This window comes from Rutidosis leptorrhynchoides, chromosome 8 (assembly GCF_046630445.1).
Source record: "Rutidosis leptorrhynchoides isolate AG116_Rl617_1_P2 chromosome 8, CSIRO_AGI_Rlap_v1, whole genome shotgun sequence".
In the NCBI taxonomy this organism is placed as follows: domain Eukaryota; kingdom Viridiplantae; phylum Streptophyta; class Magnoliopsida; order Asterales; family Asteraceae; genus Rutidosis; species Rutidosis leptorrhynchoides.
Genome location: NC_092340.1, coordinates 50,913,937 through 50,986,025, shown reverse-complemented (window position 1 = coordinate 50,986,025; position 72,089 = coordinate 50,913,937). Strand labels below are relative to the sequence as shown.

Genomic DNA, 72,089 nt, shown 5'->3' with positions numbered 1-72,089 from the left:
ATTCGGAGATTAATCGATCGGGACTTTGAAAGGATTAATCAGAAATTCGGAGATTAATCGGATTGTAATTTTTACATTAAAATATTAAATTTCAAAAATTATATGTGAAAATATGGAATAAATCCATAGATATAAACATAAAGTTTAACATAATTGTCTAAAAGTGTTGATTTTGTTCAAAATTTTTAAAATTCTCGTTCAACTTCATGTTAAAATATTGACCAATTTTGACTTTGACCGACTTTGATTACCAAATTTGATTTTAACCCATCAATCGACGTTGACCAATTAATTAAACGGTTTTTCAAAAATCAGAACGGACTGCCCTTAGAAATGATTAATCGGAGATTAAACGGGTTATTTGCAACAATGCTGATATATATATATATATATATATATATAGGGGCAGGATCAATAGGGAAGTAACCAATCAGGGGAAGCAATTTTTTTTTTTTTCGATTTTTGAAAAAACTTTGTTCACGAACATTATAGATTGGATGAAAATAAGAACATTTAGAAAAGACACTTCGTGATGAATTTATTATTTTGACGAGAAAACGATCGACAAAAATAACATTCAAGATAATATTGTTCGTGAAGAATGTTAACGTTTTTTTTTCATGTTTTGTGAAGTAAAATTTAGCCCGATTTAGAGTTTAGGGTTTGGTGTTTTGGGTTGTTAAAAACTCGATCTAAACCCTAAATCTAAACCCTAAACCCTAAATTTCTAAAACCTAATAACTAAACCCTATAAACCCTAATATCTAAACCCTAATGTCTAAAACATCAACATACGCTCGAAAAACACGATAATTGTTATATATTACTTCTTCGAGCGTTTTCCCGCCAAAATAATAACATTTATCACGAAGTGTCTTTTCTAAATTTTCTTATTTTCATCCAATCTATAATGTTCGTGAACAAAGTTTTTTCAAAAACAAAAAAAACAAAAAAAAAAAAAAAAAAAATTTGCTTCCCCCCGCTTCCCCCCGATTGGTTACTTCCCTCTTGATCCTACCACTATATATATATATATATATATATATATATATATATATATATATATATATATATATATTGAGAGAAAAATATTTCAAGTCAACCCAATCCATATCAAATAATACCATTTTGACCCTCTACATCATCTGCCCATCCCTCTAATTTTTCCACCACCAACAATCACATAAAAAGCCATTCATACCACCCTGCATATCTTATTCGAATGAAATTGAAGACCACCATAATAATGTCATTCTTGAAAGTGAATAGAAAAACTGACCTGATTTTGATGCTAAGCGAAAGCAAAGTATTATCAACAATTTACCCCAGAACAGAAAAAAATAAATCATGATAAAAACACATTGCCGAAAAAAGATTCTTTGTTGCTGGAGAAAAGTTACAAGAATTATATTCTCTGCACAACAAACTACATCCCATTAGTCTCATATTGATACTACAGTAGTCAACACAACCATTATAATTTTGAATGCGATCACGTAACTATTGGTGTGACCACTTAGCTTGACCAAAACTAACTATCCACATAATATGGTCATTCAAACTAGCATTTCTTATATCCCTTGTATCTAGTATTGTAAACGAAAATAGTGGGGCATCTGTTGTATTTGTAAACATATATAATTACCTATGTATCAATAATAAATCGGTCAAGCATTCACAACAATCTTTCTCAATTACTTTAAACCCTTGTTATCAGAGCTTTAATAGGTTTAACTTGCTCTTTTATCGATCCATATCTTCATCGTTCTCATGTCATCCACCAGCAGGGATAATATCCAATTTCAAGCACCAAAAACCGACAACAGGACATGACATAGATTGCTCATGAAACTTACCTTGCCACATGTTTACCGATTGAAACTTACCTTACTCAAATGTATCACTCAAAATTATATAAGGCATTCATGTACAACTGCAATTTGGGCCATTTTCAACCCGTTTGACTTGTATCCTTTTAAGGCAAACCTTTGTTATTGAATCGATTAAAGATGAAACACAACACTTGTCAACAATCGACTGATGCATAAACGCAAGTCAACTGACAAGAACAGTCTGATTTATTCAATAAGAAGACGTCTGGTTTATTCAAGGACTTTTCTCCAAGATCACTTTTTCATTGTTTTTCTTGTTCATTGCAGTTATGTTTTACTCTTAAAACATTACAAAACCTAACACATGGGTACTTGACAATGAACAGATGATTTGAAGTGAATTCCATCACAATAAGTTTGACCAATTTGAACTGTTTGACCCATTTGGGTGACTTTCAACACGTTTGACCCATTTGAACCGTTCCAGTCTTAGCTAATATATATACTATAAATCGTTAATAACTACAGTGGTGAAAATTGCCACTTTACATGTTTTAATTGTAACAAACTAAAGACCAATAACCAGATTAGAATGTTTAAAGGTATAGAATAAACCTAAATAATGAAGAACACATAAACTTACAGTTATGTGTTTGATGCTGACGACGACTAGTAGTAGCAGTAGTTTTCTGTTGAGATCAATGATATCATAAGGACAATCACCATAACCATATTTACGTATCTTATCGAATTTTCTGTTGCGTGTTCAACCCCTTGCACAAAAATCTTGTATGAAATCTAGCAGGTTTGCATCAAGTAGAATTAGTGTATTCAAGATACCAAAATATGACAAAAGTCAAAAATGAAGCACCACACCAATTATGTCAGTGAACTCAAGATGTGTATCCAAATAAGCTAGCAAGTTCCCAGATCTAACTCCACCAAAGCACAAGACACTTAGAGAAACTTTCAATGTTACACAAACATAATCCCAAATAGCATGGCTTTCAAATGTTTGGATACAATCACATTGTTATCAAATTTACAGGTTATGTTTCCATCGTTTAGTAGTGGACCAACTGAATAACGAGCAAGTACAACCGGTTGGTTCATTAGGCGCTATTTTCTCTAATTGAGAGTGGACCCGAGTTCACCTGGGAGTGTGAAGATCAGATGAAGAAGAAATACCCGCATCTATTTCCAGAAGATTCGTCAACACCTTCAACAGCTTAAAATTTCGGGACGAAATTTATTTAACGGGTAGGTACTGTAGTGACCCGAACTTTTCCATGTTTATATATATTAATTGAGATTGATATTTACATGATTAAATGTTTCCAACATGTTAAGCAATCAAACTTGTTAAGACTTGATTAATTGAAATAGGTTTCATATAGACAATTGACCACCCAAGTTGACCGGTGATTCACGAACGTTAAAACTTGTAAAAACTATATGATGACATATATATGGTTATATATATAGTTAACATGATATTATGATAAGTAAACATATCATTAAGTATATTAACAATGAACTACATATGTAAAAACAAGACTACTAACTTAATGGTTTTGAAACGAGACATATATGTAACGATTATCGTTGTAACGACATTTAATGTATATATATCATATTAAGAGATATTCGTACATCATAATATCATGATAATATAATAATTTAAAATCTCTTTTGATACAATAAACATTGGGTTAACAACATTTAACAAGATCGTTAACCTAAAGGTTTCAAAACAACATTTACATGTAACGACTAACGATGACTTAACGACTCAGTTAAAATGTATATACATGTAGTGTTTTAATATGTATTCATACACTTTTGAAAGACTTCAAGACACTTATCAAAATACTTCTACTTAACAAAAATGCTTACAATTACATCCTCGTTCAGTTTCATCAACAATTCTACTCGTATGCACCCGTATTCGTACTCGTACAATACACAGCTTTTAGATGTATGTACTATTGGTATATACACTCCAATGATCAGCTCTTAGCAGCCCATGTGAGTCACCTAACACATGTGGGAACCATCATTTGGCAACTAGCATGAAATATCTCATAAAATTACAAAAATATGAGTAATCATTCATGACTTAGTTACATGAAAACAAAATTACATATCCTTTATATCTAATCCATACACCAACGACCAAAAACACCTACAAACACTTTCATTCTTCAATTTTCTTCATCTAATTGATCTCTCTCAAGTTCTATCTTCAAGTTCTAAGTGTTCTTCATAAATTCCAAAAGTTCTAGTTTCATAAAATCAAGAATACTTTCAAGTTTGCTAGCTCACTTCCAATCTTGTAAGGTGATCATCCAACCTCAAGAAATCTTTGTTTCTTACAGTAGGTTATCATTCTAATACAAGGTAATAATCATATTCAAACTTTGGTTCAATTTCTATAACTATAACAATCTTATTTCAAGTGATGATCTTACTTGAACTTGTTTTCGTGTCATGATTCTGCTTCAAGAACTTCGAGCCATCCAATGATCCATTGAAGATAGATCCATTTTTCTCTTTTCCAGTAGGTTTATCCAAGGAACTTAAGGTAGTAATGATGTTCATAACATCATTCGATTCATACATATAAAGCTATCTTATTCGAAGGTTTAAACTTGTAATCACTAGAACATAGTTTAGTTAATTCTAAACTTGTTCGCAAACAAAAGTTAATCCTTCTAACTTGACTTTTAAAATCAACTAAACACATGTTCTATATCTATATGATATGCTAACTTAATGATTTAAAACCTGGAAACACGAAAAACACCGTAAAACCGGATTTACGCCGCCGTAGTAACACCGCGGGCTGTTTTGGGTTAGTTAATTAAAAACTATGATAAACTTTGATTTAAAAGTTGTTATTCTGAGAAAATGATTTTTATTATGAACATGAAACTATATCCAAAAATTATGGTTAAACTCAAAGTGGAAGTATGTTTTCTAAAATGGTCATCTAGACGTCGTTCTTTCGACTGAAATGACTACCTTTACAAAAACGACTTGTAACTTATTTTTCCGACTATAAACCTATACTTTTTCTGTTTAGATTCATAAAATAGAGTTCAATATGAAACCATAGCAATTTGATTCACTCAAAACGGATTTAAAATGAAGAAGTTATGGGTAAAACAAGATTGGATAATTTTTCTCATTTTAGCTACGTGAAAATTGGTAACAAATCTATTCCAACCATAACTTAATCAACTTGTATTGTATATTATGTAATCTTGAGATACCATAGACACGTATACAATGTTTCGACCTATCATGTCGACACATCTATATATATTTCGGAACAACCATAGACACCCTATATGTGAATGTTGGAGTTAGCTATACAGGGTTGAGGTTGATTCCAAAATATATATAGTTTGAGTTGTGATCAATACTGAGATACGTATACACTGGGTCGTGGATTGATTCAAGATAATATTTATCGATTTATTTCTGTACATCTAACTGTGGACAACTAGTTGTAGGTTACTAACGAGGACAGCTGACTTAATAAACGTAAAACATCAAAATATATTAAAAGTGTTGTAAATATATTTTGAACATACTTTGATATATATGTATATATTGTTATAGGTTCGTGAATCAACCAGTGGCCAAGTCTTACTTCCCGACGAAGTAAAAAAAATCTGTGAAAGTGAGTTATAGTCCCACTTTTAAAATCTAATATTTTTGGGATGAGAATACATGCAGGTTTTATAAATGATTTACAAAATAGACACAAGTACGTGAAACTACATTCTATGGTTGAATTATCGAAATCGAATATGCCCCTTTTTATTAAGTCTGGTAATCTAAGAATTAGGGAACAGACACCCTAATTGACGCGAATCCTAAAGATAGATCTATCGGGCCCAACAAGCCCCATCCAAAGTACCGGATGTTTTAGTACTTCAAAATTTATATCATATCCGAAGGGTGTCCCGGAATGATGGGGATATTCTTATATATGCATCTTGTTAATGTCGGTTATCAGGTGTTCACCATATGAATGATTTTTATCTCTATGTATGGGATGTGTATTGAAATATGAAATCTTGTGGTCTATTATTATGATTTGATATATATAGGTTAAACCTATAACTCACCAACATTTTTGTTGAGGTTTTAAGCATGTTTATTCTCAGGTGATTATTAAGAGCTTCCGCTGTTGCATACTAAAATAAGGACAAGATTTGGAGTCCATGCTTGTATGATATTGTGTAAAAACTGCATTCAAGAAACTTATTTTGTTGTAACATATTTGTATTGTAAACCATTATGTAATGGTCGTGTGTAAACAGGATATTTTAGATTATCATTATTTAATAATCTACGTAAAGCTTTTTAAACCTTTATTGATGAAATAAAGGTTATGGTTTGTTTTAAAATGAATGCAGTCTTTGAAAAACGTCTCATATAGAGGTCAAAACCTCGCAACGAAATCAATTAATATGGAACGTTTTTAATCAATAAGAACGGGACATTTCAGTTGAAGCCAATGTGGGGCATCAAAAAACCTAAGCTCGTTGTTAATGTCCTGACCCCACTCTCAAGAGTTTCATTATCATAAATTTGAAATGCAACCATAGAGGTCACATACCCCTTAATTAAGTAACTCTCGCATGTAAATTATCCACAATATTTCGGAAACTTCACTTTGTATGAAGGTTCGTTTTGTAACACTAATAAATGACAGTCTAACAAAGTCAAATTCAATGCACTCTCTCCCTTTTCTAAATCAACGAACTTGGCTTCAACGGTGTAATTATAAGACACAAAAGGAGACACGCAGCATACATGATCTTCAAGCTTTAAACTACTATCAAGAATTAACTGTCAAGTTTATAGTTGTTCAATAAATGCATATAACCTAACTTTGAAACAAACAAGTAGTCATTTTCTCCACCCATTAGTGTAAATATTACCCCAACCATTGGGTTTCAATCACTTAATTTCGTATCACTTTCGAAAATAGCAATGCGCAATTCATCGAACTATAACCAGAATGATGTTGCACATTTTGGTTCGAGTATAAAGAACTTAAGAAACTTTCCATAATTAAAATTTATGAGTATTGAGAGATCAAGATTTGAAACATCGTGATATTTGAGAAACTTTGATTCATATGAGATAATCAATGATGGAATAAATTGCTTCAAGAATGAACTTAATTTAGATTCCACAACTTCTATATCTAAAATCACTTTACCAGCACAATTATATTCAGGATAAGAAACAAAATCAATATTCTCGAAGTTACTTACCAAGTATAAGCTTGTCGAGATCATTTCTATTCAATAACTACATCATACCAAACTTTGACGAAAACAAGAATTCCCAATCTCGACTATTTGGGATTAAGATTGTTGTAACTTCGGGCACTCTTCTTTCAGGACTGACTCATAGTTGTTTTTTACGATAGTTCTGATCATTGCTTGAGGTTGCAACAATGTTAATCCCAAATGGCTGAGAAAGAGAATTCTTATTCTCGACTAAGGTCGGAATGATGCAGTTCCTGATTCAAAATGACATCGACAGACTTATACTTGTAAGTAACTTCAAAAACGTTAATCTTGTTTCTTATCCAGATATTGATTTTGTTGGTAAAGCGAGGAATTTAGATATAGAAGTGACAGATCTCGATAGACTTGTACTTGTAAGTAACTTCAAAAACGTTAATATTGTTTCTTATCCTGATATTAATTTTGTTGGTAAAACGAGGATTTTAGATATAGAAGTGACAGAAATTGAATTAAGTTCATTTTTGAAGTACTTTCTTCCATCACCGGTTATTTTCTATACACCAAGTCTGAAGTATCACGATGTTCCCAATCTTGATTTCTTAATACTCAGAAATTTTTATTCTTGAAAATTTTTTTAGTTTATTACAGTTAAAACAAAATGTGCAGCATTCATCTTTCAAATTGTGCAGCATCATTCCGGTTTAAATTCGATGTGTTGCGTATTGCTGTTTTGTAGTGATACGAAATTAGGTGATAAGACCAGGTAATGTTGGTACCAATGGGAAGAGAATATGACGGTTTGTTTGTTTCATAAGTTTGGTCATACGCATATATTAGTTAAGTATAAACTTGACGGAATTATTTTGTTAGCAGCTTTCAGTTTGATGATAATGTACACTGCATGTCTCCTTTTGTGTCTTATGATTTCACAGGTAAAGCCAAATTATTTGACTTAGACAAGGCAGAGTGCATTAAAGTCGCGATTTTGTTAGTGTCATCCATTAGTGTTACAAAACTAACCTTCATACAAACCGAAGCTTCTAAAATTTTATGCTGATAATTTACATGCGAAAGTTATTTTAATTTAAGGGTATGGATCTCTTTGGGTGCATTTCAGATTTATGATAATGAAACTCTTAGAGTGGGGTCACGACATTGAGAAGGAGGCTTAGGTTTAATGATGCTCTACATTGGCTTCACATAATGTGACTGTCAATTAGAGGTAATAGCCCCTAATGAACCACTTGTACTTGCTACTAACCGATGACAATATAACCTTTAAAGTTAATAACAATATGATTGTATCCAAACATTTGAAAACCATGCTATTTAGATGTTTGTTACTTTAAATATTGAAGGTTTCTCCAAGTACCCATATTTTTTACCTAACTTTTTTACAAAACAGCCACTTGGCAGCAGATTTTTTGTCCCACAAAATCTAACTTAACCTAATAGACCACGATGATTGGAAAGTAGACTCTCCCAGCTTTCCGTGGACATCTTGTTTGTCAAAAACGGAGTTAAGGTTTGAAGTTATCGACTTACGAAACAGCCTCTAAAACAAAATATTAAAGTTGTGTATTGTACTGCTACTATTAACAGCACAGAATCAGCAACAACATCCCATTTTCATACTCTTTTTAAACCAGTTTAGACTCGTCAAACACATACATATCCTATATCATTTTTAGCCTCTTCGGGTCTGCCAAAAAGTAAACCCGAGAGTCATTTTGACACATTTTGTCAAAAGTTAACATAACTGATAAACAATCAATTTTCTCTTATAACTTATCAAAATGACTCAAAATCATTAAATAACTCCAAAATCAAATTCTAAACATGTTTGTAATTTCAAATGCTCATATTTGCGCAAACGGATCAAAATAGACATGCATATACTCGATAGTGTCAAAACAGTCCATTTAACGAAAGTACACCCGAAACTTATTTTCAAACACCAAAATCAGCAATTTCACTCGATATGACATTAAATTGACCAAACGGGTCAAGGGGTTCAAACGGGCAAGGGATTCAAATGAGAACCAAAGAGACTTTAACAATTTATAAGACCTGGACAGCTACCATTTCTTTTCAAATAAATCAGCAGACCAAGCAACTCAATTGACTTAATATGTTTAATCAAAGCTTGAGCGATTTAGAACAAATTAATAATCATTTCGTTTAAAAGAAAATACTTGCATACCTACATAGCGAGCATAAATCCACTTTTAGCCCATCAATTCTTCATTTCCTTCTATGCTTAAAATTAATCTTCATAATGTTCGTACCTAAAAAGTAAAGATATAAAGGGTAAGCTTAAAGTTTAGTGAGCAATATGGAAAGTTAAACAAGCAACATTCCAATATCATTTTCGTCTAACATCAAAATACACATAATCATAATCACAAATACACATAATCAATTACTAACCATTTATAACGGATCAGTTTCATCACCAACATACTTGTTTAGCCTCACGCTAATAGAATACCACAATCAGTTACATTAGCTAATGTAATTATTCATTTCTTTAACATTGATTGTTTAGCGTCGGCTAAAACAATCCTATCATCAATCATAATGGTTTAGCCTCGGCATTTACAACCATTAGATAAAACAACAATATGCCTTTCTCGTGAAGTCATACGCTACAAATGAAGAAGTAAGAGAAACATCATTATCAATCCTAAGACTAAACTAGCCTATCAAGCCCATACTTTATAACAAGTTGAATTGGTCATACATAGAGAAAAAACCATTCGCTTTCACAAATCGAATTGTTAAGAAAAGATACAAAGTTCCTTTTTTATACGTGATACGATATACGTCTTTAGCCAGCCGAGCACATACAGCTTTGTAAATCCAAAGTTAAGCTTGTGAAACATGGATATCCGGTGACTGCTGGCTTAAGCCATTTAGGTCGCGGTAACCACATAATCCTTACACACAAAGGAGCGCACACATGTGTCCATGTAAGTCTATCATATTAACACTCTCATTAATGATATGCCTTTTGAATCGTTTTCAGGAAGACATAAAAGAGCATTTCCAGAGTTCATTTGTGAATGGGATACGGACATACAGTATACATCTTCGGTCAGCTGCGGACTCAAACACCTTCTTGAATCAAAATATAAGTATGAGAAACATGGCAATGAGTGTTCATGTCGCGATATGTTTAAAAAGAATGTGAGAGCTCACAAGAAGTCGTTTCTTGCAGACACCCATGTAGTAGGATTACAAAGTAGGGAAAAATAGAAGCCATATCATGGTTGAAGGATTAGCAGAAAAAAGAAGGTTTAAATGGGTGAGGGCGATGGGTGCTGAGTCGCTTCCCTCTTCATCAACGGAGCTCGATTTGAAATTTCCATTTTCTTTTCGCTCGGGTGAAGACTGTTGTTTCACCGTTTCTTATTCTATTTGTATGTTGGTTTGCAGTTTTGCAGTATGTTGTTTTGTTTTTGTCATGTACATGCTTAGGTCTTTATCATGAGCACATTGGCTACCCATCTATGGTAAAACCTAGGGTAATCAAGCCCTGAGCGCAAGAACTGGTAACGAGTGATTTGCGCATTATGCGCACCCTCTAATCACGCTCCCATTTTGAACAATTTGGCCTAGCCAGTAATTGAAACCGGGTGGTGTGCTTCATTAGGCAATCGGTGACCACTCAGTCAAGTCTGCTTGGTAATCATTGTTTGATGAAAGTCTCCATTATTTTAGTAAAGTTAGTTTTTACTCTAAAAAATCAAGACAATACCAACATTATCGCAATCAGCGGCGTTAATTGGTTCCACAACAGAGACAAGAACTACAAAGAAAGATGTTTGCATTTAAGTACGTTGAGTTTCAATTTACCGATTGATAACATCAACGACATTATAAGCAAAACGCAGGATAAAAATTGAAAGAAACAAAAAAAGAGATTAGTAATTTAAAAACCATTAGTGGAGACAAAAATACTTTCACTTAATTGACCAAAACGATCAATTACGCATCTGAAGCAATATCGCTCAGGTATATATGTAATTTAGTTAAACGATTTATACAGATTTATAACTTATTATAAGTACTAAACGATCTATAAAAAACTGATCTGTTTCAACCAAGTTAACTTGATACTATTAACAAGGACATGTTTGTCATTAGATAGTTATTAAGTGGGCTATTGTGTAACTTTTGTGGAAAGAGACGTTACCGATGGTAGCCGGTTACAAAACTCAAATATTGACCGGCAAAACATCCGGCAGTCTCTCCGACGTACACCTGTCAATGTCGTCTTCTTCTACACAGGGACCATTAATTAAAAATTTTATGACCATAAAACATGCATTATGTTATAGGGATTAGGGAGTATCTCAGGAAGATGAAAATGAGAGGAAGATGTGGATAATAAAAGGGAATGGAAGGACATCACACGGTTTTGTTGGATATTTTAAGAACTGTAATTAAAGGTAGGTAAAGAATAACTAAAGTGTGATCTGTACTATTTTTTTGACTCAGATATATGGTCTTCAATATTGAATTGTCTCTTTACAAATAAAATTCGAAATTTTATTTATTTTTTATAAGATTATTATTTATTATTATAATTATTATTATTATTATTATTATTATTATTATTATTATTATTATTATTATTATTATTGTAAAAGAATAAAATAGCTTTTTGAAAAATCAAAGTAACTTCTTTTTATTTTTCATTTAATTTAATGATATGTTTGTGTACACTTCTAAATTTATTAAACAAGCTTACTTAATTCATCAAGTAAACTTGCTATTTCTTTGTCACTGCAATCAATCTATTTCTAAAAGAATCATATATCTATCTCCACTAAAAGACAAATAAATAGAACTTGAACTTAATAAAAAAAATAAACAATATCTAAGATTGGCCAACCAGTTTTTGTTAATCTGTTATATTAATATATAGTATAGTATATTAACATTATCGCAAATAGTACGAACCAAAATTGATTTATATTTTTTGTAACTTCTTCCACTTTACATTTTTGAAACCGTAACTTCATTTCAAGTTAATTTTTCTGTTCAAGTCTATATATGTGCCTATATACGTTGAATCAATAAAATTTATTTATTGAAAACTTATAACTAAGATATAAATAGTTTTAGCTTTTCTCTTGATTATTGTTTTTGTTTATTTTCTTGATATAATATATATTTTATTATGATATATTACGGAGTATAATAAATGATGATATTCAATAAGCTTATTATATACGAAGTATTGTAAATTTGTATGTATATATATTCAATGTATATTAGTCACTCCGTCTCATATTAATAGTCCACAGACAAAAAAAACACATAGTTTAAAAAATGTCATAAAAGTACTGTCGTATTTTCTGTTTACTTTTTTAATTTTACCCTTACCTTTTTCTTTCTCCTTTAATCCTATCCACATACATTAAGGGTATAATTGAACTTAAGTTTCTTATTCTTTTCTATTTATAGAAGTGGACTATTAATTTGGAATATTCAAAATGGAATACTGGACTATTAATATGGGACGGAGGGAGTAGTTTGGTATAATACTTTATAAAGTTAATACTTTAATGTTCGTTATCATCTCGTGGGCAAAATTAAAAATATCAATTTGGAAGTCGAATTCGGTTTTAACCGAAACCGAACCGAATTCAAATTTGGTTTTCGGTTCGATTTGGTTTTGATATTAATTTGAATTCGGTTTCGGTTAGGTTTTCGATTTTGATTTTTATAATTTCAAAACTGATGAAACCGAACCGAATAAACTAAAAATCGAACCGATAAACACTCCTAAATCACGTCCAAGCTCTAGAACCGCCACAAAGTCAGTTGTGGGCGTTGTTTAATGCCACATCAGACAGTGAATGGAGAACAACGGTGCACAGTGATAGTCTTAGAATTATCTGAAAGTTGATGTTTTGAAGAATAAGAATTACCTTCTATGGGGGAATTAATATACACGTTCATAGGGACATTTCCTCGTTTACCAAAAAATAAAAAAATATATATAAAAAAAAAGCTATTCTCACTCATAAATTTTACACAATTACATGGCACTTCCACGTCAGAAACTGAATCCATTATTATTTTAGGGGCTGTTTACTTGCTATTTCATTAAGTCAGATATGTATAAAGATGGCAGAATGGATATAGAATGATCATATGGAGTAATCCTGAAATTAATAATCCTGTTTACTTATTGTGCTGAATAAATATGCTGAATGATAAAAATGACTGTCATACCCTTATACTAAATAAGTGGAGTATTGGTTTTTCTAAATGGCAAAATCGTTACTATAATTCATCAACCATTAAAAATATTAAATATCTTATTATAATGAATTATTTGAACAACATTTGATTAACTTTTATCCACTTTAAAACATATACCAATATAAATATGAGTCATTTTATGTTATAAATTCAACCGAGAATAAAATAACATTCATAGATCAACCACATTTTCATACATATACTAATATAAACATGAGTTCACAATTCTTCTAGTGCTATTCGAACAAAAGTGTTACAATGCCAACATAAGTTTCACATGAACTATATATGATATAGTTCTTACATCAAAATGATGAAAAGTTTTACGTCAAGTAGTTTACCACAAATTACTTACATAAATTGCTTCCAAAAATATAACCCAAGCTCAATCATATATTGCTTGCAATTTCATCACGCAAATTTGACATATATTGCGTACTTTGGGCATCCCATTGTATTTCTGGTTCGTCTTCCTCACCTTCTACATGTTCATCACCTTCATCCTCTTCGTCTTGCTCGTCGCATTCTCTGAAAAGCTCATCATGAATATTCCACTTTCTAATAAAATTATGTATCGCAAAACAAGCAATCACCACGTTTCTTTGTACCGGAAATGGATAAGGAGCCATCTCTTTTAGTATTGGAAATCTTGATTTCAAAACTCCATAAGCACGTTCAATGACATTTCTAAGTTGTGCATGTCCATGATTAAATTTTTCTTTGCTAGTTAAAGCACGCCGACGTCGAAAATCCGCTAACCAATATCTTGTATTACGATATGGAGCCAAAAATCCACGAGCATTTGTATATGCAGCATCACATAAATAATATTTATCTGTAGTGAAATAAAAGTGTTAAAACATTCAAACAATAAAAATTTATATATTTGAGAATGATGCATACTTGGTGGAGGAACTGGAAAACCAGAAGTTGGATTGAATAAAACTTCGTTTAGTACTCTAGAATCATGAGCTATGCCTTCCCATCCAGCCCAAACAAATGTAAATACCATATTGAAGTCACATATCCCTAAAACATTTTGATAACATCGACCACCACCTCGCCCTCTATAGGCAGCTTGTTGCTTAGAAGGAACAACTGCATGTACAAGAGTCCCATCTAGTGCACCTATTGCTCCCTTAATTAAATAAGGAAGAACATACATGTTAACAACTTATGTCTATGTTCAAGTAAAACAAGCAAACAAATGCAGTAGTTACATTGATACTTACCATAATAAACATGTATATTCTAATTACAATAACAAACAACAGTAGCCACATTTATGTTTACAATAACAAGCTGCATTATTCGTTATTATATCATAAAAAATAAACATGTAAATGAGTTATAAGATGAGAAGAACAAAAATATACCGAAAATATTTCTCTCAAATATCTATGCCGATCTGACGCATTCGGGCTAACATTGAGTGATGACGGCCCTATGGCTTCTCTCGCAAATTGCATCATTCCTTGAAGAACTTCATGAAAACATATATGAATAGTTCGCAATGAGTGTTGAAATCTATATTTTATTTCTCTAAATCCGTCATTTTGTCCAAGAATAGTTAAAAATATTGCCATCTTCTCCTCGATACTTATATACCTACTATCTTGCAACCAATTTCTTTCTTTAAAATGGTTACATAAAAGAACATATGCATCACGTGAGAGACGCAATAGTTGGTGACATTGTATGTTCGATCCACCTAATAACTCTTGTGTGTATGCATGCCCGGTTAATGATGAAGTGGTATCTCTACACCTTTCAATTCTTGATGAGTTTCTTTGCCTCACATACCAATATAGAATGATTAAGATTATAAATTCATCTTCCATATCCATATCTCACCTATAAAAGTTTATATAAATAAGTTTATATGGCATATACATATAGGGGCTGTTTACTAAGGCTTTATTGGGCTTAATGGTCCACAAGTATTATTCGGTCATCCTTTTGACCTGTTTACTAAAGCCTTAAAATTTAATCTCAATCCCTTTCAAGAGATTATTGGTCAGTCACCAAATTGATGTGTTCCCCATATAGCCCTAATATTTCCCCAGCTACCCTTTCTTCCTCATAATTTTACTCCAAAATGTAAGATCGTTCTTCTTTCTTCCTTCCTCTGTATTATTCACGTGGTCACCATTAATCACCACCACACCCTTCTTCTCCTGCTACCTCTGTCACAGGTAAAGCCTTTTTAAGTTTTCAATTTTGGGGGTTTTTTTTTATAGGAATCTACATTATTGCAATTCTATTTATCTTTTAGTTGTTTTTTATAATTTTTAAATTAGTATGTTTTAATCGAAGGTATTGGAGCTCCGTCCTGCAAAAAGGAAAAAAAAAAAAAATTAGGCATTAGAACCTCTTTTTGATTAGTCGACTCCGAAACTTTCAATTGGAGAGATGTATAAATGTAGGGTTATTATTTGATTATCGCATATAAACAAGTCAACATTTACATATTTGGACACTTCTATTACTATTAGAGGTTGTATGTATTTTGTCATTGTTAACATGCTATTTAATTTATATAGGTTCAAAAATCTGTAGATGTATATGTATATTATGTATGGGGCTGTTTACTTGCTATTTCATTAAGTCAGATATGTATAATGATGGCAGAATGGATATAGAATGATCATATGGAGTAATCCTGAAATTAATAATCCTGTTTACTTATTGTGCTGAATAAATATGCTGAATGATAAAAATGACTGTCATACCCTTATACTAAATAAGTGGAGTATTGGTTTTTCTAAATGGCAAAATCGTTACTATAATTCATCAACCATTAAAAATATTAAATATCTTATTATAATGAATTATTTGAACAACATTTGATTAACTTTTATCCACTTTAAAACATATACCAATATAAATATGAGTCATTTTATGTTATAAATTCAACCGAGAATAAAATAACATTCATAGATCAACCACATTTTCATACATATACTAATATAAACATGAGTTCACAATTCTCCTAGTGCTATTCGAACAAAAGTGTTACAATGCCAACATAAGTTTCACATGAACTATATATGATATAGTTCTTACATCAAAATGATGAAAAGTTTTACGTCAAGTAGTTTACACAAATTACTTACATAAATTGCTTCCAAAAATATAACCCAAGCTCAATCATATATTGCTTGCAATTTCATCACGCAAATTTGACATATATTGCGTACTTTGGGCATCCCATTGTATTTCTGGTTCGTCTTCCTCACCTTCTACATGTTCATCACCTTCATCCTCTTCGTCTTGCTCGTCGCATTCTCTGAAAAGCTCATCATGAATATTCCACTTTCTAATAAAATTATGTATCGCAAAACAAGCAATCACCACGTTTCTTTGTACCGGAAATGGATAAGGAGCCATCTCTTTTAGTATAGGAAATCTTGATTTCAAAACTCCATAAGCACGTTCAATGACATTTCTAAGTTGTGCATGTCCATGATTAAATTTTTCTTTGCTAGTTAAAGCACGCCGACGTCAAAAATCCGCTAACCAATATCTTGTATTACGATATGGAGCCAAAAATCCACGAGCATTTGTATATGCAGCATCACATAAATAATATTTATCTGTAGTGAAATAAAAGTGTTAAAACATTCAAACAATAAAAATTTATATATTTGAGAATGATGCATACTTGGTGGAGGAACTGGAAAACCAGAAGTTGGATTGAATAAAACTTCGTTTAGTACTCTAGAATCATGAGCTCTGCCTTCCCATCCAGCCCAAACAAATGTAAATACCATATTGAAGTCACATATCCCTAAAACATTTTGATAACATCGACCACCACCTCGCCCTCTATAGGCAGCTTGTTGCTTAGAAGGAACAACTGCATGTACAAGAGTCCCATCTAGTGCACCTATTGCTCCCTTAATTAAATAAGGAAGAACATACATGTTAACAACTTATGTCTATGTTCAAGTAAAACAAGCAAACAAATGCAGTAGTTACACTGATACTTACCATAATAAACATGTATATTCTAATTACAATAACAAACAACAGTAGCCACATTTATGTTTACAATAACAAGCTGCATTATTCGTTATTATATCATAAAAAATAAACATGTAAATGAGTTATAAGATGAGAAGAACAAAAATATACCGAAAATATTTCTCTCAAATATCTATGCCGATCTGACGCATTCGGGCTAACATTGAGTGATGACGGCCCTATGGCTTCTCTCGCAAATTGCATCATTCCTTGAAGAACTTCATGAAAACATATATGAATAGTTCGCAATGAGTGTTGAAATCTATATTTTATTTCTCTAAATCCGTCATTTTGTCCAAGAATAGTTAAAAATATTGCCATCTTCTCCTCGATACTTATATACCTACTATCTTGCAACCAATTTCTTTCTTTAAAATGGTTACATAAAAGAACATATGCATCACGTGAGAGACGCAATAGTTGGTGACATTGTATGTTCGATCCACCTAATAACTCTTGTGTGTATGCATGCCCGGTTAATGATGAAGTGGTATCTCTACACCTTTCAATTCTTGATGAGTTTCTTTGCCTCACATACCAATATAGAATGATTAAGATTATAAATTCATCTTCCATATCCATATCTCACCTATAAAAGTTTATATAAATAAGTTTATATGGCATATACATATACATAATATACATATACATCTACAGATTTTTGAACCTATATAAATTAAATAGCATGTTAACAATGACAAAATACATACAACCTCTAATTTTTTTTTGAATAGCTTTTAATTATAAAAAAACTAGCAAGAAGCTAGAGGAACATTACAAAGAAGATAACGGGTTTTGCAACCAACAATTCCAATTAAGATTGACTTTCTTATAACGAACCGAAAGCCAATCAAAAGAGGATAGAACAATCGAATCAATAATGTGACATTTTCTAAGCTTTGAAGGTTCAAAAATGGTACCATTTCTATACCGCCAGATAGTCCACAAGGTAGCATAGCATATTGCTTCAGTGACTATAATTCTCTTTGGGTCCTGGTTAGAAGACATTAACCATTGCCATAGGTCTTCAAAATTTTGCCAACGAGGAAGGTTAAGATCGATCCATGAAGCTATGTAGCTCCAAACTTGGGAAGCAATAGTACACTTGAAAAAAATATGATGGATGTCTTCCACTTGAACATGACAGGAAGAACATAATAAAGAGTGAACTTCGTTACCTTTATCAATGAGGTTGCATTTATCTGGCAACCTGTTACGACGCAGCCGCCAAAGGAAAAAGTTGATTTTCTGAGGGACAACCTTGCACCAGTGCGTAGGCCATGGTCCCATAGTGTCTTGGTCAATAAGAATACGGAAAGAGCTCGTTGAGAAGGACCCGTCCGGTTGAAGCGAGCAAACCCATTTGTCATTGTCTGGCGATAATGAAACAGAATCAAGAATATTCAGCAAATCACCAAATTGTTGAGATTCACAGCCTGATCTAATTGGCCTTCTCCACTCCCATTTCCAGCCCCCATTCAGACGTTTATCATCAACCTTGCAGTGCTTATTGGGATCAAGAGCAAAGACACGGGGGAATCTAATACAAAGCGGATAGCCAACAAGCCAATTGTCGAGCCAAAAAAAAGTGTCTTTTCCGTTTCCTATTTTAATAGAGATCATATTGTTAATAGATGGGGTATTTTCGTGTAGTTTTGCATTGGCTCTATTTATTTGCGCCCAGTAGCCATTAGATGTTCGCTTCACCAGAGGAAACAAACCATCCGATTGCTCACCATGGATAGCTTTTACCACCGAGACCCAAAGCCATTTTCTACCAGAAACATACCTCCACCTCCATTTATAGAGGAGAGCTTTATTTTGACTCTCAAAGCTGACCACTCCCAGACCACCTTTATCTTTGTGTTTCAGAATATCATCCCATTTGACCCAGTGAATTTTCCGATCTTCTTTTGAACCTCCCCATAAGAAGTTAGACCGAAGGGATTCAAGGTGTTTTAGAACACCTATTGGAGCTTTAAAGATGGACAAAAAATAAGTCCCAAGCGCACCCAAAACCGATTTAATCAAAGTTAGTCTACCCCCGTGGGAGAGGAGACTTACTTTCCAATTGGCAAGCTTCTTTCCCACCTTATCGAAAATAGGCTTCCAGTTACTAATTAGTCTCATATTGGCCCCAATAGGAATACCTAGATATGTAAAAGGAAGATTCGCAGGGTTACATCCAATCACGTTTGCAACCCTCAAAGTTTCTGGGTAAGGCACACCGATCCCAATAATATTGGACTTATGAATATTAATTTTAAGACCCGAAACCATGTAGAAACAACCCAATATAGTGATAAGATTCTGGATATTCGATTCACTCCACTCCCCTATAAGAAGGGCATCATCCGCAAATAAGCAGTGGGAAACGTTGACAAAGCAATCGTTCGAACCAACAGTGATGCCCGTAAACAATTTATGATCTACAGCATCAAGGATGGCAGCATGCAGGCCTTCCATGCAAATAATAAATAAGAAGGGAGATAGCGGATCACCTTGACGAGGCCCACGCCCGATTTTAAATTCTTCCGATGGGCTACCATTCACTAGAACCGAGGCAAAAGAGGAGTTAAGACAACCTTTGATCCAATGAATCCATCTATAGCCGAATCCAAGATGTGTCATCATCGAAATCAAAAAGTCCCAACTAATTGAGTCAAATGCTTTTTCGAAGTCCACTTTAAACAACATGGCTTTTTTCTTTTTATGTTTGCACCAATCGATCATTTCATTAATTATCAAGGGACCGTCAAGAATTTGGCGTCCCTTAATAAAAGCGGACTGCTCGCAGCTAATAATCCCGTCAATCACTTTAGACAGTCGATTGGCAAGAATCTTGGCTAGGATTTTGTAATGAATTCCGATGAGACTAATAGGCCTGTAATCTTTAACGAACAAAGGGTTATCAGATTTCGGGATCAAAGTAAAGAAGGAAGAGTTACAACCTTTAGGGATAAAACCCGAGGAGTGGAAATTCATGACGAAGGCAATGACTTCTTTTTTTATCAGCTCCCAAAAATGTTTCATAAATCGAAAGGAGAACCCGTCAGGACCAGGGGATTTATCATCGCCACAATCCCAAACAGCTTCTTTTATCTCAGATTCCGTGAAGGGCTGCTCAATTTCAGAAGCTAAGGCAGAAGAGATGGGTTGAAGGTGCTTACTCGGGCTAATAATCTTAACAACTCTCTGATAATTGAATTTTTCCTTGAAAAAGTTTAAAAAAATAGACTTTACTTGATCCGGACAAGTGGTCCACAGCCCGTTCGAGTTCACACCTGATACTGCCAGTTTCTTCCTCTGTCGATTCATTGAGTTGTGGAAAAAAGAAGAATTCTCGTCGCCAAAAGTATTCCATAGCTTCCTGTTTTTTTGAGCAACATTCAAGTTATCTCTTTTATCAAAAGACTCAATGTCTTTTAGCACACATGTACGCCTCTGAGAGAGTGCAACACAATCACCTCCTCTAACTAATTCTTCATCGATCATATCAAGGGAGATCAGAAGATTTCGTTTTGCCTCATTACACGTTTTAGAATGTTCTTTGTACCAAGCTTTAAGTTTAAGTTTTACAAACTTAAGCTTATTCTTGAAGACAATGAAAGGGTTTTTATCACAACATTCTTCGGTGATGGTAGGGTCGAGCCAAGCCTCTTTAACCACTTCCTCAAAACCATCTATCAGAAACCATGATGCGAATAGCTTGAATGGCGTAGGTCCGTAATTTAAGTGATCTTGGTAAAGAAGAATCGGGCAGTGATCCGACCATAAGTTGGGAAGAACCTGACCAACTAAGTCCGGACAAGAGTCAAGATAGCTTGAAGATACAAGGAATCGATCAAGCTTAGCACGATTATCACAACGTTTATTACTCCTCGTGAACGCCCGTCCCCCCATGGGGACATCCACCAACCCTGTCGAAATAATAAAGGAATTAAAGTCATTTGCAATACGGGGGCAAAACAATGAGCCTTGTCTTTCATGTGGGGCTCTGACTGCATTAAAGTCACCAAATAAGATAAAATCACCCTGATTATTATTCATGAATCTTGATAGGAACGACCAAAGCATAGCCTTTTTTCCTCCATCCTGTGGAGCATAAATATTCACAAGAAAACAGCGGTTAGCACACTTGTTTCTGAATCCTTCGACAATTAAAGCATTGTCAAAAGAAATAATTCGAGATTTCTGGAAAACGGAGGGGTCCCATATAGTTAAAATGCCTGCGGATCTGCCTCTCGCACTGGAGCACGCCACGTCAAAGGAGTTGTTACCCCAAAAAGACTTTGCAATGAATAAGTTTAGCCGCGTTAGTTTTGTTTCTTGAATGCCTAACACTCCCACTTTATACTCGTTGCAGATGTTTCTAATCCACCTTTGTTTATGACATAAACTCACCCCTCCTCCAATGTTGATGGAAACGATGTTCATTAAACAGGTTTTTTAACACCCATTCGATCGAGCATATCCTTAAGGTCTGCTTGACTTCCTTTCATATCATAGCCTAGCTTTAGACCAACAGTGATGAAGTTGTCTATTTGTTCTGCAAATTTATCTTCAGACAAGTTATTGGATGGCATGTTTACGCCTGAGGATTCACAACGAAAAACTGGAGTACCGTTGGAGAATTTAGGGGAGTAAAACCGCTGACCTGTGAAACCTGGCGCGTGAGAATACGATGAGTTGCTGCGTTCAGGGCTCTTGTTGATAATGGAAACGGTTCGAAAGGATCCACATCTAGACTCATCTATGTTTTCTGTATTAATAAAACCTTGATTAGATCCGGTGTTTTTGAAGTTATCATCCTGTTCATAAGATTCTACGGCAGGTTGTGAAGAGGGTTTATCAGTAACAGATGGCTTCTCAATGGCTTCATTAACTTCCACATCAGGTTGTGAAGGGGGTTTTTCATTATCGGACAGTTTCTCCTTGGCTTCATCTGCTTCTACATCGTGCTTTGAAGGGGATTTAATATTAACAGAAGGTTTCTCTTTGGCTTTATTTTCCTCCAAATGATCGTTCAGATTCTCAGCATCAGTATGGGTGTGTAGGTTATAGTCACCGTAAGAATCCTTGACATATTCGCCTTCCTCTAGGTCTTCCTGTGAAGCCGTTTCTGAGTTGAGATCATTTATGTCATGTGTATTAGCAGCTTCTGATTTGTCAAAAACAGAATCGTTAATTACTTTCAGGATTGTGGGACTCCAATCCCCCACTTCTTTAACTAAGGCAGTGAACTCTTTGTTTTTCACGTTGACAGTAGCACGTTCATGAATGTGACCGAGGTTGGTAGTAATGATACACACTTTACCATTTCCTTTCTTATCATCGATTTCTGAATCTTGAAAAAGAACCCTTCCGTAGTGGAAAGCAATTCTGTTAAATACATCGTAATGCCAAGCCAGAGCAGGCAATCCGGCAATATCTAGCCAAATAGCTCTTTCTTTTATGGTAAAGAAGTCTGAATAGGGGCAGATTTCCAAGAGAGAATTGCGCACTAGAAGGTTTCTCTTAAAATTATCACGAGTTTCAAGGTTCGGGAATTCTATCCAAACCCAAGCACCACCCATGTATTGCACATTAAGGGATTCAAAACCTTCCTCATGCCACATTCGATTGAGAAAGGGTATTTGAGACGGGAAAGAGGCTCTCCCGAAGACAATAAGATCTGAGTTTTCCAGGTGAAGCAGGTCACCGTCATCGATATTAATCTTTTTGATATGGTTGGTCTGATTAAGAATAATGGGGGATCCACCCACTAACGATGCATAAGAGGCACCTTTAACAGACCCGTTATTACTATTCTTCGCATCAAAATTAGGTTTTTGATTGGTGTTGTATGCGTTTCTTTCTTTGTTCCCAGTGGAATCCTTATGTTTCTTTTTATCAGATCTATCGAATCTAGCAAGCTTAGCGTAGATGTGGAAATTACCTATCCATGTCGATGAGAGTGCCGTTTCCAGATCTTTGATTGAAGATATGTTAACGAATCGAATGAATGCGAATCGACACCTATTCTTAGATAATTTACGTGCTATGTAAACGTCGATAACTTTACCATGGTTGGAACAGAGTTCACGCAGATCCTGTGTTTCAAAGTGGTGGGGGAAGTTGGTAATGTAAATTGTAGTGGAAATTTTTTCAGTTTGATGATGGTTGAAATTGTATTGGGGTGGCATGGTGATGAATTGAGCCGGCAGGTGTCTGGTAATGTAAATTGTAGTGAAATTGTATTAGCTAATTAATGTAAATCGTGTATTACGGAGTAACTATATTATTACCTACAATAAGGATTCCTTTTGAAGTAATGACATTGTTTGTGTTGTAAACAATCACTTCTTCCAATTTTTAGTGTTACAAATATGTAAATGTTGACTTGTTTATATGCGATAATCAAATAATAACCCTACATTTATACATCTCTCCAATTGAAAGTTTCGGAGTCATCAAAAAGAGGTTCTAATGCCTAATTTTTTTTTTTTTCCTTTTTGCAGGACGGAGCTCCAATACCTTCGATTAAAACATACTAATTTAAAAATTATAAAAAACAACTAAAAGATAAATAGAATTGCAATAATGTAGATTCCTATAAAAAAAAAAAACCCCAAAATTGAAAACTTAAAAAGGCTTTGCCTGTGACAGAGGTAGCAGGAGAAGAAGGGTGTGGTGGTGATTAATGGTGACCACGTGAATAATACAGAGGAAGGAAGAAAGAAGAACGATCTTACATTTTGGAGTAAAATTATGAGGAAGAAAGGGTAGCTGGGGAAATATTAGGGCTATATGGGGAACACATCAATTTGGTGACTGACCAATAATCTCTTGAAAGGGATTGAGATTAAATTTTAAGGCTTTAGTAAACAGGTCAAAAGGATGACCGAATAATACTTGTGGACCATTAAGCCCAATAAAGCCTTAGTAAACAGCCACTTAGTGTTGTTATCTTTATTACTTTTAAATTAATGTAATTATATCTTTTACATTTTAAATCACTTTTCCATTCTCCTTCCAAATACCCCATATACTCACTCTCTTTTTATTATTATATAAACGTGGAATTCCACTAGCATCTTGACTAAAATCCCCAAAATATAGTAGATTGATGTGCACCTTTACATATTAAGCACGTATACTTATCTGGATCTATCACTTGTGTAAAAATTTATACATATTTCATCAGTTGTTATTTTTGCAACTATTCATAGTTCTTATCAAATCTGGAATTATACATTAGTTCATTTGACATCAAGACAACTACAAAACTTCCTAGTTAGCTCCCTGTAACCTTTTTTTTTTCTTCAGAAGAGATATAGTCTTTACAGACTAAACTATAAGATATCAAGCCGATCACAATATAGTCTTTACAGACTAAACTAAAAATTTGGCACCTTTTTAAAAGGGAATTCATATTCATATTTTGGGTATCGCATATACATTTGCAGAGTATAGCATAAACTCCATCACTAAAATTGGTTCTTAAGAAAAGCTAAAAGGAGTTTGTGTGTTAATCTAATGTGAATAAATGGAAAAATTTATAGAAAAACACAAGATGGTGATTGCAACTGTGGTGAAAATGCTAGAGGAATTTTGGGGAAGAAAGAGAGTATAGTACTCCGTATTTTTTTAGAGGAAATGATATTAAATTAAAATTACAAAGAATAGAGATATTAATACCAAAGAATACGGGGGATCAGTTATTTACGTGGAACGCCACATCATACTAGATATGGAATTAGTATATGTATATGGGTAAAATATCTAGATATTAATATGTATATGAAAAATATCTAGATATTAAAATGTAAAGAAAAATCTAGATATTTATGTGTGTAAGAAATATCTAGATATTTATATGTATAAAAATATCTAGATATTTATATATATCCATGGAAATATCTAGTTTCTAGAAACTTCCATGGAGTAGTATAAATAGGGGTGAGGATTTCATTTGTAGAGTGTGAAGTAAGTTGTGAGAGTTGTGAGGAAGTTGTGAAAAGAGTGAGTTGAGAAGTAGAGAAGAAGTAAGAAGTGAGAAGAGTGTGAGTAGAGAAGAAAAACTTGTAAGTAAGTAATATTGTAATTGTATTTTGTATTAATAAAAGTGTTCTTTGTTAAGTTTCCCGGTTAAGCTTTAGTTTGTGTTTAAGTTCTTAGTGCACTTGTGTTGTTCTTATTATATGGTCGGCTCTGCCGCCTAAGTGATACATGGTCGGTTATACCGCCTAAATGATATATGGTCGACACTGTCGCCTAAGTACTATTGTGCACTAAGAATTCATAAAATTAAAGGCTAATCAACGTCAAAGTGTTGGTGTAGTGAGTCTAGTATAGTCTAGATCCTCTATAGTGGGTGTGTTGGGCTCGTCGAAGCTTCCAACAACTGCCACATCATTGTGTATAAAAAATGTGTAAAATATTTGTGTGAGAATAGCATTTATAAAAAAAAAATTTTGATTATTCTAGTTTTTTACATGTGTTTTAAGATGTTCAAATAAGTCTTGATCACTTTAAAGATGTTATGTCCTACCAGATCAGAATGATAATATGAAAATATTAACATATGACAATGTGAAGGCGAAAATATCGACGTTTAGTGGCGTGCATGGGTAGTAGTCCTGTTGTACTGGTAGGTGCGAATATGTGAGTTGACAAGAATACCCTGCGTTAATTATGGTAATATCCACACTAAAGGGGCAAGGCCGCAAGGGTCCACAATATGTTTCAATGTATGCATATTAGCATAGATAATTATATGCTCTTTTATCTAATCTTGCTAGATGCATTATCAATCACTAAAAACTACGAAGTATTTCCACAACATTAGTAACAATAAATTTTCATTCAATTGCTGAAAATTCGAATTGAAATCTAAAAGATAAGACCTAATCAAATACGGTTGCATATTTGAATTGCAACCGAAAATGGCCAAAAATAAAATCACATAAAAGAATGATATTGACAATAAATCATACCTATCAGGTTTTAAATATGCAAGGGTTTGACTGCAAATCACCAAAGAAACTAGATTTGGATCTAATTCTTGCCGTCCAAGAGGGTCTGAAGAATTAGGCAGACGAGAAAAAATGACACGTTGAGTTCAAGGGATAAGTAATGGTAAAAATTTTACTTCAATAATTCAAAATATTTAAGAAGGTACACAAGGGATTTATCCAGAGACACGATAGCCCTTTCCCGGTGATAGAACGTGATGGAAATGTATCTTATCAAGTTCAGTTACCACCGAGCTATTGGTTGAGTGGTAAAAGGTTTCAGTTGGTTCTGAAACTGTATGTTAGTTCATGAATGTAAGTCCCAAGTTCATTATGACGTATTCGTAGAGGTTAAGACTAGGTAAGTAATAAAGTAAGCGATTGTATACGTTTAAAGTTAACTTGCTTACTGTTGTTGTAACCGCACGGATGCAGATTGCATCCGTACGGGTACAAAGTGCAACCGCAAGGTTGCTCGTGCAAACTATATTTAAGGTTGACTTCGAGTAGATTGTTAGGGTTACGAATTCCAATCAATCCCAAGCCGTGTATTCGATATCCAGAAGGTCTAGCACTCTGTTGGTTTGATCTAAAACATCTAAAGTCGTTTATTAACATTAGATCATTGATTGTTCGAGTCTTTTTGATATAAAACCTAATATCGAGTAATTCCGCACTCGATATTGAAGATTAGATCGATTAATATCGTTTAATCGTTCCTACACTGTATCCTTGAAAAAATAGGTGCAGGTTCAAATTCTGGGGAGAGTTTTCTCCAAGATGTGCCTCTGATATCCTTGACTCTGTGCGGGTCAAGCAGTTAACATAAAGCATTTCGGATATGCTTTGCGCGATGGATGCGGGCAGTTTCTTCCTAACGGTTGTGGGGGTGGCAAATGAGAGTATTTGATGCCAAAATTGCCGTTCTAAAAAACATTACCGCCTAAGTTAAAGATCCATACAATCTTTCACGTAAGCTTTCTAAAACCTTATCATGGAGACGAGGAAGACTCGTAACAATGAGTGTCCATACTAACACTAATGGTGATTAGTTCGATTGTGAGGTTGAAGTTATCTTGTTGCATTGAAAGATGCGAAGATGAGGTCTCTCGAGCTATAAAGAATACCTAAACAAGGGGTGTAACTTACCCGATCGTGAAGCGAGCTGGGAGGCCAAAGACTTGTTGCAGTTCGTGGATAAGATCAAGAAAAATCGTGAGAGTGGCACGATGAGAACGTTACGAGCTTAGGTGGGAGAGAATGTCACAACCCACTAAGTTTGTGACCTAACCAATAAGTCTATGACCTAATATTGGGATTTCAACATAAATCAAGCAAGACCGAAGAACCCTATGAAAGCTCTTAGAATTCTCTTATAGTCTTATTGGTTCTTTTTTGAAATGGTATATAAGCTCTATGGATGTCTCCAGAAAAATGTACATATTTGAACATTCTGGTACTTTGATCATAACCATTGATTTAGTTTAATCTTAGCCATCCACTAAGTGGCAGTAGTAGTATATATAGGGGAGACCTCATTTGACATAAACTACCTCTAAGTTCATGTATTCTATCTTATAAAGTTCTATCAAACAATATAACTATTCTCTTTAATCTCACTTGTTCTCTATCGTGTTCTCTTTGAATATTTGTTGTTGGAAGGTCTGATCATGACTGACTTAGTAGAGATTAAGTGCCAACGCGAAGCTTATCGAGATAAATTCATGACAATAAGTTGTTTCGAGCTTTTGTCACAAGCAATACACATAATAAATTTACAAATAAACTAAATAAGCAGGTGGTCAGTCACGCGTTGCGACAGCCACTGCCCCAACCCGTACATATTGCTTTTTCTAGTACATAACTATATATTTCAATAAAAAAAAAGGTCAACGTTAATGAGCCTAACATATCTCAAGTGATAATAATTTGTTTCAACATATTAAACATCTCTTACAATTATGGACAAAACATATAGTATTTTATTTTGATTATATATTACTTCGTAACTAATTATATTTATGATGTAACTAATTAAAAATAATAATATATTATAGATCGAGATCTTAAAAAATACTGAGTCCATGTTGACTAGCATGAGTGCAACGAGGCCCATTCACTGTCTCGTTAAATTATTATATTATATTATTTTATATTTATATATTGTGAAGTCGCTTGTTTAATTTTGTTTAATAATTAATAATCAATTAAATGAATAATAATAATAATAATAATAATAATAATAATAATAATAATAATAATAATAATAATAATAATAATAATAATTAAATTAATAATAATAATAATAATAGCTACTCGCTAGGTAGTCGTTATTAATAAATTTTGACCGTTTAAAAAAATTACTCATATAATCTTTAATAATTAAAAATGATAAGTTTGATATTAAAGGGGCCATTTATGTAAATAAATTTCCGCTTTGTAACAAACTTCAACCGTCATTCCTCACGTTATAAGTTTTTTTCTCTCTAACATCCAACTCTAATTTTCACACAGTTTAAACCCTAATTTTCACACAGATTCAATTTTATTCATTGTCTTCTATCGTTACATAATGTCTGATACTATTAATGATCTCGATCTCACTCGTCGTCTGCAAAAAATTTATTCCTGGAGAATATAATGTTTGTATTCTTTCCTATTTTAGATGTTGTAACACATAAGCATAGTTTTGAAGATAGTTCATCACACATCGCTGTTCTTGATGGCGTTCTTGACGGTAATTTTGATCGAATGACTAAATATGTTATAATGGTGGTCCCTAACGGTAGAGAAACAGATTTGTTGTTCTCAACAGATATTAGAATGATTCAGTTACTGAAAAGAGTTGAATAGAATGATGTCAAGAGGCTAATAGTTGTAAGCAATTCAAAAAACGTGAATTCTATTTTTGATCCAGAATTTGATTTCGTGGGCAAAGCACGAATGTTATACATTGCATTGGCAGAAGTTGAACTAGCAACATTCTTGGATCAACATATGCCATATCCGATTGAACCAACGAACTTTGTAATGTATCATCATGTTCCGAATCCCAATCATGATACGTCTCATTTTAATCATGGTCAATATTACGAGTTCTTTAAACTTGTAACAAAGAATGAAACTGAAACATCGATGTGGTTTTAGTCTCGCGAGTTAAGATTTGCTTTATTGGACTGTAATATCAAATTAGGTAATAAAACTTTAAATTTTGGGGTGATTTTGGTCCCAATGGGGCGCGAAAATGACTGGAAATATGTTTTAAAGTTCGGTCCTGGTCACTTGAATCTGTTGAGAAAATACAGATTGGATAGACTTGTTATTGTAAGCAGCTTAGAGGTTGATTTTGGTGATCCATATGTTTCTTACGACTATACAAACAAGGCTAGATTTTGGGATATTGTTAAAGCGGAGGGTACTTTGAAGTCTTTATTGTTAGAGTGTGCACCTCGACCTTCATACGGTATAAAGTTCAATATATAGTAGAAGTTCAATGATGATTGAGCTTATTTCAAATAGGACACACCAATTCTCTTTGAAAATTGTTGGCTTTAGGTGTGCTTTATATACATCACGATGAATATCACATACCATAATGAACTAATAAGAGTTATAAAATCCGTTTACTATAAATGTCTAATGAAAGCTATGGAATGCAGAAGATGTCAATAAATAATTAATTAGTGTATTTGAGTTACTCCAAACTATTTATATGACAAAAAAAGTGTTATCTCTCTTTTCAAAGTGTCACTTGATTTCCACAAAATTTGTAATCGATTGTGTGGTTAAGAAACCAAATAAGTATTCATTTTATCTCATGTATATGTGATTAAAAAACGTAGAAAGATTATCAAGTGCCAGAACACCAAATTTATATATGAGACTGTAACATGACTATTCATAATAATTAATCTCATTGTTAAACTCAAATAAACACTATTAATATACATATACACAAAGTTATCCAAGCTAAAAGTAATTTAACCATATTAGTATCAATTATTATAAGGTTAATAATCATTATCATTTTTCTAAAGCTCGAGATTTAATGTATTGTAGATAGTTTGTATAGTTTATTTTAACCAATTTCATTATATACATGTATATTTATATGAAGTTAAATCATATTTAATAAACTATGGTAAGCATTTAATAGCCTAGGGTAAATCATATTTAATACATTTTTATTACTATCATAATGAATGGGTGAAGTTGTTAACCTTTTTACCTTAATAATAAATAACATAGGGTAAATGCAATGGAGTTAATGATGAATTATTTTTACCGGTGAAAAATAATATAATGGAAGGGTAATTGTGATGGAGTTAACAATATTTATTAAGGCCTATTTAATTTTTCAGGACTCAATTCTTATGTATACTAGGAGGCAATGCCCGTGCGTTGAACGCTTTTCTCAAATTTCATAATTTTGAAATTCGTGTTCCGAATGGTTAGAGTCATGGCGGGAGTTGGTTGAAAACATATTAACCTTGAATTAAAAGTTAATGTTGGTCCCATTATGCAAGTGGTCAAGTAGAATTTTGTGCATATGTGTTGTTTGCCACTATGGAAATCTGCACATTCCAGTCATATGTACTAACCATGAAACTATATATAAACAAAAGTTTACTAAAGGTGATTGAATGAGTTAACAAATGATGCCAAAATACACTATAAGACTTACATATTGTAGTATAATTCATGATATTAAAACACATATGACCTTTACAATTTACCATTAAATAATTGAATGTCTCTCTTTGTGACTTCATATGTGACAATAAGTATATATACATAATAATTGGAGTGCATAAACTTCTAAATATAAACATGAACCGTTACGTATTACTACACCACATAATATAAAACTTGTGAATAGAATAAAATTGGAGGTTCATAACATTGAATAACAATCATTTATTAATTATTATAATAAAGATATTTAACACCACCAAAAGTAGTAAACCTTATAAAATTTTCAATAACTGATATCTTTTTATTTTCCTTAATTTAACTTTAGTTATAAACATTCATTCATAATAAGTAATATTTATATGTCATAAATTATATGATTAGTTTTAATCTTTTGATTTTCCTTATTATAATTTTGTCATAAATTTAAAATTAAGCTATGATATAAATAATAACAATAGTTTCAAACTTTTTGTTTATAATATTTACATTGATAGATATCGTTGCATATATATATATATATATATATATATATATATATATATATATATATATATATATATATATAAGAAAATTAATTAAATAAACATTACACCTAATACTCATATAGTTATATAAATTATAACTAAAATGTAGTAATAATAAAAATAATAATCGTAATCATATTCATAATTATAATTATGAATTATAATCATAATAGTAAATCATAATCTTAATTATTAATCATATAAGTTATACAAATATACAATATAATAATCATAATATCATAATAGTAACATTAAAAAGAGATCTTCGGATGAATCGATCAAACATAGAGTCAACCACGTTCTTCTTGCCTTGTCCGCGGTTTACAATATTTTAAAATTGATGTTTCTTCCATACCTACAAAAACAAACATATATTATGTTTAATATATATATATATATATATATATATATATATATATATATATATATATATATCATTTCTTCTACTTTTATCTTAAAAAAAAGTGAGGATACAACATTAGTAATATGGTGTGCTCTTTTGTATGATTGATATGAAAAAATCAAATGGAGATGACATATTTATAGGCTAAAAAAATAACTTACGTTACTTAGAAGATGAAAGGTTTATATATTTATTGATCATTAATTACTTAAAATTTATTTATGAGCTTTATTTAATATGTCTTCATTTTTTTTTTTACATTTTTACCATAATAATTTTTAATCTTTTTACTAGTCTATTAAATTACGTGGATAAATTTTATTGAGTTAATCGTATTTAATACACCATACTTATGATTATAGGACTCAATTACTATAGATATAATATATATATATATATATATATATATATATATATATATATATATATATATATATATATATATATAAAATAATCAGTGGGTTGAATTTTGCTACTCTAATCCAGCAAGATTGTATTATGGGAACCACACCTTATGGTCTTCTCAAGGGGTGCAACAGGGTGATCCCCTTGGTCCGCTAATTTTTGCTTTGGTCTTACAACCCTTGATTTTTAAAATCAGAGATAATTTTGAGGTTTGTCTTCAGGCGTGGTATTTGGATGATGGCACTATTATTGGGGACACTTTGGTGGTGGGGAAGGTTTTGCATTTGATTATGGGGGATGGGCCTCGTTTTGGGCTTCATCTCAACGTTGAAAAAACAGAAATTTTCTGGCCTACAGAGGACCCTCGCAGCAGGCAAGTAGGTGTCTTTCCTCCTAATATTGCTCGACCTTTAAAGGGTGTTAAGTTGCTTGGGGCCCCCGCAAGTTCCGATCTTGGTTTTAGTAGTGAACTGGTGATGCAAAGGGTGACCAAGTCCATTGCGCTTATGGATAAGGTTGCTAAGCTTGATGATCCTCAGTGTGAATTGTTGTTGCTTAGGGCATGTACGGGAGTTTCTAAACTCTACTTTACCTTGCGTACTTGTCCTCCTAGTATATTTAAGGCGGCTCAACGCGCTTTCGATGGAGCCCTTCGATCTTCCTTGGAGCGTATTGTTACTGCTTCAGGGCCTGGGTTTGGTGATTGGCAGTGGCGGCTTGCCACCTTGCCATTTGCATTTGGAGGGCTTGGTGTTTATTCTGCGGGAGATGTTCGTCATTATGCTTTTCTGGCTTCTCGATTACAGTCTGCTGGGTTGCAGACCAAGCTCCTACGTCATGCGGGTATTGTTGGTCTTGGTCGTGCTTTTGAAGATGCATTGGGTCTGTTTAATAAAACGGTTGGGTTTGATATTTTAGGTAATCAGAGTGAGGTCGCTGCCCCCATACTCATGAAGAAATTGGCAGATGTTTATTTCACAAAGGTTACCGCTTCTGCAGAATCCACTTTTTCATTATCTCCCCGACAATCGGCCTTATGGAAATCGCAGCAGGGTGATCACACTCCTGCTTGGCTAAGGGCAGTCCCTATTTTGGGGTTGGGTCAGACGATGAACGCAAAGACTTACCGATGTGTGTTGTGCTACCGGTTGGGTGTTCCATTGTTCTCTATCTCGACGGCATGCTCTGCCTGTTCAAGGGTTTTTACTGGGGATATTTTCGGGGATCACGCGGTGTCTTGTGCTGGTATGGTGGGTATTAAGCATCGACATAATGTTGTTCGGGATTCCCTTGTTGATGTTTGTTATCGATCTGGGATTTCAGCGAGAAAGGAGGTTGACATTGGGTTGTCTGGAGGGAACGACAGGGCCCTCAGACCTGCAGATGTGTTACTTTATTCCTGGGATTGTGGTCGCGATGTTTGTGTTGACTTGACAGGGTCTTCTCCTTTGACACAGTCTGGGCTTTCTGACTTTGTCCCTGGACGTGCTGTGGTTGATGCGGCTCGTCGGAAGCGGGTCAAGTACGAATCTAGCTGTTAGGCGATTGGTTATGGTTTCATTCCTTTCTCATTTTCTTCCCTTGGGGAATTAGAAAAGGATGCTGTTTCTTTGCTAAAGCGGGTTCAGAAGAGTTCGATGGCGTAAGATATTGGTGCCGGTGCTGCTGCTCATATTTTTACTAGGATAGGTTTTGCTATTGCTAGAGGTGTGGGGGCTCAGATTGTCTCTAGGCTTCCCACTAATTTTTTGTAAGTTTTAATACTTTTAAGTTAATAATAATAATAATAATAATAATAATAATAATAATAATAATAATAATAATAATAATAATAATAATAATAATAATAGAAATCCAAACTCCTAGAAATAGGTGACGAACGGAAAATACACTCAGATCGTTCAAAGTTGTAATTATGTGGAGAACAGCTGTTGCACGTGCCGCCGGAGGTCTTCGTTCACCGTCAAGAACCATCATCCGTGCACTGCTCCACCGCTATTCGTCCGGCAGCAGCAACTCTTCACCTTCTACGGTGGTTAACTCAATGATCCTTCGTTCTATTAAAAAACACCATACTGTCTACTCTGAATTCTCCAAAATTGCCGCTCCCCCTGTACGTCACCCCCTATAGTCACAAGTACCTTTTTTTAAACCTTATGTGTAGGGTTTTAATGGGGTTTCTAAATTGTATCTACTATGATTTCCGATATGTTATTTTGTTCGCAGAAAGTGAGCCCACCTGCAGAATTTACAGTAGTGAAAACCGTGAAAGGTGCACTTGAAAGTGGTGGACCGGTTTTGAAATGGACGTATCAAGATGAGGAGATCAGTATATATGTACAGCGAATGGTTCTTCCTGGAGTTGATCCTGGTGAAATTGGTGAAGACGAAGATATCAGTTATCCATTGTTTCTTTATGCTGATATATCGAAACCTGGCCAAGATCATGTGTTGGAAGTTTTGTGTGAGTTGCATTGACATGCTTTAGGAATTCTTACGGTTTCGTTAAGACCTAAGCAAGAACCTTTAGTGCTTCTTGAAGGTCCATCTATGTATGATGGGTATATAATTGAGTAAGTCATTTCATATTGCAATTACTAGTATAATACAATAACTGTAATCAAATAACTATCCAAAAAATTAACTAATTTTTTTTTCCCAATTAACCAGAGACTTTGATGATAAAATGGGGGATGCATTTTTTGATTACATCGAAGAGAGAGGTATAACCGCTAGTCTATTTCCTTTCTTACACGCATGGCTTTACGATAAGGAAAACCGCAGACTTATGCATTGGTTCAAATCAGCTGGGACATGTGTTAAGAACAGCAAGTAAACATTAATCTTAATTTCACTTAATTTGTAGGCGGAACTTAAACATTTGTATTGGGAGGGCCAAGCAGATTAGCGAAATGTTATATGTCATTCTTGACCGATAGTAAACCCTTACAAGTGCACTTACGGGTGCTGTTTTAGCACAAAGTATAAAATTTAAAATTGTAACCCTCTGAGTTGTGAGTGTTTGTGATTTTGAATCAGCTAAATATGAGCCCGTATGAAAGAGATATGATCAAAACGGCGACAACTCGTAAATTCTGCGAGCCTTCACCATTTTGGTCATATTTCTTTCATACGGACTCCGATTTAGTTGATTCAAGTGCCCAGACGTTCGTAACTCAAAGGACTACAAATCCCAATACTTACCCAAATGTCTAGGCTGGCCATGGCCCTACTTTGTCCCTTCTAAATTCCGCCCTTGTTGTCAGCTAAATTTGAGACCTGTAACACCTGTTTTGTTCATTTATCGATGTCTCATGCTTCAAGCTTAGCGCATTCTAAATATATCAGTTCTTATTAAAAGCCAGGGTACCCTTTAATATCTTCTTCTTCATAATATGTTTTGCACTGAATTTCATAATATGAGTTCGTTTACCACATTATTATATTATATGCATTTTGTGATCATTGATTAATTTCTTCTATGATGCTACCTGTGTTGATTAGTTTAGTGAACTTTCAACTTCAAACGGAAAGTATAAGAGCTAAAACAAAGTGTAGTTACAAGATTTGACATTAAAAGGCATTCTATATGATTTTTTTATTTTTTTTTAAATTAAGATGGACTACGATTATGATATTGATGGGGGCCAGTTATACTTCCTCCATGCTTTCAAATCCTCCATGCTTTCAAAATGCCTTTTTTAAAAGTAAGAAAAAAAGATAAGTAATGTAGCTATAGAGAAAGTAATTAAACTTTAGTCTTTGTAATGGCAATCCTCCATCAAGTGTTATAAATTTATAATCATACTTGCTCAAAAAAAGTTGTTACTTTTCAAAATATAATAATTGTATGTTGTTCATATAAATTGATATTGAAGTAATGATCGTTTTAACTTCAGTCCCAAAGAAATATTTGAATCTGCTCAAATCTTTCATTTCAAATTCATATATTTTAAGATTTAGAAATTCATTTTTTAATTATCATGTCATCGACATAAATAATTAAACACGTTATTAGTTGACCATTTTATTTGAGAAATAAAGTATGGTCTTATTTACTTTGTTTAAAGCCATATTTTTTCACGGATAAGGTGAACTTTCCAAACCAGGCATGTGGGGATTACTTTAGACAATAGTCGCCAAACTTTCCTCTTTATAAAGTTGGTCGTGAATCTGGGAGGAAGACATTCTTCTCATCTAGTTGGTGAAGTGACGAGTCTTTATTCACTGCAATTGAGGAGATGACTCCAGTGGTGTCGATCTTCGCCACCAGTGAGAAACTTTGAGTATTTCATCCCATATATGTGAGTGTATCCCTTTGCAGCTTGTTGAGCTTTGTATCTTTCAATCGTGCCATCTTTGTATGTTTTATTGTAAATATCTAACGACTCCCTATAAGCTTCATTCTTTGGGAATGATACATTTTCCCCATGTATCATTTGTTTTGAGAGCTTCCATTGCTTTATTCCAGTTTTTTTTTTTTTTTTTTTTTTTTTTTTTTTTTTAAGGAGTTGTTCAACATTTGCTTGGATACGTTTCCAGATAAGGGAATCATTTCCAACCAACTCATAGTGTCATTAGAATCAATCTCTCCCTCATTTGTGTGTTAGGGGCTATAATGATGTCCGGTCTCAAGAAAGTCACAATTCATTATAGTGAACATGTGACGTTTTTACGGACTGTAACATCAACAGCCTTTCTGGTTAACCCATGCCCAACAGAACATCCATTTTTAGTTGAACTGGTTCATGGGGGTCAAACGGGTCAGATTTTTAAACGGGTCCAAACGGGTATCATCTAGCGAGTTCGGTTAGGTTCAAAATTACGAGAATCGATTAAAAAAGAAGTTAAGATTGCATTTGTGGCAGAAGTGAAAGTCAAAATCGAGTTGTTTCTACATTAGTTTTGTAGAGCGCTACCAACCCGTAGATAGATAATAGTTTTAAAGCGCGCTACCAATTCAGAGATAGACAAAACATGATTGCGGTTAACACAGTGGTTGTTTTTTACCGGATGAAATCGTTATGCGGTTTATCCAGGTTCGGAAGGGATTTAATAGTCACTGATACATTTGAATGAAAGCAAGGACCGATATTATTAACAGAGGATGATCTTAATGTAACAAATAAGTTGAATGATGACGAAGTAGCACAACAATTGCCTTGTGAACAAATTTTGAAGAAGATTACTACTAAAAACAACAAAGAACAATATTTCCACAAGTTAATCTATTCCTTCCAATAGATTGATTAAGCAAATAATGACAATATTCAACACGAAGATCTCAAAAAACATATGAGTTCACAGACACAACATAAAACTGAAATTGTTGATAAAATTATGAACATCAATACAAACTGAAACCCTAGGGCTTGAACAATTATCGACTGAGAACAGACCCTAATATACCACAAGTTACACAAAGGACCCTGCAGAAAGTAAAACTTACACGGAATGCAGCCCTTTCTCAATATAAAAAACAACACAGTTCGCAAATCAAACTACTTGGGTAGACTAAAAATAAACCAAAAACAAATGCAACAAACTGGAATCAATGCAAATTAGCATAGTATTCAAAGATATGTTCCATGAAGTTCCATCCTGCATTTCTCACATGATTAACACGTGATTAGTAAATTAGACTTTATACAACTTAAACAAAATTAAACCATTAATCTAATAAAGCTTCCTGCTGAAACACACAAATTGTCGATAGCCACACAAAAGCTTCCAAAAAATGCACAAACTGACAAAATACCATATATGATAGGTATACTATGCAGTAACAAAGACTTCACGGTATATTAATTTTGGATTGATTTAATGTTCAACCTAATTCATCAACTCAAATCTTTTCTTTTTATCAAATAAAACTACAAATCAAGCTAGCTAGTCATATATCATATCATATATAGTATTATAGTAAATGTCAAATAAAACATATATCCGATGGGGAAATCAAACTTTCCACATACTCGATCGATCGTAATCTGTTGAAGTCATCCCAAAATTCTATCTTCTTGAATGTATTATCGGTTACCAAATCGTCTACCATTTTGTGTGAACCTGTTATGGTATTGAAGATGACAAGTTGGTGTGAGCCATTAGTCAAAAGAATTTTCCCGTTACTCAAAATACACATAGGGTAGAATTCATTGATAAAATTGCCTTCCAATTCCAACCCGAATGTAAATGAAGTGGCTTTCAACCATGCTTGTTCTTTCATCACCCACATATCAAAACTAGTTTTATTATTCTTGTTGATCATGCAAAGGCGTCCATTTTGAGAACCCATAATTGTTCCCTTGTAACGACATGCATGGTTATAATTACATCCATTGGGTAGATATATCCTTGAAAACATCATCTCCTTAACGTTGAGAGCCAGGATTTCAAAATCGATAGAGTTAACCACAATTAACCAATACAAAAAACCATTTACAAACATACCCGTGTCGTTCCAAAACCAAAAATCTCGTCTTGGGTATAATTGTGGCTTGCTCCACAAACTAGTTTTAAGATCAAAGACATCATAAGTAATTTGATATGAACCGTTACAAATCGCAAACCTAACAATCTTGAAGTCGTCATAGCTAAATCCAAATACATACGAGTTCGAATATCCAAGAAAGTTTTTATTCATAACCAAAAGTTTCTTGGATGTAGAAGTTAGCGGATTGTATAGGTACATATGAGTACGTAAATAAGAATCACTAGTAAGAGACAAAATCACTAAGCCATTAAATGTTCCAATAATGGAGACTTTTGTACCTGTGTATGCGTGGAGATGAGTTTCGAGTTCTTGTGGAGGCTTAATCTTGAGTATTGAATAAGGGTTGTTGTCCTCTTCTTTGTCATCAAGTACAGCAAGGGGATATTGATTTGGAAGAAAAATCATTGGACGTGATCTCGAATTCATAAAATAAGGATCTGAAATAACACCATTCCATTGCTTTGATAGGCATCGCAAACGTAGTAAAGCTTTCCCAGGAAACCGTGAAAGTATGATTCGAAGAATTTCGTCAGGTATATGGACATGCCTCATACGTAATATATATTAAAATTAAGCTAGTATATATATATAGTAGAGGGATCAAATGAGAACATTTTAGGAATGAGAACCTTGAGAACTAGGTATTCGAGCAAAAAAAATTAGGCGGCCGAACAAAAAGTTGCCATAGTCGAGCAATTTTTATTTTTAGGGTTTAGATGCATTGTTTGCTTTTATGTAGAACATGATGTAGAACAGCATGTAGAACATGCTGTTCTACACTTGTTCTACATCAATTTCATCAAATTAAGTTAGGGTTTAGATTTAGGGTTTAGATTTTAGGGTTTAGGGTTTAGATTTTAGGGTTTAGGGTTTAGATTTAGGGTTTAGAATGAGTTTTTTACACGAACGGTTTAGAGTTTAGGGTTTAGGGTTTAGGGTTGATGGTTTACGGAGTAAACCCGAAAACCCTAAACCCTAAACCCTAAATTCTAAATCGGGCTAAATCAAAAAAAAAATGTTGATTTTTGAAAAAAAAAAAAAACAGGTGAAAGTGTGTAGAACAAAAATGTAGAACCAAATTTGATTTTGAGCTTGTAGAATATGGTGATATTCGAACAAAAACACTAGCGGCCGAACAAAAATAGATGAATTCGAGCAATTTTTGGCTAACTCGAACATGTTCTACAATTATTTGTTCTACAAAATAAAGATGCAGCTCAAATTTGTTCTAATACAACAAAATTGTTCGTCCTTGTTCAACAAAATTGTTCGATCGCGTACTTTTTTGCTCGACTATGAGTTCTCAGGTTCTCACAAGATTGGAGTTCTCAGGGGATCCCTTCCCTGAATATATATATATATATATATATATATATATATATATATATATATATATATATATATATATATATATATATATATATATATATATATATATATATATATATATATCGATCGATTAACAGATGTGTTAGGAAGAGGAGATCGCCTGGACGTTGGGAGATATAAATTTGAGAGAAAAACAACTCTATTACTCACAAGAATAGATTTACAGAGTATTACAAAACTCTTACAAAAAAACTCTCAAACTCACACACACTCTCTAGGTTGTGATTACACTTCTCTGAGTGATTTAGGATGATTTACAATTGAAGTTTGCACCTCTATTTATAGTAAAAATTCTATGGCGGTGGAATGGTGTGAACGGAGATGGTGGGCGGTCGTCATCGTGTTCATCTTTGCTTCTTCTACATGGTGTTCAAAGAAGGCTACTTTGAACATCTAGAAGGTGAGCTTCTAGATTGTAGGCTGGAAATCTTCAATTCTCCCCCTCCAGCCGAATCCACGAACATTCCAGTTATGTCTCTGCATAACTCCAACTTCTCTCGAGTCACCACCTTTGTTAACATATCCGCAGGATTCTCCTTTGTATGGATCTTCACTAGTCTCAACAGTTGTCGATCAATTACCTCGCGTATCCAATGATAGCGAATATCAATATGTTTTGTACGAGAATGGTACATGGAGTTCTTGCTCAAATCTATAGCACTTTGACTGTCACAATATACCTTGTACTCCTTTTGCTTGATTCCAAATTCTTGAAGATAACGCTTTAACCACAACATTTCTTTTCCAGTTTCTGCGACAGCAATATACACTGCTTCAGTTGTGGATAATGCAACACACCTCTGTAGTCTTGACTGCCATGAAACAGCTCCCCCTGCAAAAGTGTAAATGAATCCTGAAGTAGATTTCCTACTATCAGGATCTCCCGCCATATCCGCATCTGTATAGCCTTCCAAGATTGGATCAGCTCCCCCGTAACAAAGACATAGATTCTTTGTACCTTTAAGATATCTGAGAATCCATTTTACAGCCTCCCAATGCTCTTTCCCGGGGTTCGAGAGAAAACGACTCACCGTTCCCACTGCATGAGCAATATCGGGCCTTGTACACACCATCACATACATCAAACTTCCAACTGCTGAAGAATATGGTACTGACGACATCTCCCCGATCTCTTCCTTGGATGAGGGACAAGAACTCTTGCTTAACTTGAAATGGTTAGCTAATGGAATGCTAACAGGTTTGGCATTGTTCATATTGAAACGTGAAAGCACTCGTTCAATATACTTCTCCTGAGATAGCCATAACCTTTTATTCTTCCTGTCTCGGGTTATCTGCATTCCCAAAATCTGTTGAGCCTGTCCTAAGTCTTTCATGTCAAAAGACTTAGAGAGTTCTTTCTTCAGCTGGTTGATCTTCGTTGCGTCTTTCCCTACGATCAAAATATCGTCTACATATAGTAGAAGAGCAACGAAATCTTTTTCAGAAAACTTCTGAATGTAGACACACTCATCTGCTGCAGTTTTCTTGTACCCGTGACTCACCATGCACGAGTCAAACTTCTTGTACCACTGCCTAGGTGCCTGCTTTAAACTGTACAAACTTTTCTTCAGCTTGCATACGAGGTTATCTCCTGAAACCTCAAAACCTTCTGGCTGCTCCATGTAAATTTCTTCATGTAAATCTCCATGAAGAAAAGCTGTCTTTACATCCATCTGTTCAAGCTCCAAGTTCATACTTGCGACCAATCCAAGTATGACTCTAATTGAAGTCATCTTGACTACTGGTGAAAATATCTCGTCAAAATCAATCCCTTTCTTCTGTTGGAATCCTTTGACTACAAGTCGTGCTTTATATTTCACCACTTTTCCACTACCATCCTTTTTCAGCTTGAACACCCATTTATTTTTTAGTGCCTTCTTCCCGCGTGGAAGTTCTACAATCTCATAAGTTTGATTTTTCTGCAGAGAATCCATCTCATCCTGCATTGCGAGCAACCATTTTTCTTTATCCTTATGAGTTACTGCTTCATGAAAACTCTCCGGTTCTCCATCTTCAGTAAGTAGAAGGTACTCGGATTCTGGATATCTACTCGATGGAATCCGATCTCGTTCAGATCTACGAACTTCTGGAACATTCTGAGGAGATCCACCATCATCTTGACCTTGTGATGGTGCTGGAACGTCTGGCAGATGGGGTTGTGGCTCCCCCTGCTCAGCACCATCATTTTCCTCATTATCTTCTACTTCTGGCATTTCTTCTTGTACTGAAAATTCATTTCTCATGAATGATTTCGTTGTTGCCTCTGGCACCTGAGCAGCAACATTTGACTTCTGAGATATTGTGGGCTTTTCAATATCTTCTATTGTCTGGCTTTCATGAAACACCACGTCCCTACTTCTGATCACCTTTTTCTCCTTTGGATCCCATAATCTGTATCCAAATTCTTCATCTCCATAGCCTATGAATATGCATGGAGTGGTCCTTGCATCCAGCTTCTGCCTGAGCTCCTTGGATACATGTGCGTACGCCAAACATCCAAATACTCTTAAGTGAGAGTATGATGGATCCTTTCCAGACCAAAGTTTCTCCGGAACTTCAAAATTCAGTGGTACTGATGGAGATCGGTTGATCAAATAACAAGCGGCTCTGACTGCTTCTCCCCAGAATGGCTTTGGCAGCTTAGCCATACTGAGCATGCTCCGAACACGTTCCATGATTGTTCGGTTCATTCTTTCTGCTATACCATTATGTTGAGGGGTACGTGGGACCGTCTTCTCATGTCGGATGCCATATGATCTGCAATAGGCATCGAACTGCCTGGAAGAGTATTCACCGCCGTTGTCGGATCGAAGACACTTTAACTTCTTTCCTGTCTCACGTTCTACCATGACATGGAACTGTTTGAAGTAATCGAACACCTGGTCCTTCGTCCGTAAGAAATATACCCACACCTTTCGAGAAGTATCGTCGATAAACGTCAGAAAGTATCGATTGCCGCCAATTGATTCAACCTCCAAGGGACCGCAAACATCAGAGTGTACCAGACTGAGTAACTCTGATTTTTTCATTGAAGAGGAATTAAACGAGACTCTATGCTGCTTACCAAACAGACAATGATTGCAAGGATCTAGTGCAGCATCCTTGTCTACATTGATAAGCTCCTTCTTTATTAGGGTAGACAACTCTTTCTCACTCATGTGACCGAGTCTCTGGTGCCATAAATTTTGTGAAGCCTCCTTTTCTGCAACATTAATACTGTCTGTGCAGATCTTCACATGAGTCTTGTACAGTGTGCCACAAATGTGTCCTCGAGCGACTATCATAGCGCCTCTTGACAATTTCCATGTGCCTTTACTGAAATGACTATCATAGCCCTGTTTGTCGAGAGCTATCCCAGAAAGTAAATTCAGCCGAAGATCTGGCACATGGCGGACATCCTTCAGAGTGATTGTGCTCCCAGAACTTGTCTTTATCCTGACATCTCCAATTCCGACAATCTCAGCGGAACTGGAATTTCCCATCTTCACAACTCCAAAGTCACCAGCTTTGTATGTTGTGAAGTATTCCTTGTATGGAGTCACGTGGTAGGAAGCTGCAGTATCTACCACCCATTCTGTTTCTTCTCGTGAGACGTGAAGACATGTCTCATCATGGGTTGAACAATAAGCTACATCACCAGAGATAGTCACTAATGTTTCTCCACCCTTATTCTTCGGCTGTGAACTGCTTTGACCTTGTTCCTCTTTCAATCTATAGCAGTTCTTCTTCATATGTCCCTCTAATCCACAATGATGGCATTTATATGTTGGTTTTCTGCCATCAGCTGACCTGCCCCTGCTCTTGCTTCTGCCTCTACATTTATTTTTGCTATTCATTCGCTGTCTTCCCCGATTCTCTGTGACAAAGGCATGGGTCTGATCTGTGCCCATGTCCTTTCTCCTTGCCTCTTCACTGAATAGGGCATCCTTGACCATTGACATGGTAAGTTTGCCATTCGGGGCTGAGTTGCTGAGTGTTACTACCAGCGTTTCCCAACTATCGGGAAGGGAACTAAGTAGCAGTAGCGCCTGAACTTCATCGCCAAGAAGCATCTCTACAGAAGATAACTGGTTGACCAAGCTCTGGAACTCACTGGTATGCTCGGCAACTGAAGTTCCACTTTTGAGCTTCATGTTGACTAAACGCCTCATCAGCAGGGCTTTATTCCGAGCAGTCTTGGCCTGATACATGTCCTCCAACTTTTTCCAGAGGACATATGCGTCTGTCTCTTGTGCAACATGGTGGAAGACACTATGATCAATCCATTGACGGATCTGACCAATAGTTTTTCGGTTTGATTTCTTCCACTCTTTCTCTTTGGCAGAATCAGGGTTTATACCCTTCAATTCAATATGATCGAACAAATCCTTACAGCTGAGGAGATCTTCCATCCGAGGTTTCCACAGCGTGTAGTTTGTGGCTGTGAGCATAATCATAGCTCTGGAAGATGATGTTGACTCTTCTGTGGACATTATCACCTTACAAATAATTTTTTAACACAAACGGGGTTGAATTGTAGAAAACAGAGATCACCGTTACGTCCGGAACGGTTGAAAATGGTGGAATAGACACTTCGCGGCTTAAATTCCACTTACGGGGCAAAATTATAATTTTTATAAACTTCAGGGACCAAAAATGAAATTCTGAAAATTTCAGGGACCAAATTGTAAAATTTCAGTACCGCTACAGTACTGCTACAGTGCCGCCAACTGCTACAGTGATCGTCTTCTCCGGCGAAAATTCCGTCACCGGTCGTCTTCTCCGGCGAGTTGACCAAACTTTGACCGCGTTTTCTAGGCTTGTTATAACTCCGTTTAAGTCGCCGTTTTTTGCGTTGGACTCGGTTCGACGAGACGAATCCAATGGTACACTAAAAATTGAATTTTGAGAAAACTTCAGAAGACCCAAAAACTCAATCAACGTCTCTAACCAAGCTCTTGATACCACTTGTTAGGAAGAGGGGATCGCCTGGACGTTGGGAGATATAAATTTGAGAGAAAAACAACTCTATTACTCACAAGAATAGATTTACAGAGTATTACAAAACTCTTACAAAAAAACTCTCAAACTCACACACACTCTCTAGGTTGTGATTACACTTCTCTGAGTGATTTAGGATGATTTACAATTGAAGTTTGCACCTCTATTTATAGTAAAAATTCTATGGCGGTGAAATGGTGTGAACGGAGATGGTGGGCGGCCGTCATCGTGTTCATCTTTGCTTCTTCTACATGGTGTTCAAAGAAGGCTACTTTGAACATCTAGAAGGTGAGCTTCTAGATTGTAGGCTGAAAATCTTCAAGATGATTAGGCAAATTGATCAAAAAAGAGAGACAAAAAACTTAAAAATAAGAGAAGACGGATTATCGATGGAGTGAATATTTGATTTAATTTATAGTGGAAGGAGAAGAGGGGATTGGCTTCAGAAGCAAGTTAAGCCGTTATAATAAAAAAAGAGGGGATCTACTTATATTAGGACTTTTGATAATCTGATATTTAAAGAGGTTAATTAGTCTTCCATAAAGTTTGTAACTTCTAAAATTAATATATGGAATTTATTTATTTTAAAGTATAAGATATTGCTATTTATATTATTAAAATTATCAAAATCATCCCATCAATCAATATAGTATAAAAAAACAGGATTTTGCTAATGATCGGCCTTAATGCTATTGTTCAAGTGCATAAAAAGGGTTGTACATAGCGGTTACATTGACTTTTAAGTGACAATTATTAAAAATTGTACAAAACTTTTATGCATCTTAACGAAAATTCTAAACAAATTTCAAAAAAATGTGTTAGGGCTTGATACAAAATCTTTACCATTGTTAATAATCATATAAATAACAAAGAAATATAAATATCAGCTATTATATTTTATTTTATTGTTTATATATAAAATAGAATCCATACATAAATATAAGTAACATAAATAAATATTAATTATTTTCCAATAAAAAAATTATATTCTTGTCTTAATATAAAATGGAATTCATATAAATTATAAATAAATAAATAACAAGTATTTTGGTGTTATTTTGCCTTTTTTAAATAGTTTTTTTTCCCACCTTTCTATTCATAACATTGTTTCCCTTTCTTTTGGTGTATTCAATTTCTCACATTTTACTATTATTTTTTTTCAATTTTCACTTTTTATTATTGTAAATAAAAGTGTTAAAGTTATGTGAATTCGATAACATGGTCAATTATTTTATTTCAATTATTGAAGATTAAATTATGTAGGTTCGGCTGTATGGTCATTTAGGTTGATTTAACTATTAAAGATTAATAATAAGATGTTGAATTGAATTGATTTAATTATTTGAAATTAAATTATTTCAAATATGAGTAGTATTGAATTCGTTTTGTTAAGATATAAACAATTGTTTTTTTTATAATAAAACACGACGCGAGAATGGTTGGCCTTGGTGGCTCGCGATCGCGAGTCTAGGACGTCCAGGAAACTTCCAGATTTGTATTTGCTTGTTCCCTAAGCTATTGTTCCCCTATAAATAGGACCCTATGTGGCCCTATACTGTGTGCACGAAAACAATAAGATAAATCTCTGGTTTGCGCCCGTGGAGTGAACTTTTCTCCGTATTTTGAAGTTGGGATATAATTACGTTAAATCCTTGTGTCGTTTATGCATTTATTCATCGTTCTAATGCTTTAATTATTCATTTGTAGTTCGGGGGTAAGTGATTAGCATAAATCACTTGTCTTGTTTGGGTCCTAAATCTTAACCAGTGGTATCAGAGCTTAAGCTCGGTTTTACGGGCACGATGACGAATTGGAAGCAAGAAGAAAAAAAAAAAGGAATTGCTGATGATGTTCGATTCGCGATCGCGAGATGAACAAAGGGAAGAAGCTCACATTCACGAGATAGCTTCTGCCAATTTCGGTTTCTTGTTTTTTTTAAACGACGGTTCTAGGGATTTGTTTGTAACATGTATCGAGACTAGATGACTCAGTTGGTCGCAGTGATCTCAAGGGGTATGCCTATGTATCCGGGAGGTTTGATCACACCGGGATTGGTCTATGGTTCCGGCAATTTTATAATGCAACTAAATCGATGTAGTTGTATTATGATGGTCATCGGTGTTCGCGAAGGGTTACAGAGTCAGAGGTCTGGTCGATGGGTTCGTTGCAAGAGATTTTTCTAGAGATCCGAGTTCTCGTTTTTCATGATCCAGTGCCAAAGAATTATTGAACTTTCAAAAACGGAGTTTCAGGAGCTGCAGTAGAAGCAAATTCATAGCGGGTTTGTTAACCATTGGATCGACTTGATTGTTTGGTTGCTGATAGTAGACGCACTTATCTACACGTGGTAAAAAACTGAGGCTGATCTAAACGTTGGATCTTGAGATATGATTTTTCGAATTTGGGCAGTTTTCAGGGTGAACTTTTCGGGTTTGGTGACGCCATTGCAAGATGGTTTTTGTCTCGAAAACTTCGAGCGATACGAGCTATGTTTTCAGATATGTGGGTTTGTTACGGGAGCACGGTAGGATGGTTTAACTCATATTTGAGCGGTGTTGTCAATTCAAGTTGAAGTGGTTTCAACGGACGGCTCATAATCTATACATTAATATCAAATTCGCTACAACGTTTTAACAATTATCTATACTCTTTACTCTTAATACATAGAAGTTTATTAAAATCCATTAAAATTAAATTATACGGAGTATATGTATTTATTTACGTTTGACGCAAGGCAAAGGTTACAAAAGCCCATACTAACTATGATTAATTGGATTGTTTAGATATGGTAGTCGTATGGGATGCGGTTACCTTGTCAATCCTCTCTTCTCCTTCCATTAAAACCACCTATTCGTTAATCCGTCTTTTTTTTACGAAGAGTATATATATTTTGTAGGTTTTTCTTCTCTCTGTTTCTATTTATTAATTGCTTCAATTCATCTCACTCGTTGATCGATCGATAGATATATATACTAGTACTAGCTTGATTAATTATATATCTACAGATCGATCGATATATGATGCTGATGATGAAGAGGAGGCATGTCCATATACCTGACGTAATTCTTGTAAACATACTTTCACGGCTTCCCGGAAAAGATTTACTGCGTTTTCGAAGCGTATCAAAGCATTGGAATGGTGTTATTTCAGATCCTTATTTTATGAATTCGAGATCACGTACAATGATTCTTCTGCCAAACCAACATCCCCTTGTTGTACTTGATGAAATTGAGGATGATGAATCTGTAGTCGAGATTCATTCTCCATTAGACCTTACGAAAGGTACGGTATGTCTACCCCACGGATGTCATTATAACGGTGAATATCATTCTGGGTGTCGTAAATGGACGCCTTTGCATGATACACAAGACCAATACAACTACTTTTGATTTGTGGGTGACGATGAAAGAAGAACAAACTCAAGATGTAGAGTGGTTTAAAGCCAATTCATTTACATTGGGGTTGGAATTGGAATTGGATGGGAAGTTTATCAATGAGCTCCACCCCATGTGTATTTTGAGTAACGGGAAAATTATTTTGACAAATGGCGCACACCAATTGGTTATCTACAATACCATAACAGGTTCGTACAAAATGCTACACAACCATTTGGTAACTGATCATGATATTTTGAAAAGCTTCAAATCTGGGAATAGTTTCAAGAGATTACAACGCTCAATCGAGTATGTGGAAAGTTTGATTTCCCCAGCTTCGTTTGTAGTTTTATTTATGATTTGATGATGAATTAATCAGGATGAAGATCAAATCAATCCATAACAAATATTTATGCTGGTTAAAATATTGTTGGTGATGATCGTATTTTGCTAGGGTTTAATATGATTAGAAAACAATAACAAGATACAAATGAAACAAGAAAGCAAAAAACAAGTTATCAGCTATTAACATTTAGCATATTTATGCGTATTAGACAACATTTACAATTAATAGTCAAGTTAATTAAAGACTTGTACAAAACCCCCAAAACTCGGTTTTCAACCGGTTCTAGTAGAAGCGCGATTATTGTCGTGCTACTTCATACTGTAATAGTCATCGTCTCAGGCTGATTATCTTCTCAGGCTGCTTATCTTGGAAGCATTTAGTGTGGTGAAATTCAATTTGCAGACGATGATGAACAAGAGGGGTCGATGCCCCCATCAACCCTTTCTTGAGATCGTCCTTCAGTTCTCTTATCGGGATTGCAGCCAAAAAACTCTTGATATACTCCCGGCATGATTCTTTTCCTTTACACACAATTGTCTCCACTTCATCTTCCTCGTTTATATCATTTACAATAGCCGTCCATGTTTCTTTACTTTGACTTTCACTGACCTTTTCACCTTCAAGCGAATCGTTGCTCCTTCGAGTATCAACAGCTACTCTCTCAATACTTGTATCTTTATCAAACTTCAAGACATACGCCCGATCACATCCCTCATAAAGCCTCTCACCCAACGTGTCAACAATATAGTACGCATCATGGTCAACTTTCAACACAAAAAAATGGTCATTCCAGCTTACAATGTACACTAACGGGTTCATAACATCACTATAGTTTGACCCGATTTTACTTATCTCTTCCCATATGCTATCAAACGACATAGCACCATCTAAAAACCGAAGATCACCCTCTTCAAGCCCCTCGGGTTGAAAGAATCCAACAAACGATTTTTCAGGGACTACATCAAGATTAAGAATCTTGGCTTGGATCACAGTTTCAAGGTCAAAATGCTTATCTGGGAAACGGTCCCTATAAACTTCATTTGTGCATAGATTTCTCCACTCTAATGAACCGTCTCGGATTAAACTATCGAGTTGTGATTTAATTGGGAGTTCGGTCCCGTTATTTTGAAACCAATCGGCTATAACCGCCACTAAAGCGGTGCACGCACTTTCGCCTGCAGCTTGTTCGCTTCTTTGGTCAATGGAAGCAAAGAAAACTTGGGTCAACAATTTCATGTGCCCGTCTCGGCTTTTTACTTCCTTATTCTCCCATTTTCCTACCTCAAAACTGTCGTCTCCAAATTCAGAAACTGTAGATCCGTTTGTACTTGTACCTTCCTCACTTTTACACTGCAGCAGCAGTAAAATTTAAATGTCAGATAAAGTAATATATATACTGTGTGTGTGGTCAGGTTCTAACGAGAATCACAAAAAGATATAGAACTATAAGAGCTTTTGAATGACATGTTTTTTGTTCATTCAAATGCAACAAATTACATATTAATATAATATAATATCCATATCATTGACAAACAACACTTAAAAACCACAAATAACAAGTTAAATCTATCATTATATGTAATGTTCACATGTTCACCGAGAAGCGTGCACATGTGAACGAAAAAATATATATACTTAAATTTAAAGGTTTTCTGTTTTCTGGTTAGTCTTAATTTAAAACAACATTCATATATGGTTGAATCTAGTCATATGTGAAAATACCCTATAATTAAAAAGTTTATGCAGTTTTTTACCCTTTTGTGGTTCTCGTTTGAACTTTTTACTATATGTATATATACAAGGTGGATTTATAAAAATTCAAATTTTTTTACCTCATCTGAAGAACTCAGCATTCTACGATCAAAATCGATATCGTCCCCGCCTTCTTCTGCAGAATCTTTTTTCAAAAGTGGTTCTCCTTTGTTCTTTGGGGATCTAAAACTTAACTTCCTCTTCCTCCATGGGAATATGCTTTTTTTCAAGATTTGAATTTCTACCTGATCAACAATAGACGGACTCGAATAATAATCAGTTGTTTCTTTATGATTCCTGTAATATAACCAATCTTCATCTTCACTAGAACTAGTAGAACTGAAATAAGATAACCCGCCAGCATGATTAGCATAAGCCAAAGTCCCATAACTAAAAGACTTCCTAACACTAGAATCATCATCATCTTTGACTTCCTCCGACTCAACTTCATCTGCATCGAGTGAGTCGGTGTCAAACGGATAATCAGCATCATAACGTCTGACTGAGCATTTTCCACCACTGCCCTCTTCTTCACGACATGCCTTTTTGGCCCGATTAACTGATATTGCCCTAAACATTTTGACTTTTTGTAGACCTGTTTTAAGACCTGAAGACTCATCTTCTCCATTACCAGGTGCTAATGGAAGACTTGTAATGGATCTCTGTGCTTGTTCTGTACTCTCGTTTACACTCCTCAGCTCTTGAAGACTCAGAGATACCTGCATAAGAAATAAATATGTAAGTCAATACTATACCTGGAAAACGGGTCAAATTGGGTCGGTTTGAGTAACGGTCACAACAGTTTTGGGTTGAAATGGGTCATGGGTCAAACGGGTCATATTATTAAACGAGTCCAAATGGGTTGGGTTGGGTAACGGGTTGAAACGGGTCATGGGTCAAACTCAAAGATTGAAAGATATATTGGAGGCACATACACAGAGTATAGGTCTAGATTCAGTGATACCACTTGTTACAGAAAGCGGAATGCTTATATCAACGTCATTTTGTTCCACGGAAGAAGCATATTGTGCAATGTTTAATGATCCGGTTGCAAGTGCAGGATATATCTTTTTTGGTCCTTGACTTGAACCCTGAATGAAAAAAAAAAAAGAAAAAAAAAAGTAGAATGCATACAAATGGAAACAAAGTGGCTTTAAGCCAAAAAAATTTAGTGAACTTTTTTTTAAGAGGTCTTTGTGGTTTAGGTTGTTTATTTTTTTAATGAATAGTCATAAAGTATATACCTTTAAGACAAAAGAAGAATCAAGGAAACTTCTTTATGTGGATAAATATGAATATGAATGTGATAAAGCTATTTGGGGCAGGTTGGTTAATAGCATTAGAGTAAGGTATCCCTCTATTTCAAGTCAATATTGGCAGGAAGATTTTAAATATTAAAAAACATAAAAATAACGTCGGAAATAAATTAAAGTTTCCCTCTTGATTTGATTAAAGCATAGCCTATTAATTCCCAGAAATGTTCATCCTCATTCAAAAAATTGCCACATTAGGAGACTGAGTATAAAGAATTAAAGGCCAGATATACCTTTAAATTGGTTAAATACTAGAAAGGCTATCCTCTTTTATTGACAAAAGCTTGTGTTCAATATAAGAAAGCTCGTGGTACAACTTTTTCGTTATTTATCCAAACGAAACACTAATAAAGATATACGTGTGTCATTTTCGATCCAAAATAATAGAGATAGATATCATTGATTATCATGTGATCATATCATACCAGTAATACTATACCTAGATTAAAGGCAGTGTGAAATCTCCAATTATTATTTGATCATGATCATTAGCAGCTCTAAACTAACGCATAAAGTTTTGATCTCTCAAAAATTCAAGTTATTTATTACTCTTTTTTATTATTTATACATTATTATGATTACTTAATCCTGTAAATCATTTTGGGGATAAAAATGTAGGAATATGCTTGTCTGCAGTCATTTTTAATCCAGCACATACATTACAGTTAAAGAAAGTGATATGTTAATCAAATATTGTTATATACATTTTTTTAGGAAAATTCAAATATTATTATTAGAAACATACAAAACTTGTAACCCCATATAGTAAAAAAAACTGAAAATGGTATTGATGTTTAAAATTGACACATATGAAAGCCTTCCCCAGTTACCATCTCAAATGAAACTTAAAAACATATCTTCAAGTTCACATTGATCTTAGGTTAACAATTAGCTATGTAAATTTGTGCCACCATAACAAAAGTTAAATAATTTCTTAAAATAAAACATAAACACATTAATATAATTGAAACCCAACAAGATAATATAAAGTTGATTCTTTGAGGACTTACATCGAACACCATGAATGCAACTTCCCAAAGATGAAAACCCCCATTTTTCAAACCAATCAAATTACAAACTGTAACAAATTCTTCATTCCATTCAAGCATCCCATTATCTTTCAAAGATCCTTCCTTTGTAACATTCCTTCTAACACTTTTTCGCTTGAAATTCAACGGATTGTTCGATTTATTTGACCCTTTCCAATTAACTTCAATGCCCAATTTCGCAACATGAATTAAACCTTGAAGATGTTTGATTGTAATCTTTGCTTCAAATTTCTTGGATAGAATTGGTGGCCATGGCCTCCATTTCATCATCCCCACTACCATTTCAGTCTTTCAATCACCGTTCTGTGTGTGTTTCTTTGACTGTGTGTTTTGGTACCAAATTGTGTAATTAGGTTTTAAAAAACAGTTGGAATTGAATGAGAGACAGAAGGTGTATTGTGTTTATAGAGGGAGAAAGATTATTTATAAAAGTATCTATCTGTGTGAGAAACTGAGAAATGGGGCCGGCAACACCGAATTTGTACATTAGTGTTTTGAAAACTTGTACGTCATGCTTAGTTAATTGTAACTTTAAGACTTTTTCCATACAAATAGATTTACTGAGGAAAGAATTTTGCAAAATTAAAAGCATGTTGCATTTTGTTGCTAGTGCAAGTAACTTTCAGCAACACTCGATTACAACACTCGATTACGATTATTTTAATTAAACGTTTTAATAAACAATCAAACATGCTCCATTGAAGGGTTGTATCATAGCTAACTAATTAAAGACCCGCGAATTCGCGGGATTTTTTTATGAAATTATTATTACTGAAAAGTAAAATAAAGAATTTTATATGGGCGTTGATTAATACACATTATATTATATGAGTATTAATATGAAATGAAACTTGAAATAACATGAATTAGTAATCAAATCAAAATTTAACATTGTTCGAGCACAAAAAATCTAATTTAATATAAAACATCCGCTAAGAAAAGTTAAATAAACTTTATACAGGTATATCTCCACATTGGTGATTAAACAACTTGAATCTTTTAAGGTAGTTACGAAGTGTGAGTAATATCATTCATATTTGTCTTATGGTAAATGTATTGACTTTTTTTCAAAGTAAAAAGAGAGTAATTCATTAGCCTTTCAAAAAGATAAAAGTTTTTAAATGGGAAACCAAGGGTATTAAACAATTTGATTATAATGTATTTAAAACGTATTACCGATTGTGTACCTAATCACAAAAATTGCTGATAGCAGTTAATTTTCTAAGCTTTTCTGACATGCGATTCGAGAAATTATTGACATGCTAACAACGCACATGAAATAATCATTGAACTAACGCGTAGAGTCGTATCATGCAAAAAGAAATCACGCGTTTATAACATAACAACAAATTCGATTACAATTTCATTGTTGTCAAGCTTTTAGGAGTTAAAAGATCTAGCCTTCGTAGTGCTACCTTTGGCGTTCGGTAGTACCAATACCGCGTGTATTGTGTTACTCGTGTATTATCAATGTCTCAAGGCGATGCAAAACTGTTCGAAAATTACCATGACCTTATTATACAAAAATATTAAACTCTCAAACATCACTCACTTCTTTCTACAATAATTACCTCATGGCATTCGACCCAGATTAAATTAACTTTCACATTGGTATACATCCAAATCTTCTTTCAATGATAACCAATGAAACTCGACTAATATTGCATGAACTCAAGCGAAACCTCAAAAAACTAATTAAATAAAAATTGAAGATATTTCACAACCTAAGAAATACTTGCAATGATACATGATGTGGTGCTACAAATAGCACATTTTTCCACTGAATGATAAAAATAACATGAATATAAACTTTTAATCAACCAAAAAATCATATGAAATCAAAATATCGGTTTCGGATAATCTGACCCAAGCCAATACAGCAACAACATTCCACCATCCGATTTTGGAGTTCCTGCCAAATGTTATTTAATCACAAATAGGCACCTTGATCGCAACGGGTGATTTAGTCCCCTCGGATGATTCCGATAGCTGTAAAAATTAAAAAAAAACAAATAGGCACCTTAAAATTTAAACAACTGTTTGGTTGATGAGAGTTATTAAAAGCCTGAAATTTGAGACTTAATCAATGTTTCCAAATGCTATCACATGTAAGGAAATTCAGATTAGATCTATTATTTATAGAAACTAAACACCCGCAATGATGAATGAAACACCAAGCATGCTGCAATATCTAATGATATTTGAACCTAATTGCAAGTACGCTTCGCCTATTTATTAATTAATTATACAAATTGATGTTACCTTCAGCCTGAGCACCGTCATCATCAGGGAACGACATTGGTTGGATTAAGAGATCGGCCTGCAAAAATAATGAACAAATTAATTTGCAAACTTTTAAACCTTTACATTAAGTACTAATGGTACAAACGTTGTGCTAAGCTACTGATCAATATACATAATTTTGACAAGAGTGTCATCTACTCTAGTAAGTTATTTTTTTTATCAATATCCAAAACACAAAAGCACTAATCATAACACAACCAATCCATTTCTAGTAAAAATAGAATTAAATCCCTTTCTTATTAGAAGCTCCCAAACCTGTAAAACATATAGTACATTTTTTTTTTTTTTTTTTTTTTTTTAAAAGCAAACATAATTTTATTAAAACTAACAAAATTTACAAAGGAGAGGCCAACTTTACAGACACGAAAATATTTACAAGATACAGATGATTATCAATCAGCTAACCAGTTGCATCAGAATGATACATATAGTAAATGAACCGAAAAACCTGTTAAACGCATCGACCGCTATCAAAAACCTGATAACCTTTAAAACAGAAATGATGATTTAGGCTATTATGATTAGGGTTAACAAATCATGATATTAATGAAATAGAAAATAAAGATACATAAAGAAACTGAATCGATTTGGGTGTATTGATATGGTCGATTGAATTTGATCTTCAACTTTTATACTAATTAGTAGCTTTGATTACTAAACTTGCGTTTTTTATGGAAACATAAGTAAACAGAAATTTAAATTCCTTTCATTTAGCCATCTTTGAAGGAGATTTATGGGGAAGAGTTACATCCGAAGGTTTTTTGAAAGTGCTCACATGTTTTATAAAGGAAATAATAACATTACTCTGTATTACATTTTCTAATGGCTCAACTATAAATTTTTTGTTCGTCCGTGTTTTTGATTCTTTTTTTTGCTCGTCCGTGCACTTTTTTTGCTCGAATTTCAGTGTTTTTGGAGTTCCTAGAGTTCTCACACTAAAAAAGTTCTCACTGGTGTAGCGACCCGACCAAATCGTCATTGACGGCGCCGTCTACTTAGGTCCCGTTACGTGGTCATAAGTCTTTAAAACAACGTTTGACCAAAAGATATGTCGCATTCATTTCAAATGTAAAGGTTGTTCAAGTTTTACAAGAATAGTTCCACCACAAGTTACGATACCAAGTTTTAAGTACAAATGAAACTTATGCGACACAATTTAAAAGTATCCAAAAGACGCTCCATGTATGCATGTATACTCGATATCCAATGCAAGTATCAAAATAATGAGCGGAAGCATGTATCATGTATCGTTCAAGGACCTGAGAAAAACATAGAAATCTGTCAACGAAAACGTTGGTGAAATCATAGGTTTAAGTAAGTAAGTACAAGTGAACCACAAGATTTGCATCAATGAAATAATAGTAATACATTCCAAAAGTTTGTTTCACGAGCACCCAATTATCAAAGCTTAACATTCCTTCCATTGTATACCCCATCACTTAGTGCTAGAACAAACACTGATTCTCGAAAATATATTTCATCCGTAGACGGTAGCGAACCGTCAAAGATGAGGGTTGTCAACCCATATGGCCATATAACATAAGTTCTCGCTTACACCCGGCAAGTGTAACTAATGATAATCGAATTGAGGATTTTTGTTCTAAACTCGTATGTAGAATGTTGTTTTCCTGTACTTGTGTTCACTTAGTAAAGAAATGTTTATGTTTTCTCATCCCAAATGTAAGTTCAAAAAGAGTGAAAGTGGGACTATGATCTCACCTTGAGTGCACGAGTAGTAAAGTACTTCGACAAGTAAACGTGTGCAAAGAACAATGCTAGTCTTGACCTAAACAATAGGGTTGTATCAATAACGGTAAACACGATAGGTCAAAGATGTTCAATTAGTCCTATGGCTCGTTACGACTCGATTATGTAGCATGTGAATCAACTAGTCAAGTTTCATGCACGATACAAGTAACTAAGCATGTTAGAACGATCGTATAATTGTTTGGTTAAGTTTGACTAAAAGTCAAACTTGGTCAAAGTCAAAGTCAACGGGGTCGGATCGGGTGTCCGACAATTTTCTCATGATGAGAAATCATTTATGAGCAGAATGGCCAAGTTTCATGTTAATCGGAGTTACGGTTAAGCGGGAAACATTTTGTGAAAGGAAAAATAAAAACTAAAATGAGCTGGGCATATGCGCGGCGCTCAAAGGGTTGCGCGGCGCGCACCCAAGTGTAAATCTTGGTCAGAACTTAACCACGAAGGCAAACATCTGGGATTTCTAATTTTTGCGCGGCGCGCGGGTATATGCGCGGCGCGCAATACCTGGGAAACATGCAGTTTGCAGAAAAAGACCAAGTCACGAACCAAAACTCAAATTAACATATTTTATGAACCGAAAACATCCAAAATGCATACTATATATCGTTGGAAAGGTAATTTGACAAGGAAAACAACTAAACACATTTCATCAAGCAATTCATCACTAACAACAACCAAAACCGCATCTAATGCTTAACATTAACCGCATACAAGTTCATAAATGCAATTCAATGATTCGGGCAACCAATTTACATGAATGATATGCCGTTTCGAAGGTAATCAAGCATACAATCCAACTAGACACTTACCAATAATAATCCATGGTATTCAATGCATCAAAAGTCCATTTCAAGTTCATCAAACCCTAACCCAAATTCACCAAAATCAATAATCAAGTTCATGAAGTTTTCTAAGGCAACCTACACATCAAATTGAAGCTAGTGATGCTAGTAACACAATTAAAACATCAACTTTTAACATCTAACAACATATGATCATCCAAAATTCAAGAACAACACACCAAAATTCAAGTTCATGCTAGTTACACTAAAACAACGAGATCGAGCATATAAATCATATATTCATGTTAGACTTGAGCCATAGACACTAATTAACACTTTTATAAGTTAAAAACATCAAGAACACAAAATCTAGTGATTTTAGAAAGTTACCCAAATGAGATGAAGTTGGTACCAAAATGAAAAGGATGAAGAGAGGATCACAAATATGTAGTTTATTTTGTTGTAAGCCTCCTAGATCGAATTTAGATGATGATTGAATGAATTTTGTAAATGGGGGTGTGTTCTTGCTAGAGAGAAAGAGAGAGATGGGGATGATAATGAATGGGTGAAAGGGGTTTGACCCTTTGACCTAGTCAAGGGTTTGATCCCTTGTCAAGTTTAGTCCCTCAACTTTCGTTCGGGTGCGTGAATTACCTAAACGAGATCATTTAAAACGCTTATCAACGGGAGATGTTATAAACATATAACGGACTTTATATTAGTATAACGGAAAAGTAAATGGAAAAAGGCGGGATGTTACATTACCTACTCCTTAAAAGAAATTTCGTCCCGAAATTTAAGTAGGCATAGTAGTCGTTGTTTCTTCCTCGAGATCTTGCGTTTCCGAATTCACGAATAGATGAGGATACTTCCTTTGCATTTGATCTTGTCTTTCCCAAGTAAACTCGGGTCCTCTTTTGGCATTCCAACGAACCTTGACAATCGGGATTCGGCTTTGTTTCAATGTCTTGACGGAGGTGTCCACAATTTCAACCGGTTCCTCCACAAAATGAAGTTTGTCATCAATAGTAAGTTCTTCGAGAGGGATGACGATATCGGGTTCGGCAAGACACTTTTTCAAGTTAGATACATGGAAGGTAGGATGAACGGAGTTCAATTGAGGCGGAAGATCTAAACGATAAGCAACGGTTCCAATACGCTCCAAGATTTCGAAAGGACCAATATACCGCGGATTTAGCTTTCCGCGTTTCCCAAAACGGATTACACCCTTCCAAGGTGCGAATTTTAACATTACTCGGTCACCGACTTGAAATTCAAGATCGTTGCGTCGTTTGTCGGTATAGCTCTTTTGACGACTTCGGGCCGTCCTAAGCCTATCTCGGATTTGAACGATTTTCTCGGTGGTTTCGTGAATGAGTTCGGGTCCGGTGATTTGCACGTCGCCTACCTCGGCCCAACAAAGAGGTGAACGACATTTGCGGCCATATAGCGCTTCAAAAGGTGCGGCTTTAATACTCGCGTGATAACTATTGTTGTAAGAGAACTCGGCGAGAGGTAAGTGCTTGTCCCAAGCTTTTCCGAAATCAACCACGCAAGCTCGTAACATGTCCTCTAAGGTTTGAATTGTACGTTCGCTTTGTCCATCGGTTTGAGGATGATATGCGGTGCTCATGTCTAAACGTGTTCCCAACGCTTCTTGCAATGTACGCCAAAATCTAGAAACGAAACGGCCATCTCGGTCGGAGATAATCGATAAAGGTACACCGTGTCGGGCTACGATCTCCTTAATGTAAAGTTGTGCAAGTTTCTCCATTTTGTCCGTTTCTTTCATGGCCAGGAAGTGTGCGGATTTGGTGAGACGGTCAACAATAACCCAAATGGTATCATAATCGCCCGTCGTTTTTGGTAGTTTAGTGATAAAATCCATCGTTATCCTTTCCCACTTCCATTGCGGGATCTCGGGTTGTCGAAGTAGTCCGGACGGTCTTTGGTGTTCGGCTTTGACTTTGGAACATGTCAAACACTTGGAAACATAAGTAGCTACGTCCCTTTTGATGTTCGGCCACCAATATAGCTGTTTAAGGTCGTGGTACATCTTATTGGCACCGGGGTGAATCGAGTATCGTGACTTATGGGCTTCATCTAAAATAAGGCTTCGTAGGTCCCCATAACTAGGCACCCAAATCCTTCCGGCGAAATATCGGAGTCCGGTTTCTTTAACTTCGAATCGAGAGGTGAGGACGTTCAAGTGTTCGAGAGAGATGTTTTCATCCTTGAGAGCCTCATCTTGGGCTACCCGAATTTGGCTATTAAGGTTTGTGTGGATGGTGATGTTTAAGGCTCGGACACGAAGAGGCACCACTCTTTCTTTTCGACTTAAGGCATCGGCTACTACATTTGCCTTCCCGGGATGGTAACGAAGCTCGCAATCGTAATCGTTTAAGGTTTCAATCCACCTTCGTTGTCTCATGTTTAGTTGCTTTTGATCGAAAATGTGTTGGAGACTTTTGTGGTCGGTAAAGATAGTACTCTTGGTTCCATAAAGATAGTGTCTCCACATTTTAAGTGCAAAGACAACGGCTCCGAGTTCGAGATCATGTGTCGTATAGTTTCGTTCATGAATTTTGAGTTGTCGAGAAGCATAAGCAATGACTTTCGTTCGTTGCATCAATACACACCCAAAACCATGTTTTGAGGCATCGCAATATACAACAAAGTCATCATTGCCTTCGGGAAGTGACAAGATAGGAGCGGTGGTTAGCTTCGTTTTCAAGATTTGGAATGCGGATTCATGTTCGGTCGCCCAAATGAATTTCTTTCCCTTGTGAGTCAATGCGGTCAGAGGACGTGCAACCAAAGAGAAATTTTCGATGAATCTACGATAGTACCCGGCGAGACCCAAAAATTGACGAATGTGAGTAGGAGTAGTAGGAGTCTCCCATTTACTAATGGCTTCGATCTTTGTGGGATCGACTTTAATGCCTTGATCACTTACAACATGACCAAGAAATTGAACTTCCTTCAACCAAAATTCACACTTGGAGAATTTGGCATAAAGTCGTTCTTGTCTCAAGAGTTCAAGCACAAGTCGGAGATGTTGTTCGTGCTCTTCTTCATTTTTAGAATAGATTAATATATCATCGATGAACACAATAACGAATTTATCGAGATACGGTTTGCACACGCGGTTCATAAGATCCATGAACACCGCCGGTGCGTTAGTGAGACCAAATGGCATGACAAGGAATTCATAACTACCATAACGAGTTCGGAAAGCGGTTTTGGAGACATCTTCCCCCTTAACCCTCAATTGATGATAACCCGAGCGGAGATCGATTTTCGAATATACACAAGACCCTTGTAGTTGATCAAAGAGGTCATCGATGCGAGGAAGAGGATATCGGTTCTTAACCGTCAATTTATTTAGTTCACGATAATCAATGCACATTCGTAGGGATCCGTCTTTCTTTTTAACAAACAAAATCGGAGCGCCCCAAGGTGAATGGCTAGGTTGGATAAAACCTCGATCAAGTAGTTCTTGGATTTGACTTTGCAATTCTTGAATTTCAGATGGAGCGAGTCTATATGGTGCACGTGCTACGGGTGCGGCTCCCGGAATAAGATCGATTTGGAATTCAACCGGTCGATGAGGCGGAAGACCCGGCAATTCGTCGGGAAATACATCGGAATAGTCACTAACAATTGGCACATCATCGATGTGCTTCTCATCGGACTCGACTTTCTTAACGTGAGCAAGGATCGCAAAACAACCCTTACGGAGTAGTTTTCTAACTTTAATACACGAAACGAGGTTGAGTCCGGTGCAACTCTTATCGCCATAAACAATCAAAGGTTCACCATTCTCGATAGGAATTCGGATTGCGTTAAGATCACAAAGAATGTGAGATTTCGTTTTGACTAACCAATTCATACCGATTATTACATCAAAGCTTCCTAGTTCCATGGGTATCAAGTCAATTTCAAATTCCCTACCCAAAATGTTTAACGTACACCCCCGGTAATATGTGTCGGCACTTAATAGTTTTCCGTTAGCCACTTCAATGGTATAAGTGGTATCTAATGGAAGAGGTGGAGTGCTAAAAGGATGAGTCAAAGTCTTGGATACAAAGCATTTATCGGCACCCGAATCGAATAAGCAAGAGACATAAGAATTGTTGAGAAGAAACGTACCCGTGACTAGTTCAGTGTCATCCCGAGCTTCCTCGGTGTTTATGTTGAAAGCTCGGCCGCGCGTATTGGGGTTATCTTTCCTCTTCGGGCATGCATTTCTATAATGGCCCGTTTGGCCACATTCATAACAAGTGCCCGTCTTTGGTGCATTGGGCCATTTTCGAGCGACGGGAGTGGCACTTTTACAATCGTTGGCCTTATGACCAATTCCTTGGCACCGGTGGCAAATTAACTTACTACATTCGCCAAAGTGATGTTTGTTGCATTTGTTGCAAAGAGGTAGGTTCCCGGCATAACCTTTCTTGCCGTCGGAGGTGTAAGGCTTCTTAGCAAAGTTGTTGTTGCTTGATTGGGAGGGTTCCCACTTTCTTTTGTTGCCGCCCGATTTATCCTCGGCCTTAGGTGCCGGAACTACGATTTCGTCAACCGTTTCAATTAGTTGGCGAGCCATGTTCATAGCGGCTTGATGAGTAGTGGGTTTGGATGACATCACCCCTTGTTTGATGCTTTTTGGAAGACCGAGCATGTAGAGCTCAATCCTTTGAGATTCGGGGTTAACAAGATTAGGACACATCAAGGATAGTTCGGCGAAGCGTTGATTATAAGCTTTAAGATCGTTTCCGACCGCTTTCAAAGCTCTTAGTTCTTCCTCAAGCTTTCGGGTTTCTTCGCGCGGAAAATATTCAACAATCATCTTTTCCTTTAGATCGGCCCAAGAGAGGGCATGAGCTTCATCGGTACCCACCGATTGAACATAGGTGTTCCACCATGTTAGAGCAATTCCGGAGAAAGTGTGAGTGGAGTATTTGACCTTGTCTTGATCCCGGCAACCGCTTATGCTAAAGACGGCCTCGGTTTGTTCAAACCAACGAGTAAGCACAACCGGTCCCCCGGTTCCATCATAAGTGTGGGGTTTGCACCCCATGAAAGCTTTGTAGGAGCACCCTTCGCTAGAGTTACCGGCTCCTTGGTTGTTGTTGTTGTTGTTGTTGTGGTTGTTATTATTATTGTTGTTGGATGAGTGACCGGCCATGGCCGCATCTACGGCGGTGGCTATCATCCGTTCGAGAGCTTGTTCGGGAGTTTCATTGCGGCGTACACGACGAGGAGCCATTGTTCCTTCAAGACACAAGAATATCATTGATTAGTATTCTCAATAATACTAACCGTGATATAGAATAAAGATAAAGAGAAGTTTTTCCTCGACTCGCCTTAAATTCTTTATGCCATAATGTCGGAACGTTCATATGAGTCACCGTAATATAATCCCGGAAATTATATTACCCTGATTCATATGGGCATTCGACATCATTTCATATAGTCAAGGTGGCGCGTCAATCAAATTAAACAACGTGAGATTAAGATGAACTAAGAGTAGATATGAGTAGAAGCGTTCGAGTATAAATGCACAAGTAGTCAAGTAATTCCTACTTCAAGTCTATATGCCGGTTGTAGTCTAGACTCACCAATGTACCCTATGACTCGGGGTTGACACTAATGAACTCTAAATCCCTACAACCAACGCTCTGATACCATCTGTAGCGACCCGACCAAATTGTCATTGACGGCGCCGTCTACTTAGGTCCCGTTACGTGGTCATAAGTCTTTAAAACAACGGTTGACCAAAAGATATGTCGCATTCATTTCAAATGTAAAGGTTGTTCAAGTTTTACAAGAATAGTTCCACCACAAGTTACGATACCAAGTTTTAAGTACAAATGAAACTTATGCGACACAATTTAAAAGTATCCAAAAGACGCTCCATGTATGCATGTATACTCGATATCCAATGCAAGTATCAAAATAATGAGCGGAAGCATGTATCATGTATCGTTCAAGGACCTGAGAAAAACATAGAAATCTGTCAACGAAAACGTTGGTGAAATCATAGGTTTAAGTAAGTAAGTACAAGTGAACCACAAGATTTGCATCAATGAAATAATAGTAATACATTCCAAAAGTTTGTTTCACGAGCACCCAATTATCAAAGCTTAACATTCCTTCCATTGTATACCCCATCACTTAGTGCTAGAACAAACACTGATTCTCGAAAATATATTTCATCCGTAGACGGTAGCGAACCGTCAAAGATGAGGGTTGTCAACCCATATGGCCATATAACATAAGTTCTCGCTTACACCCGGCAAGTGTAACTAATGATAATCGAATTGAGGATTTTTGTTCTAAACTCGTATGTAGAATGTTGTTTTCCTGTACTTGTGTTCACTTAGTAAAGAAATGTTTATGTTTTCTCATCCCAAATGTAAGTTCAAAAAGAGTGAAAGTGGGACTATGATCTCACCTTGAGTGCACGAGTAGTAAAGTACTTCGACAAGTAAACGTGTGCAAAGAACAATGCTAGTCTTGACCTAAACAATAGGGTTGTATCAATAACGGTAAACACGATAGGTCAAAGATGTTCAATTAGTCCTATGGCTCGTTACGACTCGATTATGTAGCATGTGAATCAACTAGTCAAGTTTCATGCACGATACAAGTAACTAAGCATGTTAGAACGATCGTATAATTGTTTGGTTAAGTTTGACTAAAAGTCAAACTTGGTCAAAGTCAAAGTCAACGGGGTCGGATCGGGTGTCCGACAATTTTCTCATGATGAGAAATCATTTATGAGCAGAATGGCCAAGTTTCATGTTAATCGGAGTTACGGTTAAGCGGGAAACATTTTGTGAAAGGAAAAATAAAAACTAAAATGAGCTGGGCATATGCGCGGCGCGCAAAGGGTTGCGCGGCGCGCACCCAAGTGTAAATCTTGGTCAGAACTTAACCACGAAGGCAAACATCTGGGATTTCTAATTTTTGCGCGGCGCGCGGGTATATGCGCGGCGCGCAATACCTGGGAAACATGCAGTTTGCAGAAAAAGACCAAGTCACGAACCAAAACTCAAATTAACATATTTTATGAACCGAAAACATCCAAAATGCATACTATATATCGTTGGAAAGGTAATTTGACAAGGAAAACAACTAAACACATTTCATCAAGCAATTCATCACTAACAACAACCAAAACCGCATCTAATGCTTAACATTAACCGCATACAAGTTCATAAATGCAATTCAATGATTCGGGCAACCAATTTACATGAATGATATGCCGTTTCGAAGGTAATCAAGCATACAATCCAACTAGACACTTACCAATAATAATCCATGGTATTCAATGCATCAAAAGTCCATTTCAAGTTCATCAAACCCTAACCCAAATTCACCAAAATCAATAATCAAGTTCATGAAGTTTTCTAAGGCAACCTACACATCAAATTGAAGCTAGTGATGCTAGTAACACAATTAAAACATCAACTTTTAACATCTAACAACATATGATCATCCAAAATTCAAGAACAACACACCAAAATTCAATTTCATGCTAGTTACACTAAAACAACGAGATCGAGCATATAAATCATATATTCATGTTAGACTTGAGCCATAGACACTAATTAACACTTTTATAAGTTAAAAACATCAAGAACACAAAATCTAGTGATTTTAGAAAGTTACCCAAATGAGATGAAGTTGGTACCAAAATGAAAAGGATGAAGAGAGGATCACAAATATGTAGTTTATTTTGTTGTAAGCCTCCTAGATCGAATTTAGATGATGATTGAATGAATTTTGTAAATGGGGGTGTGTTCTTGCTAGAGAGAAAGAGAGAGATGGGGATGATAATGAATGGGTGAAAGGGGTTTGACCCTTTGACCTAGTCAAGGGTTTGATCCCTTGTCAAGTTTAGTCCCTCAACTTTCGTTCGGGTGCGTGAATTACCTAAACGAGATCATTTAAAACGCTTATCAACGGGAGATGTTATAAACATATAACGGACTTTATATTAGTATAACGGAAAAGTAAATGGAAAAAGGCGGGATGTTACAACTGGATCCTATATATATATATATATATATATATATATATATATATATATATATATATATAATAACAAACATAAAAATAGATCATCTAAATATCTAACAATTAATTCTAGCCATTCATTCATAAGCCACCACTAGATCTAAACCATTAAAAAAGATTATGACCTCATAATGTTCAAGATTAAAAATAATAGACCAAAATACCCTTTCAGTTAGAAAAAATACGGGAGGAAACAAAGAGTATAGGGGTTCCTTACATCATTCATTCACGTTAAACCCTAAATACTTTAAATACAGAATCTCAATTCACAAATCTCATCCCACCAAGGTGAGACGTAATTCGTCTTAATCGGGCATCAATCTTGATCGCAGATAATTCGTAAATCTCATTGATCCAGACTTTGTAAATTTACGGTAATTCGACTATCCGAATCTAATTTTTATGTTTATTACGGATATTACATATAACGAGTATTATTTATGATTACATTATTAATTCGTTCGTATTTATCATCACGAGTTTGTGTACATCAGTACATACGAAGTAGTCATGGATAATAGGCAAATAGCCAATAATACTAATATATGCAGTAATTAATAGGCGTAACCTCTACTATATATGTTTTGGTTATAGTCTAATTTTGATACAGGGTGTATTTTTGTTTGATAATTTTTTGATAGATTGAAGTAGGGTAGTGGTATTATGTTGTTACGTTTATTTCTGTACTTTGTGCTCAATGCAATAGTAACATCCAAGGTTGCATCTTCAGACATCTGATTGTGTTGAATTATTTTGTTCAAAACTTACTGTAAAATAGTTTCTTTTTGTTAATTTCCAATGGGCTTGGGTGAAACAAGTATGCAAAACATGTCATTTTAGGAGGTTCAACTCACTTAAAATGCACTTTAGGAAACTTTTAACCCATTAGACCCATTTCACTTGATTACTTAGTATATACATTTATCAATAGTTTACTTAGTATATATTTTGTGCAAATCTGGCACAATGTAACTTTATAAATATCATACCAACAATTCGATATTGATGTATGTGCTCTATCTCGATATTAATTGGTGATATATGTAATATGATTTGTTTCGATTATTTCGTTAATTATGGATGATGATTGTTTTTTTAATGCTAATAGCTAATTGTTGCTTATATATAGATGAAATGAAAATGAATTGATACAAATAGAATTTATGACCACTTTGCTTCCCATATTTTCTCTCTAATTTCAGATCCGATCCTAATCCACATTCCAGGTAAACACTCTTTCTGAATTATGCTTTTCCAGATCCACATTTAATGGTTAGATTGCTCCGATCAATTAATGTTGTAACATTCCTTTTTAATACAGATAGAAATGGGTTGGGTAAGGTTGAACCATTAGCACTTTATATTTAATAAATAACAATACTACACAATCCCGCTGAGAGAGGGGTACGAGGGAGGTAAAGATGTAGACTTTCATACAAATAAGTAAATGTAGAGTTAATTAAAATGGCTTCATTGATATTGTTAGGATAATCATACAATGTCAAAATTAATGAACATAATGATTTAGGAGGCAGTTACAACGTATAAAGTATAACTCTGGATGACTTTCACTTCACTCGATCCGTTTCCCTTTAGCTATTGTTTTTTGCTTTGACCCAACTAACTAACTGGCTTGGTTGAGACCAAGAATAACCCAAGTAGACCCATCTACATCTATATTCAAAAGAAAGCCATGATTATATATTCAAGTTTACAAATTTTGATTTCAAACCTACCAATTAAAACTCAAACTCACATTTGACCGGTCAAAATTTGTTGCTTATATCAGCTAAATAAGCCCATTTTCTTTTTGACTAAATTTCTCACGGGTCATCAATCTAAAGGAAAGTCTAATATCTATTTTATTTAATACTTAAAAAAAGTCTAATATCTATTTCATTTATCACAATTAGAGGTGACAAAATGGGTGGTGGGCATGATTGGTAATGGGTCATAACTTTTTCTTTGCTTTTTTTGGTACTCCTGAAAAAATGGGTTGAAATGGGTCAGGATAGACGTTAAATAATAAAAAGATATGGAGAAAATGTATCTCTTTCAATGTCCTAACTTCCATATTAGAAATCTTATCGATATCGGTAATATGCTTTTAGGATAATATAACTACAAAAAAGTATTTGTGGGTAAAAACGAACCTTACGGAGTTGCAAGTTACAAAAAATCTGACCCTTATTAAACAAATAAAAAAAGACATTGTTCTTATCTTTTTGTGATTGCATTCTTTAAAGAGTTTAATTGATGAAGGTACAGATCAAAATTGGATGTCATTGTAAGTGATTAATATGAGCTCTGAATTTCTAGACTTGGAGAAAAATGTATCGTTTTTCGAAGGCTATGATGTTTATATGATATGCAATTTTCAAGCATTTGATTGCATGTTAATTGAACTTTGGAGGTGAGAGTCGGGTTTCATACGCCAATAAGAATAGGATCATCCTCCTAGACATGGCTACACACATCCTGTCATGGTCACGCCATCAAAGAAATCTTTGAATGGTCACCACCAAACTCATCATGAAGAACAATTAAATTCTCACTTGCATGTATCCAGGTTCTTGGTACGTGATATTCCTCAAATTATTTACCCTATTTATGGATTCATACAAATCGCATATTAGAGTTGTAGAGTTATATAAATCTTCACTTCATTCGATCCGTTTCCCTTTAGTTATTGTTTTTTGCTTTGAACCAACTAACTAACTGACTTGGTTGAGACCAAGAATAACCCAAGTAGACCCATCTACATCTATATTCAAAAGAAAGCCATGATTATATATTCAAGTTTACAAATTTTGATTTCAAATCTACCAATTAAAACTCAAACTCACATTTGACCGGTCAAAATTTGTTGCTTATATCAGCTAAATAAGCCCATTTTCTTTTTGACTAAATTTCTCACGGGTCATCAATCTAAAGGAAAGTCTAATATCTATTTTATTTAATACTTAAAAAAAAGTCTAATATCTATTTCATTTATCACAATTAGAGGTGACAAAATGGGTGGTGGGCATGATTGATAATGGGTCATAACTTTTTCTTTGCTTTTTTTGGTACTCCTGAAAAAATGGGTTGAAATGGGTCAGGATAGACATTAAATAATAAAAATATATGGAGAAAATGTATCTCTTTCAATGTCCTAACCTCCATATTAGAAATCTTATCGGTATCGGTAATATGCTTTTAGGATAATATAACTACAAAAAAGTGTTTGTGGGTAAAAACGAACCTTACGGAGTTGCAAGTTACAAAAAATCTGACCCTTATTAAACAAATAAAAAAAGACATTGTTCTTATCTTTTTGTGATTGCATTCGTTAAAGAGTATAATTGATGAAGGTACAGATCAAAATTGGATGTCATTGTAAGTGATTAATATGAGCTCTGAATTTCTAGACTTGGAGAAAAATGTATCGTTTTTCGAAGGCTATGATGTTTATATGATATGCAATTTTCAAGCATTTGATTGCATGTTATTTGAACTTTGGAGGTGAAAGTCGGGTTTCATACGCCAATAGGAATAGGATCATCCTCCTAGACATGGCTACACACATCCTGTCATGGTCACGCCATCAAAGAAATCTTTGAACGGTCACCACCAAACTCATCATGAAGAACAATTAAATTCTCACTTGCATGTATCCAGGTTCGTGGTACGTGATATTCCTCAAATTATTTACCCTATTTATGGATTCATACAAATCGCATATTAGGGTTGTAGAGTTATAGAAATCTCAAAGTGAAAGGCATAGGTTTTCGGGACTTGGTAATGGAGTTATCACGCACATATGAGTGTTTAATGGGATTGGTGATATTCATGCCTATTGTTATCCAGTCATGGTTCCATTTTGTATCCGAATTTCAGAAAACGTTGTGGTTCAGCCAAATATTAAGCAGAGGTTTCCAGATTTCATTGATTCTTGCTCTGAAGAACGATAAAGACAAGACTCCAGCTACTTAATAGGTGACCTAAGTTAACACCCACAGCCTACAGGTACTTACTAATTTAGAATACTTCAGTCAAAGACTCCTAATTTATGTAAATTTTTGTTTCGTATATTTCAGATTCAAAATTCTTTTCGAAGTTGATTGTAATTATATTGTATTTATTTACAAATACTTCTTCACTTGTATCCCAGTAGATCACAAGGTTATATTAACCATTTCAGCATAAGTTTAGATTTTCCCCATTTTCTTTGGGCCTTCTATTTTCTAAAAGTTAAAATCGCATGATTGGGAAAATAATCCGTAACACTAACACTAGACAAGTTCGTGTCATGTTAAGGTTACGATTAGATGAGGGGTACGTGGTGTACATGGCCATTGCAAGTATATAAACTTAAATTAGCCACATCATCTTAACGACATCATAATCTTCTACATTGGGAGTGAACTATGAAACCTGACCTATGAAACTTAGTCTGGCGAGAGAACAAATTTGCATTAATTTGTGCAAAAATTGTGCAACATTTGTGCAACTTCTTGCAAACGGATCTATGAAACCACATTTGAGATAAATGACAAGATATCTCGGTAAGCTATAAGAAATATGTCTTAAGACTGTGCTTATCTTTCTAACATGTAAAATTAATTGTGTAGCATGTATTTAAATAGAAGATGCATATAGTTTTTTAAATGTATAACTCCATTACAACAAATTCTCTAGCATAAACCCGCGAATTCGTGGGTCTTAAACTAGTATATATATATATATATATATATATATATATATATATATATATATATATATATATATATATATATATATATATATATATATATATAGTGGTAGGAACAAGAGGCAAGTAACCAATTGGGGGGAAGCAAATTTTTTTTTTCCGTTTTTTGAAAAAACTGTGTTCACGAACATTATAGATTGGATGAAAATATGAACATTTAATAAAGACACTTTGTGATAAATATTTTTATTTTGACAGAAAAACGCTCGAAGAATTAATATATAACAATTATCGTGTTCTTCGAGCGTATTTTGAGGTTTTAGATATTAGGGTTTAGAAATCTAGGGTTTAGAGTTTAGATTTAGAATTTAGATTGAGTTTTTAAAACGAACGGTTTAGATTTTAGGATTTAGGGTTTTGGGACTAAACCCAAAACACTAAACACTAAACTCTATACCCTAAACTCTAAATCGGGCTAAATTTTGACAAAAAGTACTTCACAACATGAAAAAAAAAAAACGTTAACATTCTTCACGATCAATATTATATTGAATGTTATTTTTGTCGATCGTTTTCCCGCCTAAATAATAACATTTATCACGAAGTATCTTTTTTAAATGTTCATATTTTCGTGTGATCATGATGCCTGAAAAAATTCCAAATAAACGAAAAAAAGAAATTTGCTTCCCCCCGATTGATTACTTCCCAATTGATCTGCCCATATATATATATATATATATATATATATATATATATATATATATATATATATATATATATATATATAGATGAGATGAAAATATATATATATATTGGTAGGATCAAGAGGGAAATAACCAATCGGGGAGAAACGGGGGGAAGCAAAAACTTTTTTTTTCGTTTTTTGAAAAAACTTTGTTCACGAACATTATAGATGAGATGAAAATATGAACATTTAGTAGAGACACTTTGTGATCAATGTTTTTATTTTGGCGGGAAATCGCTCGAAGAAGTAATATATAACAATTATCGTGTTTTTCGAACGTATATTGAGGTTTTAGCTATTGGGGTTTAGATATTAGGGTTTAGATATTAGGGTTTATAAGGTTTAGATATTAGGGTTTAGAAATTTAGGGTTTAGAGTTTAGATTTAGGGTTTAGATTTAGGATTTAGATTGAGTTTTTAACACGAACGGTTTAAGGTTTAGGGTTTAGGATTTAGGGTTTGGTGTTTTGGGTTTATGGAATAAACCCAAAACACTAAACCCTAAACCCTAAACTCTAAATCGGGGTAAATTTTACTTCACAAAACATGAAAAAAACGTTCATATTCTTCACGAACAATATTAT

General features: G+C 34.7%; 5 protein-coding genes and 1 long non-coding RNA gene across 7 annotated transcripts; 1 reads left to right on the top strand and 5 right to left on the bottom strand.

Annotated features, from left to right (window-relative positions):
- Nucleotides 1-1,071: 1,071 nt before the first annotated feature.
- LOC139861396 (uncharacterized) lies at nucleotides 1,072-11,448 on the bottom strand. 2 transcript variants are annotated; one of them, XR_011763750.1, is made up of 3 exons: nucleotides 11,307-11,448; nucleotides 9,312-9,396; nucleotides 1,072-2,630 (listed from the first exon to the last, which is right to left on the bottom strand). It is a non-coding gene; the product is annotated as an uncharacterized lncRNA (long non-coding RNA). The 2 variants fall into 2 exon arrangements; XR_011763751.1 differs by lacking the exon at nucleotides 11,307-11,448 and adding an exon at nucleotides 9,539-9,750.
- A 2,328-nt stretch (nucleotides 11,449-13,776) lies between these two features.
- LOC139863398 (uncharacterized) lies at nucleotides 13,777-15,234 on the bottom strand. The gene is made up of 3 exons (XM_071852034.1): nucleotides 14,764-15,234; nucleotides 14,291-14,525; nucleotides 13,777-14,222 (listed from the first exon to the last, which is right to left on the bottom strand). The coding sequence occupies exons 1-3, from the start codon at nucleotides 15,232-15,234 to the stop codon at nucleotides 13,777-13,779; spliced, it is 1,152 nt and encodes a 383-aa protein (XP_071708135.1).
- Nucleotides 15,235-16,891: 1,657 nt separating this feature from the next.
- LOC139863397 (uncharacterized) lies at nucleotides 16,892-17,995 on the bottom strand. Its single transcript, XM_071852033.1, has 3 exons — nucleotides 17,525-17,995; nucleotides 17,052-17,286; nucleotides 16,892-16,983 (listed from the first exon to the last, which is right to left on the bottom strand). The coding sequence occupies exons 1-3, from the start codon at nucleotides 17,993-17,995 to the stop codon at nucleotides 16,892-16,894; spliced, it is 798 nt and encodes a 265-aa protein (XP_071708134.1).
- A 16,356-nt stretch (nucleotides 17,996-34,351) lies between these two features.
- LOC139863396 (uncharacterized) lies at nucleotides 34,352-37,008 on the top strand. The gene is made up of 5 exons (XM_071852032.1): nucleotides 34,352-34,549; nucleotides 34,663-34,834; nucleotides 34,925-35,009; nucleotides 35,107-35,268; nucleotides 36,945-37,008. Exons 1-5 carry the CDS (start codon nucleotides 34,352-34,354, stop codon nucleotides 37,006-37,008), a joined length of 681 nt encoding a protein of 226 aa, XP_071708133.1.
- Nucleotides 37,009-38,107: 1,099 nt separating this feature from the next.
- LOC139863395 (F-box/kelch-repeat protein At3g06240-like) lies at nucleotides 38,108-39,481 on the bottom strand. The gene is made up of 2 exons (XM_071852031.1): nucleotides 38,477-39,481; nucleotides 38,108-38,182 (listed from the first exon to the last, which is right to left on the bottom strand). Exons 1-2 carry the CDS (start codon nucleotides 39,479-39,481, stop codon nucleotides 38,108-38,110), a joined length of 1,080 nt encoding a protein of 359 aa, XP_071708132.1.
- A 9,661-nt stretch (nucleotides 39,482-49,142) lies between these two features.
- LOC139863394 (uncharacterized) lies at nucleotides 49,143-53,414 on the bottom strand. Its single transcript, XM_071852030.1, has 4 exons — nucleotides 53,094-53,414; nucleotides 51,706-51,984; nucleotides 50,851-51,489; nucleotides 49,143-50,368 (listed from the first exon to the last, which is right to left on the bottom strand). Exons 1-4 carry the CDS (start codon nucleotides 53,412-53,414, stop codon nucleotides 49,346-49,348), a joined length of 2,262 nt encoding a protein of 753 aa, XP_071708131.1. The 3' UTR covers nucleotides 49,143-49,345.
- Between the last annotated feature and the right edge of the window lie 18,675 nt (nucleotides 53,415-72,089).

Coding starts and splice junctions, on each gene's coding strand:
- LOC139863396 (XM_071852032.1), top strand. CDS start 34,352: ATGTGGAGAACAGCTGTTGCACGTGCCGCCGGAGGTCTTCGTTCACCG. Junction 34,550..34,662: donor CCAAAATTGCCGCTCCCCCT/GTACGTCACCCC, acceptor TTTTGTTCGCAG/AAAGTGAGCCCACCTGCAGA. Junction 35,269..36,944: donor ACATGTGTTAAGAACAGCAA/GTAAACATTAAT, acceptor TTTTTTTTTAAG/GAGTTGTTCAACATTTGCTT.
- LOC139863394 (XM_071852030.1), bottom strand. CDS start 53,414: ATGGTAGTGGGGATGATGAAATGGAGGCCATGGCCACCAATTCTATCC. Junction 51,490..51,705: donor AATCTAGACCTATACTCTGT/GTATGTGCCTCC, acceptor TTTCTTATGCAG/GTATCTCTGAGTCTTCAAGA. Junction 50,369..50,850: donor TGCTGAGTTCTTCAGATGAG/GTAAAAAAATTT, acceptor CTGCTGCTGCAG/TGTAAAAGTGAGGAAGGTAC.
- LOC139863398 (XM_071852034.1), bottom strand. CDS start 15,234: ATGGATATGGAAGATGAATTTATAATCTTAATCATTCTATATTGGTAT. Junction 14,526..14,763: donor ATTTGAGAGAAATATTTTCG/GTATATTTTTGT, acceptor TATTTAATTAAG/GGAGCAATAGGTGCACTAGA. Junction 14,223..14,290: donor TTTTCCAGTTCCTCCACCAA/GTATGCATCATT, acceptor ATTTCACTACAG/ATAAATATTATTTATGTGAT.
- LOC139863397 (XM_071852033.1), bottom strand. CDS start 17,995: ATGGATATGGAAGATGAATTTATAATCTTAATCATTCTATATTGGTAT. Junction 17,287..17,524: donor ATTTGAGAGAAATATTTTCG/GTATATTTTTGT, acceptor TATTTAATTAAG/GGAGCAATAGGTGCACTAGA. Junction 16,984..17,051: donor TTTTCCAGTTCCTCCACCAA/GTATGCATCATT, acceptor ATTTCACTACAG/ATAAATATTATTTATGTGAT.
- LOC139863395 (XM_071852031.1), bottom strand. CDS start 39,481: ATGAGGCATGTCCATATACCTGACGAAATTCTTCGAATCATACTTTCA. Junction 38,183..38,476: donor ACAAAATGGTAGACGATTTG/GTAACCGATAAT, acceptor GTATTTTGTCAG/TTTGTGCATTTTTTGGAAGC.